General features: G+C 42.6%; 1 protein-coding gene across 1 annotated transcript; it reads right to left on the reverse strand.

The window, feature by feature from the left end:
- Window positions 1-6,652: 6,652 nt before the first annotated feature.
- Window positions 6,653-35,322, reverse strand: LOC307139516 (uncharacterized protein; the record flags this gene model as incomplete). The annotated part of the gene is made up of 13 exons (XM_079838511.1): window positions 34,913-35,322; window positions 29,127-29,222; window positions 28,782-29,012; window positions 28,649-28,671; window positions 28,448-28,566; window positions 25,463-25,933; window positions 22,873-23,115; window positions 14,342-14,745; window positions 12,265-12,360; window positions 11,920-12,150; window positions 11,787-11,809; window positions 11,586-11,704; window positions 6,653-7,197 (listed from the first exon to the last, which is right to left on the reverse strand). Exons 1-13 carry the CDS (start codon window positions 35,303-35,305, stop codon window positions 6,653-6,655), a joined length of 2,994 nt encoding a protein of 997 aa, XP_079694637.1. The 5' UTR covers window positions 35,306-35,322.
- Between the last annotated feature and the right edge of the window lie 18,454 nt (window positions 35,323-53,776).

Here is a 53,776-nt window from a genome sequence, read left to right on the forward strand (position 1 = left end):
CGCCCCCCCGCGGGGTGGATTGGTGTTCACCTCAGTATACGGTGCCCACTCCACTTCGTTGCCCTCAGGGGACCGTTCTGCCGACCCCGCCACCCTTGGTGCTTCAGGGCGCAGCGGTTTCCAGCGAGCTCGTGACTCGGCGTCCACAGGACAAGGTGTCACACTCGTAGCCTCCAAGGAGGTTAGAAACGCAGCCAGATCAGTTAGGTGCTGCCAGTACGCTTCAGGCCGCTCGAGAGGCTGGTTCCCTTAGTAGATTTTCTGGCAGAATGGAAACGTCTACCAAATATATCGCTATGGGTCCTGCAGACGGTAGAAAAGGGGTACAGATTTCAGTTTGGGTTCCACCCACCTCGTTTCAACGGAGTGCTGGTAACATCAGTACGTCCCGAGCAGGCTCTGATAATGGAACAGGAAGTAGAAACCTTGTTAAAAAAGGAGGCTATAGAACAGGTCCCTGTACAGAACAGAGAGTCGGGTTTTTACAGCCGGTACTTCTTACTTCCAAAAAAAAGGATGGAGGGTTGCGCCCCATATTAGATCTTCGTCATCTGTATTGTACAGTCAGAAAACTAAAATTCAAGATGCTGATGCTAAGTCAGATTGTGACCCAAATCAGATCCGAGGATTGGTTTGTCACAATAGATCTGATCTGACCGTACGGACAACACATCGGTGGTTTCCTATGTAAATCGTCAGCGGGGTCTGCGTTCGCGCCCACTGTGCAAGCTAGCACACCAGATCCTCCTGTGGTCTCTGGGGAAGTTACTCTCCTTGAGAGCAAACTTTATCCCGGGGGCCCAGAATATAGGAGCGGACATCCTGTCGAGACAGGGGCTGAGGCCAGGGGAATGGAGACTTCACCCCGAGGTGGTGAAGCTCATTTGGGAGATTTACGGCCAGGCGGAAGTGGATCTTTTTGCGTCTCAGAATACGACGCACTGTCCACTCTGGTTCTCTTTGACACATCCAGCTCCTCTGGGACTGGATGCCATGGTACAGACGTGGCCGATGCGGCGTCTGTACGCATTTCCCCTAGTTGTTCTGCTCCAGGGAGTTCTGGAGAAAGTTTGCCGGGAGGGGATAAGTCTACTGCTAGTAGCTCCTTACTGGCCGAGCCGGATTTGGTTCTCGAACCTCGTAACACTGCTCGATGGCTCACCTGGAAGATTCCGATCAGGAGGGATCTTCTATCTCAGGCGGAGGGCTCAATATTTCACCCCCGCCCAGAAATGTGGAACCTGTGGGTTTGGCCGCTGAGGGGGCCGAGCTCATAGAGTCTGGTCTCTCTACCGAGGTAGTGGAGACCATTCTTAGCTCCAGAGCTCCATCCACGAGGAGACTATATGCCCTGTAGTGGAGGTTGTTCACTTCTTGGTGTCAAGAACGACAGTTAGATCCAGTCAACTGCCCTGTTGGCTCAGTGCTAGATTTTCTACAAGAGCGATTCTCTTCTGGGTTGACCCCTGCTACACTAAAGGTGTATGGTTCATCTATTTCTGCTTACCATGCCCATGTGGATGGTATTACTGTGGGGAGGAACCCGTTGGTAACTCGTTTCCTTCGTGGCACTAAGAGGCTGAGGCCTGCGGTGCGCACTAGAGTTTCTACTTGGGATTTGGCTATAGTGTTGGAAGGTTTATCTGCGGCTCCGTTCGAGCCACTTGACATCATCTCAGAAAAGTTTCTGACTCTGAAAACCATCTTCCTTCTTGCCATCTCTTCTATTAAGAGAGTAGGAGACCTTCAGGCCTTATCAATATCCCCTTCGTGCTTGGAGTTTGCACCAGGGATGGTTAAAGCTTTCCTTTACCCTAGATTAGGGTATGTTCCGAAGGTGTTAACCAATGTTCCACGGCCTATAGTGCTGCAGGCTCTCTGTCCTCCTCCATTTGTTAATCCAGACTAGGAAAGATTGAACCTTGTATGACCAGTGCGAGCACTGGATGCTTATGTCCACAGAGCTGCCCTGTGGAGGAAAGCAGATCAATTGTTTCTTTGTTTTGGACCTCAGAACAGGGGTCTCCCTGCGTCCAAACATACAATGAGCAAGTGGATAGTCGAGGCTATCTCACTGGCTTATGGGTCTTCTGATCAGCAGTGTCCCTTAGCTGTCAGAGCCCACTCTACTAGGAATATGGCAGCCTCTAAGGCCTTGGTATCGGGGGTTTCCCTCAAAGAAGTCTGCGATGCGGCCGGTTGGTCCTCGCCTCTTACGTTTGTGAGATACTATGATCTTGACCTGGAATGTGCTCCAGGTTCTTCAGTGCTCCTGTCTTGAATGTGCCACAGTTTCACACGACAGGCATTTGGTATTATGGCGTTTTGGTATTTCGTTCCCAAAGCTGTCCCTAGTGGACGCAGTGTGAAGTTCCCTCGAAAGGGAACGTCTCAGGTTATGACTATAACCATAGTTCCCTGAGAAGGGAATGAAACACTGCGTCCCTTTGCCATACTCCCTGCATCCCTGTGATCCCTTGCTTCGGCAGTTTAGCTGAAGTGCGATCGGACCGGATGTATATTTATGCTTTCCTGGGCGTGACGTCACCCGCCCGTGACGCTCACTCTCGCCATTGGCTGAGTTGACATACGTGCATCAGACGCTATCACGCTGTGGGAGCAGCCTCAACTGTGATTGTTTTTTCTGTTTACTAGCTGGGGTGGGACTTGCGGTTTTATTGGGTCTCTCTGCTGTTTTCCGCTGATTAAGCTGAAATAATTAAAAACCATCAGACTAAACCATTTTTAGGGAGGGGGGGTGAGAGGAGTTTTGGAAAACTTATTTAACTAAATTGCATGTTTTGGGGTTTTCATTGAACAATCAGGCATACAAATGTATATATTATAATGATTCATAAGAGTAGAGGAATATATAGCATAACTACTGAATTTAGTAGGGCCCCTGGGCAGTGGGGGCCCCTATAATTGTCACACCTTTCACCCCACTAGCGACGGCCCTGCCCATGCTTGTACATGGCACATGTCATTTTTAGGAATATACACGAAAGCTGCAACTATTACAGTAATAGTCAGAAATCTGATCGCCCCTAATGGTGTGCCTCATGCTCCATCCATTGGGTCCTCGGTATGATCTATCCTGACAGAGATTTGCAGAAATAAAGGACTCCACATCAATCTATACTAGAATAATGATTTCAGAATAATACAAGATAAATCAAGATTAACATTTGAGTTAACATTAACATTTAGTTTTAACATAAGTTTCAATCTTCCTCATCCTACCAGTGACTGCAGTGAAGTTAAGATCATTTTACCAATCGCACTGAGACCTTTAAAAAGATACCAAACATAAAAGGGAAAAAACAATAGATTCACAAGATACATCATCTGTGGTTTTACACCTTCCGTGTCTTGAATCAGGGGGCAGGGAGTCGGGCGAGGGAGAGGGGAGAAGGTTTGGGCAGGCTGATGATGTCCCACAGTCTTTCTGTGAGATCTTCTCTCCAGATTAGTGAGTTTTATTGTGCTATTGCAGGGGGTTGGATCTCAGCTTTTGTCTTAGCAGTAAAAACAATCCTAACCCTAACCCATCTTTAAAAGTTCATGATTTTGAACACAGCTTTGAAGCGTTTACTAAAGAGCTGATGAGTTGCCTCAGTGAGTTTGATTAGGAAGAGTTCACAAATGTTGGTGTGTCTCCAGGAACAGGTTTGGAAAATACTGAGTTACAGCATCATCTCCTGCAGTACATGAGCCTGTCCAGCAGAGGGAGACACACACACACACACACACACACACACACACACACACACACACACACACACACACACACACACACACACACACACACACACACACACACACATTTTGTGGAGAAAATCCTACAGTTGACTCTTGATATGAGAAGCGTATCATCATAACCAGGAGCAACTGCACAAGTCATAACTAGTTTTATAACTGACTAACCAAGTGTGGGACGCTCCCATTGGCTCTTTATTTGCTGTGTTCAGAGTCCAGTGCTGTGACTGCTGGGATTTCTCAAAACTATTTCACAAATACTGATGGTGATATCAAATGGTTTAATGAGCACAGTTTCTCTTCTGGTGTTGATATATTTTCTCACGAGTTAATTAGCTACTGAAATTCTACTTTTATTTCTGTCAAATTAAACACAAGATTATTGTGACCAATACATATAATAATAAAATAAGTGAAATTTCCAAGCAGTTGGAATGAAATTAAATTCACGGTCTTGTAAAAGCATAGATCTTATTGTGAACGATTCATCCATGTACACATTCATTTTTTGCCCTACAATTTTTCTTTTCTGATCATCTGTTACACTTGAACACAACACATAAGAAAAGATCTGTCACGATTTCCTTTTCACTGAGACTTTAAGTCAAGTCACCTTTATTTATACAGCGCTTTATAATATACAGATTGTTTCAGAGCAGCTTTACAGTGATAAACAGGAAAATAATGATCAATGATGCAAACAGAAATCAATTCTGCTGTAAAGAGACAACAGTGTCATTGATCAGCTGAAGTCAGTTCAGTGTTGATTCAGTTCAGTTCAATAACTGTGAAGATCATCAACTATTAAATGAGTTCAGTTCATCTATAAGCAGCTCTGCAGGAGATCATTTTGTTATTCAGTTCAGTCACAGTGTTGATGTTGTTGCTGTCACCAAATCCCAGCATGCACTGCAGTCTCTGGTGCTGAGAACGGTCCTGTTACATCATCAATGGACATTCTGTCTTGCACATGGTATCATGACTTATATTCATCTCTGCAGTTGTATTTAAAATACACTGAAGTGCTTCATTGTTCATCTGGTGTGGTGATTTCTGTTATTATTTATAGTGTATATTTTTCAGCTTCTGTTACATAAGGCAGTTTTGTGCATCCATGAAAATCTGTCACTGAAACAAACCTTTAACCAAATTAAACCATAAAAAAGAGAAACATATTTTAATTTTCAAACATTTAAAAAATGTTCTAAATAGTGGTTTGCAATTATTTAGTTTGTCTTGTTATTCTGTCAAACATGATGTAAGAATATATAAACAGCTGCTATTCATACTGTATGTTTCCAGAGCTTGATTTATTGGATACATTTTAAATGTAAGTGTGATTGACGAATGAGACGCTTTGATTACAGTGTTATTATTGAAGCATCATTTGCAAAACTAGAAAAACTTGCTCTAACTCAGGGGTGTCCAAAGTCCGGCCCGCGGGCCAAATGCGGCCCGGGGATGAATTTCAAACGGCCCGCAGCGCGTCTATTAAAATGTATTATATGGGGCCCGCCACGGATCATTTACAAATCATGCAGTTTCGCGATGTCGCCGCAAGGTGGCAGTACTAGACTTTAGGCCAGGGAAACAGCGCCCAAAGCGGAACAGCGCTGCTTGTGCTCTGCGCAACTCGCGAGCTCTGACTCTGAACAAATGTGTTTACCTGCTGACTGTCTCGATCACGCGCCCACTAAACAGCCTTCCGAAGCCCGTGAGAAGTGTTCGAGTTCAGCACTGAGGTCTCCGGTACTGAATCTCTCTGTGATTTGATTTAATTTAAATCCAGTTAATAAACAACACTAACGTGCAAATCAGCTGAGCCGATTCAAAATACTTTTCAAACAACAATTCGCATTTCGAATTTATCATGGATTTACTGTGGTAACACCTGTAACCGTGGTAATTTGTCAGAAATGTAGGTTAATATCTAATTTTATTTCATTTGTAATGTAGACATGTATTAAATGAGTAATAAAGGCCAAATTGCAGACAAATTTTTTTTATCATAAACTTGCAGTTTTGTGCATTTGTAATTATGTCTACAGACTAAATACCATTATATATATATATTTATATTATATTTTATATTTATATTTTTTCATTTAGTATTTTTGTCCTGTTTCTAGTTTAAATATATCTAAAAATTATTAAATCAAGATGTTACGAGATAAGTTAAATGACATTAGATATTTTTTCTTGTTTTCTGGAAAATAAAATTTAATTGAAGTGAGTTTTTGTTTAAAACAAGCAAATATATCTGCCAATGGGGTAAGAAAAATAATGTTTCTGTTTGGAATCTTTAAGGAAGATTTTGGAAGATTATTTTTCTAATCCATTGGCAGATAATTTAGTTTGTTTCAAGCAAAAACTCAATTCATTTTTATTTTTCCCCCCAGGAAACAAGAAAAAATATGTAATTTTCCTTAGTAAAAGCATCTTGGTTTAATAACTTTTTGATATTTGGACTGAAAAAAGACAGAAATACCAAGTCAGAAAAGCATGTTTTGTAGTGTGGTTTTACCTGTGGTGATCTAAATAGAACTCTATTCTTATTTAAATTTAATAATTGCTCTAACTCCATAATAATATAAAAATTTTACCCATTAAAACTTTTTGGTTGATGAAAGTTTTACAGATATTGTTATCTATCTATCTATCTATCTATCTATCTATCTATCTATCTATCTATCTATCTATCTATCTATCTATCTATCTATCTATCTATCTATCTATCTATATATATATATATATATATATATATATATATATAATAGAAAAGGGACCGGCCCCCGGGTATGTCCACAACATCGAATCCGGCCCCCTTTAAAAAAAGTTTGGACACCCCTGCTCTAACTTGTAAAACTGAATTAATCTGGAAGCAGAATCAGATTTAACTGTGATTTTCTGCTGTAATGATCAGTTTAACTGGTAAGATCCTCAGAGGAGAAGTTGTGCAGCGATTATATAAGAATGGAAACACAGTCTCTGTGAAGGACGTCCTGAATGTGCGTAAATGTGTGTTAGTGACAGGATCAGAGAATGACACTGTTCCTCTGTCATAGTCCAGCTGAACTCTCACACGCTGAAGCTTCACTTTAACAGGAAAGACAGTGTAGGGTTGATCTGGGGATTGAGAGAAGTATTCGCTGTTCCCGTAAAGCACAAACCAGACATTAGACTCAAAGAAAACCCGTCCCTTCCTTTGGTTTGATGCTGTGGTTATTCCAAGAATCCAGTGTGTATTGTCACCAACCTCCACATCCCAGCAGTGTGTTCCTGAGTTAAAGCCCTCAGATCCCAGGACACATGGAAACCCGTCAATCCTCTCTGGATTATCAGGAAGTGTTTTATCTTCATCACTGAGCGACACACTGGTCAGATCAGACGAGAGTGTGAGCCGAGGAGCTGCTGTGTTTGGATCTAGAGTCAACGGAGCTGCAAAGAGAAGAACATCAGATTACAGGAGGAAATATGATCAGAAATGTAAATATAAAACATAAATCCTGCTATCATAACAATGGTCTCTCAGTTTCTGTCAGAATGGATTGAGGCTTCAGGTTTAATATCAGTATTCAACTAGATTAAAAAGTTAATCGAGACAAACTTTAATTGGCTTGAAAAAGCTGGACCAGAAAGTTTGAAAAAGTTAGAAAAGTTTAAAGTTTGAAATAGTTTGAGTTTTAGTTAGTAGTTTAGACCTGCTATGCAGTTGCTAGGGTACTCAGGTGGTTGCTGTGCGGTTGCTAGGGTACTCGGGGTGGTTGGTAAGGTCTTGCTATGTGGTTGCTAGGGTACTCAGGTGGTTGCTAGGGTGGTTGCTATGCGGTTGCTAAGGTACTTGGGGTGTATGTGGTTGCTAGGGTGGTTGCTATGCGGTTGCTATGGTATTTGGGGTGGTTGCTATGTGGTTTCTAGGGTACTCTGTGTGGTTGCTAGGGTCTTGCTATGTGGTTGCTAGGGTACTTGGGTGGTTGCTAAGGTCTTGCTATGTGGTTGCTAGGGTACTCAGGGTGGTTGCTAGGGTGTTGCTATGCGGTTGCTAGGGTATTCTGAGTGGTTGCTACGGTCTTGCTATGTGGTTGCTAGGGTACACTTGGTGTGGTAGCTATGGTGTTCTGGGTGGTTGCTATGCAGTTGCTAGGATGTTCTGTGGTTGCTAGGGTGTTGCTATGCGGTTGCTAGGGTATTCTGAGTGGTTGCTACGGTCTTGCTATGTGGTTGCTAGGGTACACTTGGTGTGGTACCTCTATGGTGTTCTGGGTGGTTGCTACGCAGTTGCTAGGATGTTCTGTGGTTGCTAGGGTATTCTGGGTGGTTGCTATGATAGATAGATAGATAGATAGATAGATAGATGATAGATAGATAGATAGATAGATAGATAGATAGATAGATAGATAGATAGATAGATAGATAGATAGATAGATAGATAGATAGATGATAGATATATAGATAGATAGATAGATGGATAGATAGATAGATAGATAGATAGATAGATAGATAGATAGATAGATAGATAGATAGAAAGATAGATAGATAGATAGATGATAGATATATAGATAGATAGATAGATGATAGATAGATAGATAGATAGATAGATAGATAGATAGATAGATAGATAGATAGATAGATAGATAGATAGATAGATAGATAGATAGATGATAGATAGATAGATAGATAGATAGATGATAGATAGATAGATAGATAGATAGATAGATAGATAGATAGATAGATATAGATAGATAGATAGATAGATAGATAGATAGATAGATAGATAGATGATAGATATATAGATAGATAGATAGATGGATAGATAGATAGATAGATAGATAGATAGATAGATAGATAGATAGATAGATGATAGATAGATAGATAGATAGATAGATAGATAGATAGATAGATAGATAGATAGATAGATAGATAGATAGATAGATAGATGATAGATATATAGATAGATAGATAGATAGATGGATAGATAGATAGATAGATAGATAGATAGATAGATAGATAGATAGATAGATAGATAGATAGATATATAGATAGATAGATAGATGATAGATAGATAGATAGATAGATAGATAGATAGATAGATAGATAGATAGATAGATAGATAGATAGATAGATAGATAGATTAATGAGTCTCTATGGTTTAGTTCATTGAATGTCAGTTGGAGTGAGTCTGGGCTTCAGTGTTTAGTTTTGAATTTTTGACAGTTGGACAGTTTGAAAATCTGAACATTCCGTCAATGAAAGTCTATGGGAGTTTTTCCGAGTTTTAATCAGCATTTTTAGGAAAAGCGTAAGTCCGATCAGTTAGAAAAGATATAGCAACTCAAGCCAGAACCGTCTGAAGGTCTGATACTGGACGCGAATGACGCGAATAATTCGCGCGAAGTTGGACGCTTGAACATTTTGAGTTTACTCGCTTCATTCGCGTGACATTCACTTCACAACAGAGCAGCTTTTCCTCATCCAGTTCTTCTGCCGCTGCTCTGATGACTCTGTGGCGGCTCCAGATATAATTCGTCTTGTGATGATGTAACGGCCGATCTTTGGTCTCATGGATCTATAATTTGTTCCCTGGCGAATCGATTAGGCTGAGGGCAAAGTGAAGTTTCATTACTTTTTTATTTTTAGGCTATTTAACTTTACGTTACCGTTGTAGCCGACTAGCGCTGACTTTGAATGTTTGACTGAATTGTTTGCTTTATTTCATGTATAGTTTATTATCAGTGTTGGGGAGTAGTTAACTACAAGTAGCTAAGCTACTAACTTAACTACATTTTTCTACTTATTTGATCACATACTAAAATCGCGCGTTACTACCATCTTTATTTCATTGCACATCTTGCGGCTTTACGGTTCACAGAGAAGAGATCGTCTGATGATTATGTAAAGGACGTACAGGAGTGGGTTGATAACTTCACACAAATCGACTAGTAAAGGTCACACTTGATTTATACAAACAAAAGATTAAAACGCTGTCTGCGTCGAAGACTTAGAGCACATACAGGTGAATAATAGCCTTTTTAAATTGATTATCCTGCTATATATATATATATGCAATTTTGTCTACTCCTGTGTATTAAAGTTGCTTATATTTTGTTCCTGCATTGATGGGACATGACATTTGTAGCGATTTTGCACTTGACAGTCAGTTTGAGATATAGACTACATTTGAGTTTTGTATATTTGGATAGTTTACAAAATAAAACTTTACTCTTATCATAATTGTATTGCATTGTGTTGTTTTAAACCCCAAACATTAAACTTAAAACATTCTTCATTAATGATTATTCAGTTATTTGCAAATATGCATTTAATTGTAAAAAAATAAATAAAAGTAGTTTCGATGTAGCTAGTTACATTTTGGTAGTAACTTGTAGTGTATCTAACTACTTTTTCAGAAGGGTAGCTTGGCTGTAGTTGAACTACTTTCATGTTTAAGTAGCTTGTAGCTTGTCAAACTACTGTTTCAGAGTAGCTTCCCCAACACTGCTTATTATACCTTTTACTTCTACTTTTGTATTATTGATCATACATTGCATTTAACAAAAAGAGACTGGGTTGTGTTTCATGTCATTTCATGTTATCACAGTGATAATTATATTGTCTGAACCAGATATTAAAGGATTAGTTCACTTTTAAATAAACTTTTGCTGATAATTTACTCACCCCCATGTCATCCAAGATGTCCATGTCTTTCTTTCTGCAGTCGAAAAGAAATTAAGGTTTTGGATGAAAACATTCCAGGGGTTTTCTCCATATAATGGACTTCAATGGGCTCCAAACGGTCCAAATACGAGCGTGGTCATAGAAGTATACGTAGATGCCTCATTAGCGCCTGCACGGTCCAGTACAATGAGGCATCTACTATCGATATATCTATGACCACGATCGTATTTGACCTCACTTGGCGGAAGTTATGGCGGAGCTCAGAGATGATCACGTTCGTCTGATAAGAGGTAAAATAATAGCATAAATACTGCTGGGTTTCTCGCAGAAACTGATGGTTTGGCTAGATAAGACCCTTATTCATCGTCTGGTGTCGTTTAAAGCTGCACTGAAACTGTCATTTGGACCTTGAACCGTTTGGGGCCCATTGAAGTGCATTATATGGAGGAAACCCCTGGACTGTTTTCATCCAAAACCTTAATTTCTTTTCGACTGCAGAAAGAAACACATGGACATCTTGGATGACATGGGGGTGAGTAAATTATCAGCAAAAGTTTATTTAAAAGTGAACTAATCTTTTAATATACAGATTTTCTCCTCATTGTTGTCACTAGAGCTAGCTCCTGATTGGCTAACGCGGAGCGAATATCCGCCAAAGTTCAGATTTTTCAACTTGGGCGATTCGCGCCATTCACGCGTCAAACGCTCAATTCTCGCCGCCTCATTCGCGCGAATCGCACCGCAGAATGTCTATTTGCGTCTTTGCATTGACTTAACATGTAAATCACTCGAGCGAATCGCGTCATTCGCGTCCGCTGTGAACGCACCATTAGAGTCAGAAATTTAGAGTAAGAAAAATAATAATAATAATATTACGTTTAATCGGATTGGCCGATTAAATTTAATTAAATGGCTCTTCCAGGCCAACTTAATAAACACTATTGTATCCTAATACATAAGCAGAGACCATGAGGAACAGACTTCTGTAGTCATTATGAGTTCACTGTATGATCTGATGATCTTCTGAAATACAGTTCAGATTCACTCAGATATTCAAGAGATTATTAAATATATTTCTCTCAGATGTTAATGTTGTGTGTGTTTGTATCTGAAGGATGTTTTGCGCTGGTGTCAGATCTGCTGAGACTCACTGTGTTGGACAGTTTCCAGCATCTTCTTCCAGACTCTGAACGGCAGGTTACCCAGGTAACGGGACACATCAATCAAAGCTCCAGAACTCATCCGTGGATCCGGCTGTGAGATCTGGACTCTGGAGGAACATTCAGGAGTCAGAACTGCAGTGAATTTGAGTTCAGATCCACTGAGAGAAGAGATACGAGCAGCTCACTCACCTTTCCATTGAGACGCTAAAGTTCTGGAAAATATAGAGTTTGAAAACATGTTAATATCTTATCAAACACTCTCATTGTCAGTGAGTCTCAAGTTGTTTTCTGCTCAAAGAATGAAGCCAGATTGATTGTTCACCTTTAGAAACGAGACGTCATTGGCTTTCATCATCTCCTCCATGTCTCTGATTGTGTGTGAAAGAGCTGAGATGTGTGTGTTCATCTCCTCCAGCTTCTCCTTCATCATCTGCTTCTTCTGCTCCTCTTCCTCCCTCAGTGCAGTGATTGTAGCTTCTTCTTCGTCTCTGAGAAACTGATGAAGCTTCTCAAACTCTTCTTTAATCTGACGCTCTGTGTGCTCAGCTTGAGACTGAAATCACATCACATTCACTTCAGTCAGCTCTGTGTGAACACACACTCCACTAATGTCAATGATAAACTGTGTGTGTGAATGTTGAGTGTTTAACTCTTTACACATCCTCACCTCGATGTGTTGGATTGTTTTATCACACTCTCCTTTCATTTCTTCTCCATGTTTGAGCTTGTTTTGTAAGGACGTCAGCGCTGTATTAAATTCCTCCTACAGGTTAAGATGAAAATCTGTGAAACTTATGAAGCTATAAGAGGTTTAAACATTGTGTGTCTGGATGTGTTTATTGTTATATTAATATTTTTATGCTGAATGTGTTAATCTCAGAAGCATTTGTGCCTGAAAATGGCAGGACATATATTGAACATATGATGAACATCAAGAAATCATGTTTTTACCAAACAAATGTGATTTTTGCAATGGCCAATTCTTAATTATTATATCCATGCAGTTGTAAATTTGTGGTTGATCAAATGCAAATGAAAGTTCACTATATTGCCAAAAGTGTTGGGACGCCTGACTTTACATGCACATGAACTTTAATGACATCCCATTCTTAATAACCATTCTCTAAAAGCTTCAGCTCTTCTGGCTTTCCTCAAGGTTTAGGAGTGTGTTTATGGGGATTCTTCTAGAAGCGCATTTGTGAGGTCAGGCACTGATGTTGGACGAGAAGGCCTGGCTCTCAGTCTCCGCTCTAATTAATCCCAAAGCTGTTCTATCGGGTTGAGGACAGGACTCTGTGCAGGTCAGTCCAGTTCCTCCACACCAAACTCCTCATCATGTCTTTATGGAGACGCTTTGTGCACTGGTCAGTCATGCTGGGACAGGAAGGGGCCGTCCCCAAACTGTTCCCACAAAGTTGGGTGCATGAAATTGTCCAAAATGTCTTGGTATGCTGAAGCATTAAGAGTTCCTTTCACTGGAACAAAGGGGCGAAGCAAAACTCCTGAAAAACAACCCTACCCCATAATTCCCCCTCCACCAAACTTTACACTTTGGCACAATGCAGTCAGGCAAGTCCCCTTCTCCTGGCAACCACCAAATCCAGACTCGTACATGGGATTGTCAGACAGAGAAGCGTGATTGGTCACTCAGAGAACACGTCTCCACTGCTCTAGAGTCCAGTGGCGGCTCACTTTACCCCACTGCATCCCACGATTTGCATTGCACTTGGTGATGTAAGGCTTGGATGAGCTGCTCGGCCATGGAAACCCATTCCATGAAGCTCTACACACTGTTCTTGAGCTCATCTGAAGGACACACAGGAGTTTGGAGGTCTTGAGCTCTTGACTCTGCAGAAAGTTGGTGACTTCTGTGACCCTCAGCATGTGCTGACCCCGCTCTATGATTTTACTATCACTCCGTGGCTGAATTGCTTCCACTTTGTTATAATCCCACTAACAGTTGAGCGTGGAATATTTAGCAGTGAGGAAATTTCCTGAATGGACTTATTGCACAGGTGTCCACCGATCACGGCCCCACGCTTGAGTTCTCTGAGCTCCTGAGAGCGGCCCATTCTCTCACTAATGTGTGTAGACGCGAACACACACACACACACACACACACACACTCCTGAGAGTGGCCCATTCTCTCACTAATGTGTGTAGAAGCGAACACACACACACACACACTCCTGAGAGCGGCCCATTCTCTCACTAATGTGTGTAGAAGCGAACACACACACACACACACTCCTGAGAGTGGCCCATTCTCTCACTAATGTGTGTAGAAGCGAACACACACACACACACACTCCTGAGAGCGGCCCATTCTCTCACTAATGTGTGTAGAAGCGTCTGCAGGCCTAGAGCTTGAGTTATTCACCTGTGGCCATGAAGGGATTGAACACCTGAACTCAATGATTTGGAGGAGCGTCGCAATACTTTTGGCAATATAGTGTATGTTAGTATCAAACACTTTGGTGTGTCTTGTAATGAATCACATATTATTATTGAAAAAATATTAATAACCCATCTATTTTTTCCCAACATGTTTTGTGCCAATGCTGTTACATTCAGGATGTGAACATCAGAGCAGTTGAAGCTTAGTGGAGAGTTTAATATCAGTAGTAAGTCATGGAGATTTAGTCTGAGCAAAAGTAAATAGGCTACTAGTCTATTGTACACACAAATAGTACTGTGTGTTTATCACTGTATTTAGCACATGAAATGAGAGACATTTGTCTTACCTTGTGAGATGAAACCACTTCACTGAAGGGTCTGAATGTGTGTTTGGTGTGTTTCTCTGAGTCTCTGCACACTAAACACACAGGCTGTTTGTCCTCCAGACAGAAGAGTTTGAGTTTCTCACTGTGTAAACTGCAGATCTCCTCAGACTCTGATGAACGCCTCTCATTTCTCTCCTTTATCAATGAATCACACAAGTTTTTTAACTCTAGATTAACTGGAGGATGACCTCTTGAGGATCTTCTCCTGCAGACGGGACACTCCTGAGTTTCCTTAGTTTTCCAGAACTGTTGTAGACACTCTTTACAAATACTGTGACTACAGGACAGAAAAACAGGAACCTTGAAGATTTCATAGCAAATAGGACAAGTAGGATCTTCAACAGATTTTGAATCCATTTCCTTGTCTTGTAAAAGATCCAATAATCTACAATTCGCTTTCACTTTCTAAACTTTGCTTTGAAAAGTAAATAACCATTACAAAAAATCTAATTCAGAAACACACAATAATCCTAATATAAAGCGTCTTCCTCTGTTCTTCACAACTGACTCGTTTTAGCTTTCAGTCAAATGAAAGGTAGAAATAAAAGACTAGTCACTTCCTGATTGTTTTATAAGAGGGCAGTATTTCTGGTGAACTTTTGGACCTTCTGAGGCCGGTTACATAAACCACTAAAACTAGTCATAAGTTAGTCTTTTTTTTTTCTTTAAGACTGTTCATAACTTTAAGTCACATAAACATGTACATTGGCATAATTTAATATAAAAAACTAAACTGATTGTCCTTTGATGAACTGCTAGTGTGTCATACTATAAGACTGTCTCCTCCTCCAGCTGGAGTGCTCATGATCTCCACTAGGGGGCTCTCCTCCCGACTCTTGTGCTATCTTATCATGGACTACATTACCCATAACCCACTGCCTGGACTCATTATGCTTGATTATATTCAGCTGTCTCCTTACCTTGTTAACTCTGCTTATGCTTTTAAAATGTCTCTTTCATACCCTGTGGAGAAATCATGTGTGTCCACTCGCAGGTGTCGGGCTATGAACTCTAAAACTATTGAGGATTGTTGTATTGTGTTTAATGAGGTCGCCTCTTCAAACTTGTATTATGAAAGTTCACCTTCACACTTGTGTGTGGATGAGCTCTCTTCTTTTACCTCTGTGTGCACCAATATTTTAGACTCTATTGCCCCTCTGAAGACCAGATGTGTTAAACCAACATTAGGACCATGGTTAAACGACTCCACCGTGCCCTTCGTCGGGTGTGTAGACGTGCAGAGCGTGAGTGGTGGAAGGATAAGCTTCAAATTTCTCACAATATTTTTAAGGGTCTGTTGTCAAATTATCAGAAAATGGTCAAACCTGTGAGGGCCAAATATAGTTCTGATCTTATTGAAAATAACCATTGCAATACTAGAGTTTTGTTTAGTACATTGAACGCTGCTGTTAAACCTCCTGCCTCTGATAGTATATTTCTGTCAAAATGGTGATTTTTTTTAAACATATTTTATGGACAAGATTGCTATTTTCCTCTATTTCCTCCCTATTCTAGCTTGTGCTGCTCTGGGTAATGTTCAAACTTAGTATTTCAAGCACTTTTTGTGTTTTTCAGTTCATGACGGACTGTTGCAATTTTGTGTACAGATTACAAAAATGTTTAGAAGGTTTTAGCAAATAGATGAAATATTGTCCTGCATGAAATTGTACATAAAGATCAGTCATATTGTGTTAAAAATCAGTTAATTACAGATCATCTTCATTTAATTAGGGATGTTTTTGATTTTGCCCATTGAATTGATGTTAAAGGGTTAGTTCACCCAAAAATGAAAATTCTGTCATTAATTACTCACCCTCATGTCGTTGGACACCCGTCAGACCTCCGTTCATATTCGGAACACAAATGAAGATATTTTAGTTGAAAGCTGATGGCTGAGAAAGGCTTCACACAGGCATTCAGTACATTGACACTTCCAAGATCCATGAAAGGCACTTAAAACGTTGTTACAAAGTATATCTCACCACAGTGGCTCTACAATAATCATACAATGCGACGACAATAGTTTTTGTGCGCAAAAAAAAAATCAAAATAACACCTTTATCCAACTTGTTCTCGACTTCCGTGTGTGCCTCCACGACGCATGCGTGAGAATATGACGTAGCGCCGGTGTTCGGGAATCCATGAAATACACACTTAAGCTCCATTTTGAGCACTACGCCGAGACCTAAAGCACGATCAATGTAGAATCCAACAGCTTAGACACGCGCGTCTTCCTCTGCTCGTAAACAAATCGCTTCTGGGTCATATGTCCGAACGCCGGATCTGCGTCATATTCTCGCGCATGCGTCGTGGAGGCATACACGGAAGTCGAGAACAAGTTGGATAAAGGTGTTATTTTGATTTTTTTTTGCGCACAAAAACTATTGTCGTCGCATCGTAAGATTATTGTAGAGCCACTGTGGTGAGATAGACTTTGTAACGACGTTTTAAGTGCCTTTCATGGATCTTGGAAGTGTCAATGTACTGAATGCCAATGGAGGCCTGATTGAAGCCTTTCTCAGCATCAGCTTTCAACTAAAATATCTCCATTTGTGTTCCGAATATGAACGGAGGTCTTACGGGTGTCCAACGACATGAGGGTGAGTAATTAATGACAGAATTTTCATTTTTGGGTGAACTAACCCTTTAATATGGGCCTTTTATCCTTAGGTCAAGAAAAGGCTTTCAATAGGGTTGATCATGTTTTTCTGTTTGACACCCTTAATGCTTTTGGTTTTGGGAAAATATTTATCTCTATGATCAAACTTATATACTATATACTAAAGCAACTTGTACGTATGATTAAAATGGGTGGTGGGATAAGCATCCCTATAAATATAAGAAGAGGTATCAGACAAGGTTGCCCAATTTCAGGACAATTATATAGTATTATAATTGAACCGTTGCGATGTAAACTGAGAAGGGAAGTAATGGGTTTACAGGTTAATACCATGAATTGCTTTATTAAATGATCTGCATTTGCTGATGATATCACAATTATAATCAAAGAGCAAAGTGATATTCAGGTACTCAAAGAGGCTTTAGGGTGTTATGGTAAAGCCTCATCAGCTGTAGTCAACTGGAGCAAAAGTCATGCTTTATGGTGTGGAAGAGTTTCTAAAGGGCCAATACTTCCTGGTGGGCTACAGTGGGGGAGAACAGGTTTTAAATATTTAGGGTTTTTCATAGGGACAGACGAGTATAGGGATAAAAACTGTGAGGGCCTTGTGGAGAAAGTGTGTGCTCGGTTGTCTCGCTGGAACTGGTTCCTACCCCAGCTGTCCTATAGGGGGAGGGTTCTGGTATGAAACAATCTGGTTTGCTTCTTCATTATGGCTCAAAATTACAATACTAGAACCTCCTGAAAAGCTGGCGAGAGAAATACAGCAGCGGCTAGTAGACTTCTTCTGGTCGGGACAGCATTGGCTGAAGGCTGCTGTGCTATACTTACAGAGACAAGAAGGAGGCCAGGGGCTGATTGACATTAAATCGAGACTAAAGGCTTTTAGGATCCAGACAGCACAGAGACTACTCTATGGTGTGGAAGTGAGCTGGGCTGAAGTTGCATGTGCTCTCCTGAGAAGAGTAGGAAACATGGGACTAGACCGTCACCTGTTCCTGAGGAATCTTAACAAACTGGATTTGTCTGGACTGAGTCTCTTTTACAGATCACTCTTCAAATCATGGACACTTTTCAAGTTCTCACAGGATGAAAGTGAATTTGTGGCTGAATTTTGTTTCTTTAATTCTGCTCTGGATGTGGATGTTCTTAAATCGGACACTCTTAGAAAAGCCATGTGGGCACTAAACACTTTCACATCATCTTCCGTGGAACTCACATCTGTGGATTTGTGTCACGGGGTGACAAAAACTGAACGGGACTAAGATCCTGGTGAATGCAGTTATTCAGGATTTTCCAGTGAACATCCGTTCTATGCACTGTGAATCTGTTGCCATGGCAGCGGGGCTGATTGCCTGAGTGACAGCAGGTGTGGGGCAATTACAGAGAACGCTGTGAGAGGGACACCTATTCAGATGGGGCTTTAAAAACAGAGAGAAAACAGACTATGGTGTGGATCTCCTCCCGTATGATGCTGTGTTTGTCAGCGGGTTGTTCTTTTTATTGAGGCTGGGCTGTGGAGTGGGGAAGATTGAAGCTGTGGAAGAGAAAGGAAGGAGTGAAGGATTTGTCAGCGAAGACTTGAGGAATATCGTCAGTAGTGAGAAAGACGCAAGTGATGAGTATTTGATCCGTTGTTTATATGCACTAACACTGAAGTGGTGTGGAGAGTTTGGAAAATGTGTGGCACGAGTGAACTATTACACCGAGTGAATTAATGATCTGTCTCTAACTTCTGTCCACTCCTTGCCGAATGTGATGATCGCTGCACCGTTCTTCTGCTTTCCCTGAGCGAAGTCAAGCCCTGATCTAGGACGAGATCCGATCTGGTGGGAGAAAAGACCGGTGGGTGAGTGCTGGCCCGAATGCACGGTGTGCGAGTGGAATTGCAGTGCCTGAAGTGACGATTCACACGGTTTGTGCTGTGAAGTGAAATTGGTGTGTGGAGAAGTAATAGAAGTCTGCCGTGCACTCTCCTCCTACAGTCTTCCACCCGCTGTCTCTAACGAAGGGTTTTGATAAAGCAACCGCCCAACTTCCTGCTTTGAGAAGACCCGGCCCCGTTAATGCTGAGTGCTTCATATATCATGTACTGTTGAAACTGTGCTGTGTCTGTTCCAGTGCTCAGCCGAAGTGAGCGTCCCGCTCAAAGTGCCCTCCCCGCCTGGTGGTCTCCACACACCCCTATTGGAAGCCTTTACCCTGTTCAGAAGAAGAGAAGGTATATCAGTTGGAAAGCTTCACATACTGTTGAACCGTTGAGACCTTGTTGTACTGTTCCAGAGCTCAGCTGAAGTGGAGCGTTTCGCCCCAAAGTGTCCTTCCCGCCTGGTGGTCCCCACACGCCCTTATTGGAAGCCTTTACCCTGTTCAGAAGAAGAGAGAGGTAATTCGGTTGAATGTTCCATATACTGTTGGACAGTTAAACCTTGCTGTATTGTTCCAGTGGCTCGCTTGCCCCCACATCTGAGTACCTCCCTCCGGAGTAACACCATTGACTCGCTTCGCCTCCGCATCTGCATACTTACCTGGTTCCAGTCTGAATGGGGTTCGTATGACCACGACCTCCCCTCTTGAGTCCCGTAGAGGAGTACTTACCCAGTGACCTACCTGGACGGCGCGGGGATTCCCCCCTGATTCCCCTTCGAGCCTCCGGTCCGTCACGATCGTTCCTCCCCTCCTGTCCCAGGAGGTCTACGGACTCCTGAACTGTCCTGGCGGCAAGAAGAAGATTTTAATTAGGACTTCTCTAATTTACCAATCTTTTAATATAATAAAAAAAACTGTATTATTTTATTCCCTTGTCTGTCTGGTCCTTGACACGTTCCTCGAGGTGGTTCCCGGGTTTTTCAGGGGTGGGTGCAGTCTGGCTTGGCCCGCCCCGACCTGTGACATTTGCATGTTAGTGTTGCTCGAGATAGTCCTAGCAGATGCATTATGTATTTTCCTGGAGTATAGACTAATTCAAAGTCATACCATTGCAGTCTCCTCATTAGACGCTGAATGCTTGGAGACATCTCTTTTGGACAAAAAAATGGACAATTCAGATTTTTTTCTGATAATCGCAGTTAAAGGCTTATGATCCTGTTCTGCTGTGAACGATGGTAAGCCATAGACATAGTCATGAAATTTCTCAAATCCGAAGATGAGCCCAAGGCATTCTTTTTCGATCTGAGCATATCTGCATTCAGATTGCGTCATCATCCTAGAGGAATAGGCAATCGGTTTCCAGCCGTCAGCATCTGCTTTCGTAAGACTGCGCCTAGAGACCATCCTTTGACGCATCCGTGGAGATTTTGGTACTCTTATGCCTAGTTCAGGCTGCACGATTTTCAAACTCGTTGGATCACTGCTCTTTTCACACTGTATGACTATCTGGGCCAGCATTCAGTCTCTGCTGTGTTCACACTGACCGATGGATCGGCCACAGGGAGTTTCACACTGCATGACTGTACAAGAGGAAGAATCGCCGACAGCTCTGTCCCGTCCGCAGATTATGTTTCACAACAAAACACACACAAGAAGTGAGAAGGAAACAGCGCAAGATCACACGAGTGTCAGACTGGAGTTCTCACGTGAGACTGTAATTGTTATTAAAAAGAAAGACTGCAGTGCAGAAACTTGCGATCCAAATTGTCTGTGCGCTGATTTGCAGCAAAAAGGAGAAAAAGAAAAAAGATTATGGAGGAGGAAATGGTTGGGTAGACACAGGGAGCAATGATTGAGTTGGAGGTACATAAATCATTTTGCAATGTGCTACTGTTGCGGCTGGTAAAGCAAATGTTTGTGCTTTGTTTCTGTTTAATATAATTGTAAATATATCTATTAAATACTGATATTATGGTCTATAACTCCTCCCTGAACCTCCAGCTGCCCTGTATCTTGCTCTCTCATTGGCTGTCGGTTAGGGGTGTGATGATAACCGCATCACCACAATATTGCGGTAATGAGATGCCTACCACGGTGTGAGGTTTGCTGTGGTGAAAGTTACAGGAGTGCATATATAGTGTTTGATATGAACTATAAACACAATAATCTTTGCTTATAATTTACTGTATTCCGTGAGCTCTTTATATGTTCAAGGGCTTCTGGAGAAAACAAAACCTTTCTGAGCAAGGGAGGGACAGTCCATTAAACACATTGGGGATTTATTGTGTGTGTGTGTCTGATTAGCCTATTATGAATTAACTGCTAGGTTTCAGTATTTGTGATTAGGGATGCTCATATTGACAGTTTAACGTTAACCGAAAGTAAGATTTTTCTCAGAGAAGGCGCCTGCGCTGCGGAGCCAGACGAAAGTAAGCAAGGCTTGAGAGGCTGTTTTCTGCCGCGGGTCTAACTGTCAACAGGCTGTGCTCCAGACTAACCCACATCACTTAGACATGTTACTTTTAAAAAATAAAAACCATACAAGGTGAGGATTGAGGTAGGCCTGCTATTTTTATTTGACGGAAAAAAACAATTCCGGTTCTTCAAAGCTTCAAACGGATTCAGTGTATTTTCGTTTTGTCAAAATTTAGATAATATATCTAAAAAATATTTAGTGTATGCCTATTTATTTTATGCTTTTTATTAATATTTCTGTTGTCAGAAACGCTGCAAGTGCGTGGACATGTGAATCCAGGTTCTGTTGTTCAGTCTGTTCTGTAGCCTATGCTGCTGTTTGCACAGTAAATACACCCGTCTTTTTAACGGGTCACAGACATTCATTAATTGTATATTTATTTAATGCCAATTCTTATCAGTCAACGGTTAATAATCGGATAATGAGCAGCGGTTGTCGGTCGGGAAAATTAACCGAATGAGCATCCCTAGGCTACGTGTGATGTTTACACATAATGTTAAATTAAATACATACAAACACAGGCATAAAAGACAAAAGCATAACGTAAAGAATTGGAGTTAGATTTTAATTGCAAGTGGCGATCCTTCTCTTATGCGGTTTAGGCAATAGATGATGGCACTAGCACCAGACGACATTATTCATGACTCGCTATTTGGTTGAAGAAATGGCGCCATTCCGTACCGTTGAGAAAAGAAGAGAAAGCTGCAGAAAGAACAAGTCGAGCTCAACCTGCCCTAACATTGCTTAGTTCTGATGAGTTGTGCTAAACTTCGATTCTTATTTCTTTAGACATTGTTTTTCAGGTAAAAGTCTGTGGATATAAACACACTCGTCCAAACGCAACTTGCTGAAACTTTGAATAATTTATTCTACAAAAAATGGGTTGCAAACAATGACAAAAACTGTTCCATTATTCCTATTAAACTCAAAAGATATCGAAAAAACAACAAAGTTATATAAATAAATTTTATTTAATATTATTGTTGTTAATATGTCTATTCGGCCTAGCCTATGTTAATAATTCGATTTTTTTTAAGGCGAATACGAAACGAAATAACAAAATTGAAAATCCTGTGAATAACTGGGCAAAACTTATATGGAAACGCCAATCAATGCTCTGAATTTCTGCTTCCCATTTACATGATCAAGATAAGATAAGACTTAGATTTAGACTTGCCGGTTCACTTAAGCGGCCAAACAGCCGAGCACTTACTAGGCTAGCTCTTTATATTGCATTTTAAAAAAGGTTGTTTAAGTTTAGCCTAATTAATAGTTAATTATTAATATTTACAATCACTATCTATCACTCTGTCAACTCTATCTATCACTCTATCTATCTATCTATCTATCTATCTATCTATCTATCTATCTATCTATCTATCTATCTATCTATCTATCTATCTATCTATCTATACATCACATCCCAGTCCTTTGAAAACATCACCAAATTTGCAAACAATGTTATTTGTAGTTTCCTGTTGAGATACACTCTTTTCACCAGTCCTAATTCCTGGCAGGCTTTGTCACCAAGGAGAGACTGATGATCATCTGGGACAACAACAACAAAGAGCAGGTGATGAGTTTTGTTCTTGACACACACTCTGAGTCTGCACACACCTGGAGTCTTTATGTCCTGTCCGTTGTAGGTTTTGAGCGACACAGGGTTTCTTTTTATCTGTGGCTTGATTTTCATTTCCTTTTTGTCACTTATGCTTATGAGATTGGCCTTTTCTCCTGTATCAAGTTTAAGCGGGACAATGATTCCATTGACTTGTAGTGACACAATCCATTTGTGTCACAATCCACAATCCAAAGTACAGCGAGAGCGATTCGAGAGCAGTCGGCTAATACACTAATGCTATAGCGGTAAAACCTCTTTTTATGTAGTCGCGATGATATATTGTCATGTTTAGCAAAATAAAACTGATTAAAAATGTAGACCGCACTTCATTGATAGTGTAGGCTTATATGTTGAACTTTATTCTTGTACAAAGAGACGCTGTATTAAGCAGTATATAAAGTATAACATGACAATAATGTCTCTGAAACATCCGTGTATTGCCAAATATTGCATTTATTTCACTTCAGCTCAGGGCCGGCCCAAGCTCAGTATAAATTGTATTAGTTGTAGTTGTGTTGGTTACATCATGTCTGCCTGTCATGTTTTTATCCTTATACGGTTTTTAATTGTAACAGTAGCAAACCCACAAGACTGATCAGGCGTTAATATTCAAAGTCTTACAGTAAGTCTTACAATATTGTTTACACTGGGATATGTACTTTTTTTAAGTAGTCTCTTATGCTGAATATGCTCACTTTTCCCCAGGATTATTTGATGAATAGAAGGTTCAAAAGAACAGCATTTCTCTGAAATAGAAAGCTTTACAAAAAAATCCTAAAAACATTGTTCAACACTGATAATCATAGATGTTTGTTGAGCATCAAATCATCATATTAGAATGATTTGTGAAGAATCATATGACACTGAAGACTGGAGTAGCCTCATGATGATAAATGTAGCTTTGATCACAGGAATAAATTACACTTTACTATACACTCACATAGAAAACAGCTGTTTTACATTATAATATTATTTTACAATATTTCTGTTTTTACTGTATTTTTAATCAAATAAATGCAGCCTTGGTGAGAAGAAGAGACTTGTTTTAAAAACAAGAAATGTTGATTTCTTTCAAACATTAAACAGAGCTTTTATTTTGGCGGAAATAAAATTTTATTTTTTGTATTCCATTCGACTGTGTAGAAAGAACCTTTTTATTTTCTAAATAAAAACTTCCAAAATGTAGGCTACACAACTTATCATTTCAAGGGAGAAACTGGAAGCTATGTTGTCTACTCTGTCCAAAACACGTCAGACAATATATTCGCACTAAACCATATAGCGCATTCTCAAATCCATCCATTCACAAAAAGGTTAGCGGGCAACTGACGAGTAAGTTTTAGCGTAGATTTTTCCGCCCTTTGGACTTTGAACCCTGACTAACAAGCGAATAGTGTCCAGCCGATGGCGCCGAATCAATCCGTGCATATATTAGAAAACTTTTTTGCAATTTATTGCAATAATTGGGCTTGGGCGTTGCGTTGCATTCTGGGACGTGGCGGCCATGTTGATGGCCTCTTGAATGTAAACATACAGCAAATCGAACGAGGAGAAGCAGAGTTGGGAGAAAGAAAAACTACGTTAAATTCCCGAAAAGGATGTGGAATTTACCGTGATACATTAAATAGGGAAGACAGGGATCCCGAACCGGACCAACGGGTCCAGCAGCAGCAGCCGGAGTCAGAGGAGCTGCACTCGGAGATCCACACGCTTGTGATGAGAAACGGAGGAGGCTGCTGGATGTGTTGTTAGCAATGCCCTTTATTGCTTTCCCTGTCTTTTATTTCAAAGTGTCGGTACTGAAGTTTTGTGGACAACAACGGGGGTAAGAGACCTCAAATATCTGACTGAACAACGCAAACGTCATGACTCTACTGAGATGACTGACTCTAATCAGAGAGTCATTGAGAAATTTGCTGGCCAGAGAGAAAGGAGAGCAAAATTTAAGTTCAAATAGTCAACATGCTAGTCTGTTGTGGCTGTTTTTTGTTGTTTTTCCTTTCCTCATTCAATTATATGTGGGAAATGAATGTGTAAAAAGATAAAAGTGAAGACACTGTACAATCTAAAGATCTTTCCAAATTCTGTAAATTTGTTCTGATGAACTAATCACTTTATCTACTAAATTTGTGCCCTTATGTCTTTTTGAAAACATTTTAAATCCTGCATAAATTTTTCATATGGTATTTTCATACAAGGTTATATTCATTTTGAAAAAAAGAAATTAACCTGCAATATGCCCTTTAAGTTCATGAGTGTAACTCTTTTCTGTATCCAGTGTAAAACATATTTATCAAAGGAAATGAGAAAATTCCCACAAACATACACACTTGTGCCAAAATTGATTGAATAAGACACTTTGATTACAGTGTTATTGAAGCATAATTTGCAAAACTGAATTAATCTGGAAGCAGAATCAGATTTAACTGTGATTTTCTGCTGTAATGATCAGTTTAACTGGTAAGATCCTCAGAGGATAAGTTGTGCAGAAATTACATAAGAATGGAAACACAGTCTCTGTGAAGGACGTCCTGAATGTGCGTAAATGTGTGTTAGTGACAGGATCAGAGAATGACACTGTTCCTCTGTCATAGTCCAGCTGAACTCTCACACGCTGAAGCTTCACTTTAACAGGAAAGACAGTGAGGGATTGATCTGGGGATTTTGAGCTGTATTCACTGTTCCCGTACCGCACACACCAGACATTAGAGTTAAAGAAAACCCGTCCCTTCCTTTGGTTTGATGCTGTGGTTATTCCAAGAATCCAGCCTGTACTGTCACCAACCTCCACATCCCAGCAGTGTGTTCCTGAGTTAAAGCCCTCAGATCCCAAGACACATGGACACCAGTCAAACCTCTCTGGATTATCAGGAAGTGTTTTATCTACATCACTGACCGACACACTGGTCAGATCAGACGAGAGTGTGAGACGAGGAGCTGCTGTGTTTGGATCTAGAGTCAACGGAGCTGCAAAGAGAAGAACATCAGATTACAGGAGGAAATATGATCAGAAATGTAAATATAAAACACATATAAAGACTTTGTTGAAAGAGATCATAAATCATAACAATGGTCTCTCAGTTTCTGTCAGAATGGATTGAGGCTTCAGGTTTAATATCAGTATTCAACTAGATAAAAAGTTAGTCGAGACAAACTTTAAGTTGGCTTGAAAAAAAGACAGACCAGAAAGTTTGAAAAAGTTTGAAATAGTTTAAAGTTTGAAATAGTTTGAAAAGTTTAAAGTTTGAAATAGTTTGAGTTTTAGTTAGTAGTTTAGACCTGCTATGTGGTTGCTAGGGTACACAGGTGGTTGTTGTGCGGTTGCTATGCGGTTGCTAAGGTACTCAGGGTGGTTGATAAGGTCTTGCTATGTGGTTGCTAGGGTGGTTGCTATGCGGTTGTTAAGGTACTTGGGGTGTGTGTGGTTGCTAGGGTGGTTGCTATGCGGTTGCTAAGGTATTTGGGGTGGTTGCTATGTGGTTGCTAGGGTACTCTGTGTGGTTGCTAGGGTCTTGCTATGTGGTTGCTAGGGTACTTGAGTGGTTGCTAAGGTCTTGCTATGTGGTTGCTAGGGTACTCAGGGTGGTTGCTAGGGTGTTGCTATGCGGTTGCTAGGGTATTCTGAGTGGTTGCTACGGTCTTGCTATGTGGTTGCTAAGGTACACTTGGTGTGGTAGCTATGATGTTCTGGGTGGTTGCTATGCAGTTGCTAGGATGTTCTGTGGTTGCTAGGGTATTCTGGGTGGTTGCTACGGTGTTCTGGGTGGTTGCTATGATAGATAGATAGATAGATAGATAGATAGATAGATAGATAGATAGATAGATAGATAGATAGATAGAGAGTTTAATGAGTCTCTATGGTTTAGTTCATAGAATGTCAGTTGGAGTGAGTCTGGGCTTCAGTGTTTAGTTTTGAATTTTTGACAGTTGGACAGTTTGAAAATCTGAACATTCCGTCAATGAAAGTCTATGGGAGTTTTTCCGAGTTTTAATCAGCATTTTCAGGAAAAGCGTAAGTCCGATCAGTTAGAAAAGATATAGCAACTCAAGCCAGAACCGTCTGAAGGTCTGATACTGGACACGAATGACGCGAATAATTCGCGTAAAGTTGGACGCTTGAACATTTTGAGTTTACTCGCTTCATTCGTGTGACATTCACTTCACAACAGACGTGAATTCGCCTCATGGGCGGGGCTTCAGCCAGCGGCTCGTCTCGTTGAGAAATGGCTGACATGGGCTGTGTTTACACGTCTTTTTTGTTGAAATCTACTGTTAACGTGTGACAAAATTTAGTTTTAAGACTTTTTCAGGCGATAATGTAGTTGTTTAAAGCTCAAATCTGTGGTTTATTTATAAAGAGAGCGCCTATTTGAACATGTGATCTGGCGTTTCTGCGAGAAACCCAGCAGTATTTATGCTATCATTTTACCTCTTAACAGACGAACGTGATCATCTCTGAGCTCAGCCATTACTTCCGCAAAGTGAGGTCAAATACAATCGTGGTTATCTGTAGATGTATACGTAGATGCCTCATTAGCGCCTGCACAGATCAGTAGAATGAGGCATCTACAATCGATATATCTATGACCACGATCGTATTTGACCTCACTTAGCGGAAGTAATGACGGAACTCAGAGATGATCATGTTCATCTGTTAAGAGCTAATATAATAGCATAAATACTGCTGGGTTTCTCGCAGAAACTGATGGTTTGGCTAGATAAGACCCTTATTCATCATCTGGTGTCGTTTAAAGCCCTTTGAAGCTGCACTGAAACTGTCATTTGGACCTTGGACCGTTTGGAGCCCATTGAAGTCCATTATATGGAGAAAACCCCTGGACTGTTTTCATCCAAAAGCTTAATTTCTTTTCGACTGCAGAAAGAAAGACATGGACATCTTGGATGACATGGGGTGAGGAAATTATCAGCAAAAGTTTGTTTAAAAGTGAACTAATCCTTTAATAAACAGATTTGCTCCTCATTGTTGTCACTACTAGAGCAAGCTCCTGATTGGCTAACGCGGAGCGAATATCCGCCAAAGTTCAGAATGACACGAATCACGCGTCAAACGCTCAATTCTCGCCGCCTCATTCGTGCGAATCGCACCGCAGAATGTCTTTTCGCGTCTTTGCATTGACTTAACATGTAAATCACTTGCGCGAATCGCGTCATTCGTGTCCAGTGTGAACGCACCATTAGAGTCAGAAATTTAGAGTAAGAAAAATAATAATAATAATATTAAGTTTAATAGGATTTCAGTAATAAACACTATTGTATCCTAATACATAAGCAGAGACCATGAGGAACAGACTTCTGTAGTCATTATGAGTTCACTGTATGATCTGATGATCTTCTGAAATACAGTTCAGATTCACTCACAAATTCAAGAGATTATTAAATATATTTCTCTCAGATGTTAATGTTGTGTGTGTTTCTATCTGAAGGATGTTTTGCGCTGGTGTCAGATCTGCTGAGACTCACTGTGTTGGACAGTTTCCAGCATCTTCTTCCAGACTCTGAACGGCAGGTTACCCAGGTAACGGGACACATCAATCAAAGCTCCAGAACTCATCCGTGGATCCGGCTGTGAGATCTGGACTCTGGAGGAACATTCAGGAGTCAGAACTGCAGTGAATTTGAGTTCAGATCCACTGAGAGAAGAGATCCGAGCAGCTCACTCACCTTTCCATTGAGACGCTAAAGTTCTGGAAAATATAGAGTTTGAAAACATGTTAATATCTTATCAAACACTCTCATTGTCAGTGAGTCTCAAGTTGTTTTCTGCTCAAAGAATGAAGCCAGATTGATTGTTCACCTTTAGAAACGAGACGTCATTGGCTTTCATCATCTCCTCCATGTCTCTGATTGTGTGTGAAAGAGCTGAGATGTGTGTGTTCATCTCCTCCAGCTTCTCCTTCATCATCTGCTTCTTCTGCTCCTCTTCCTCCCTCAGTGCAGTGATTGTAGCTTCTTCTTCGCCTCTGAGAAACTGATGAAGCTTCTCAAACTCTTCTTTAATCTGACGCTCTGTGTGCTCAGCTTGAGACTGAAATCACATCACATTCACTTCAGTCAGCTCTGTGTGAACACACACTCCACTAATGTCAATAATAAACTGTGTGTGTGAATGTTGAGTGTTTAACTCTTTACACATCCTCACCTCGATGTGTTGGATTGTTTTATCACACTCTCCTTTCATTTCTTCTCCATGTTTGAGCTTGTTTTGTAAGGACGTCAGCGCTGTATTAAATTCCTCCTACAGGTTAAGATGAAAATCTGTGAAACTTGTGAAGCTATAAGAGGTTTAAACATTGTGTGTCTGGATGTTTTTCGTGTTATATTATTTAAATGTTGAATGGGTCATTCTCAGGACAATTTTTTATATAATTTGGAAAGGTCGAACATCAAGAAATCTTGTTCCCTTTCAAAAGCTACACTCAATGCTGCATAAGCTTATGCAAATGGGAAATGTCTTTGACAAAACCAGCTGTGAAAATAGTGTGAAAACACGTCAATGAAATTGACCCGGAGGTATTTATAGCCTCGGCCGGTGACGTCATAGGCGCACCTGCTGCACGAGGCTATAAATAGATGAGATTCAGCTGGAGCAAACCAGATCTTTTTGTTTTCAGACCAACTCTGTGTTATGGTGTGTTACAAAGTCTCTGAAAAAATAAATAAATAAATAAATAAATAAATTATCTCTCTCTCTTTCAAGACTCAACTTGAGATCTTTGTTAGGAGTTAGTTTTCAACATGGCAGTGTGCAGATTTTTCTCTCTCTTTCTCATCTTTGTTACAAAACGCTGTATATCCATGTTCTCTTTCAAATAGAACTGGATGTGCACGTTTATTGCTGTGTGTGTTTGGGGAAGAGCATGCGGTCGCTGCATTGAGTCAGACGAGTGCGAGCATTGCAAGCCTTTACAGTTAGAATGCTTTATGCTCGTCTGGGCTACTTTCAGTCCGCACCAGTTTTCGGAGCTCTCGAATGGGTTTGTTGAATGGGTCCGTCCCTTTCGCTTGCTCGCTCACCAAATGCATGTTTCCCCGCGTGATCCCGAAGCGCGCTCCGGCGTTTCTTCGGCTCGCGCGGGGAATGATGATGAATCTCTGGGTCCGCGGACCTCGAGCAGCCGGCCTGCGATCGTTCCTCACATGATAGTGAATCCATACGAGGAATTTATCGAGGTGGTTGTTCGCGCGGTGGCCAGGGCAGTTTGTCTGGTACCGTGAATGAGAGATCCCCGAGCGCAGTGAGCTTGAGGTTTCTGTCTAGAAAGCATTTACTTCACGTGTTTTTGTACCCTTGACTTCGACATTTTCGACTATCATGGGTGCGAAATCGCGTGGATATGTGAGAATACCCCAGGTGGGAGACGCTCACGAGCTATCTCTCGCCTGGGTCTGCATTTTCATTAAAGAGACATACATCCCCATAAAGCCATGTAGAAAATAAACGTCGGCTGTCATGGGCAAAGCTTATATATATGAATTATATATTGTATATTATTTTATATGGAATATATATATATATATATATATATATATATAATATATTATTTTATATGGAATATATATTGTATATGATTTATATAAGAATAATAAATATAAATGGACAGGCTGGTGCTGCGCTGCACACTATGGTCTTGCAAGCATATCAGGCTGACCTTCTGAAGGATTTGAGTGGTTCATTTGGTGACTCAGTTAACTCTGTAGTGGCCAGATTTAAAGGAGTGGAAGAAACATGAAGTGTTCACTCAGTTTCTTCCTCAATGCACTCAAGGGGAGGGGCTATCAGCCACACAACCTCTCTTCAGTCCTTCAAGATTTAGGGGGGTAATAAGCAGAGTGTGGCGAGTCACGCTCTCCCTCGTAAAGACTGGAGACCGGCTCGTCATCCTCAACAACCTCTCAGGGCAGACCTCGGGACTGTCATCAATATAAGAAGTCCGGTGGTCTGGTGCCCAGTCTGCCCCCACAGGACAGGGCGTGTCAAACATTTGCTCGCCCCACCCCGTTATCCTCAAAACCACTCCATCCCCGCCGCCTCTGGTGATTCGGGGGGGCAGTGGTTTCCAGTGAAATGTTAGACGTTCAGTGTTTAAATCCTGCTATCATCCAGGACCTAGAACGTCTAACATCCCCTCAACAGGAAGTGTTAAAATTGTCACTCTCAGAGTCTAAGGCAGCGTGTGAACTTTTGCCAGGCGTTTCTGCATGGGTGTTAAGCACGGTAAAAATTAGTAAACTAATTTATTTGTCATCCTCCTTGTTTGAACGGCGTGGTCTCCACTTCCGTGAAGGCGGATTTGGCGTTCGTACTGTCACAAGTGACAGCAGTTACTTCCTGGTCCCCAGTAGGGTGGGGGGGTGTCTAATCTCAGATCTTCGAGTCTTAAACCGTGAAGCAGTTAAAGTACTCAAGGTCAAGATGTTACAGTGAAGGCGGTCGTGTCGCATATTCAACATTGTGATTGGATTCGGCACGATTGATCCGAAGGACGCATGTATTCGCATATAAAGTCTGCCACAACACAGGAAGTTCCTGAGGTTCGCTCTTGGGGGCAAAAGCTTACCAATTTCGGGTCTTCCATTTGGCTAGCCTTGTAACCGCACATAAACAAAATGTATGGATGTATTACCGGCTCCATTGGGATTCCGGGGCATTCAAATTTTGAATTTACAAAGGCGATTGCTAAAATTAGCACAATCACATGAGATGGTGCTTCAACACAGTGTGTTGGCTCATCTAGTTTCTCTAGGGTTGAGACTCAACACCAAGAAAAGTGTTCTTTCTCCTGCCCAGAGAACGACTTATCTAGGGTTTGTTCGGTTTTTGGTCACAAGGTGGGCACAATGGTTTCCCGCTTGAATCAAGACCATTCAGTATTCCCTGAGCAAAGTCGGGCTAGACCAAGATCTTACTGATCATCAGCACCAGAGTGTTAGGTCTAATGGCATCAGCATCCACGGGTTTCCCTTTGGGGTTGTTGCACATAAGACCGTTTCAGTTGTGGCTCAAAGCCAGAGGACTTAGGGCCAATCCTCAGGCAAATAAAGTGGCGCGCCATGTGGCTTCGTACACTAACTATGTGGTTCAGACCCCGGTTTTTGCCTTGGGTCCCACTCTAGGCGTACCTTGTCGTCGCAAGTTGCTAACGACGGACGCTTCCCTGACGGGCTGGGGTGCGGCCTTAAGTGGTCGTCCAGCCCAACGGGAATGGGAGGGTCATCAACTCAGTTGGCACATCAACTGCCTCGAGTTGACGGCTGTATTTCTGGCCCTGAAATACTTTCTCCCCCAATTGAGGGGCTGTCATGTCCTAGTGCGGGTGGACAGTACAGCTAAATATCTTGTATATAATCACCAGGGGGGTCTGTGCTCACGCTATCAGAATAGCGAGACAGATTTTTCTCTGGGCTCAGAACAAGTTCCTGTCACTCGAGCAGTGTACATTCAAGGGCGGTTGAATGTGGGAGCAGATTTACTGTCCAGACAGAGTTACAGATGGGGGGGTGGAAACTCCACCCAGAAGTACTCGAGCAGATCTGGATCAGATTTTACAGAGCTGACCACAGGGAGTGGACCTCTTCGCCTCTTCTCAGACAGCCCAATGTCCCTGCTTCTCTCTGTCTGTGATGGTTCATACATGGCCCAAAATGTGTCTGTATGCCCTCCTTCCAGTCGCTCTGCTCCTGGGAGTTCTAGCCGGGGTTCGCCAACAAGGGTCTTGCTTCTTATCGATAGCACTGCGTTGGTCGAACAGGGTTTGGTTCTCGGAGATAGTGTCTCTCCTCAACGGCTCGCCTTGGGCGATTCCGGCGAGGAGGGACCTTCTGTCTCAGGCAGAGGGCACGATATTCCATTCCAGGCCCGACCTGTGGAACCTTCATGTTTGGCCCCTGAAGGGCACCAACTGAGGGACACGGGGCTTTCGCCTGCAGTTATTGAGACCATCCTATGTGCTAGAGCTTCCTCCACTCGGAAAGTTTATGCTAATAAATGGGGTGTCTTTGAAAGGTGGTGTACGACACAATGTAGATTCAGTCAACTGCCAGGTAACTTCAGTTCTGGATTTTCTGCAAGAAAAGTTGTCATCAGGCACCTGCCCCTCCACTCTCAGGGTTCATGTGGCCGCTCTTTCGGCTTGCCACGCCTTGGTGGATGGGGTGCCGCTTGGGAGACATCCTCTACTCGCTCGCTTCATTCGTGGGGTAGGCGGTTGAGGCCACCTGTTAGAACCAAGATCCCTTCATGGGACTTAGCTTTAGTCCTCGAGGGTCTGGTTGAGACCCCCTTTGAAACATTAGCTTGCCCCTCCACTCTCAGGGTTTATGTGGCCGCTCTTTTGGCTTGCCATGCCCTGGTGGATGGGGTGCCGCTTGGGAGGCATCTTCTGCCTGCTCACTTTGTTGTGCCAGGCAGTTGTGGCCTCCATTAAGAGCCAAGATCCCTTCATGGGACTTAGTTTTAGCCCTCGAGGGTCTGGTTGAGACCCCCTTTGAACCTCTAGAATCAGCGTCTGACGAACTTCTGACTCTAAAGATGGTTTTTCTTATGGCTATAACTCCTCTGAAAAGAATTGGGGACATGCATGCTCTGTCAATATCGCCATCCTGCTTAGACTTTGCCCCAGATTTGGTGAAAGTGATTTTGCATCCCCACCCTGTCTACCTGCCTGAGGTTCCTTTGTCGACTGTACATCCTGTCACTCTTGAAACCTTCTGCCCTCTGCCGTTCACAACGCCGGATCAGGAGAAACTTCATAGACTGTGTCCAGTCCATGCTCTTCAGGCCTACGTCCACCGCACTAGCCAGTGGCGTAAGTCAGAGCAACTGTTTGTTTGCCATGGGGGCCGTAACAGAGGTTCTGCCACCATCAAACAATGTCACATTGGGTCAGGGATGCTACTGCTCTTGCCTATGAGGTGCGCGGTCAAGCTTCACCTATAGGATTAAGGGCTCATTCCACCAGGGGAGTCGCCTCTTCTACTGCGTTAGCAAGGGGTGCTCCCTTACAAAGTGTTTGTGATGCGGCAGGTTGGTCCTCTCCACACACATTCTTAAGACTTTATAGCTTGGATGCTCATGCCACTCTGGGCTCTCATGTCCTTGAGGCTAATGCCTGAGGCTTCTTGCGTTCTTGTGCACACCTACACAACCGTATGGGGTCCAGGCACCATCAAGCACGGCGGCGTGGGTATTCTCGTTCCCATTTGCAGAAGCTTATGCAGCATTGAGTGTAGCTTTTGAAAGGGAACACTTGGGGTTACTTGACTGTAACCCTGTTCCCTGATAAAGCGGAACGAGATGCTGCATTGCTAGGCCGTGCTGATGATGCTTCAGGACTGGTCTTCAAACAAAGAAGATCTGGTTTGCTCCAGCTGAAGCTCATCTATTTATAGCCTCGTGCAGCAGGTGCGCCTATGACGTCACCGGCCGAGGCTATAAATACCTCCGGGTCAATTTCATTGACGTGTTTTCACACTATTTTCACAGCTGGTTATGTCAAAGACATTTCCCATTTGCATAAGCTTATGCAGCATCTCGTTCCGCTTTATCAGGGAACAGGGTTACAGTCAAGTAACCCCAAGTGTTTTCACCAAACAAATGTGGGATTTGCAACAGCCGATTCTTAATTATTATATCCATGCAGTTGTAAAAGATACTACTATCACTTTTTGGTGTGTCTTGTTATAAATCACATATTATCAATGAAAAAATATGAATAACTCATGACATTTCTATTGTTTTCAAAACGTGTTTTGTGCCAATGCTGTTACATTCAAGAAGATTTGAACATCCGAGCGGTCGAAGCAGTGCAGAGTTTTATATCAGTAGTAAGTCATGGAGATTTAGTCTGAGCAAAAATAAATACTGATTTATTACTTTTTCTATGTTTATCACTGTATTTAGCATGAAATGAGAGACATTTGTCTTACCTTGTAAGATGAAACCACTTCACTGATGGGTCTGAATGTGTGTTTGGTGTGTTTCTCTGAGTCTCTGCACACTAAACACACAGGCTGTTTGTCCTCCAGACAGAAGAGTTTGAGTTTCTCACTGTGTAAACTGCAGATCTCCTCAGACTCTGATGAACGCCTCTCATTTCCCTCCATCAGGAACAACTCACACAAGTTTTTTAACGCAAGATTAACTGGAGGATCATGTTTTGACAATCTCCTGCAAACGGGACACTCCTGAGTTTCCTTAGTTTTCCAGAACTGTTGTAGACACTCTTTACAAATACTGTGACTACAGGACAATAAAACAGGAACCTTGAAGATTTCACAGCAAATAGGACAATAAAGCTCTTCTGCAGATTTTGAATCCATTTCCTCGTCTTGTAAAATATACAATGATCTACAGTTTAGTTTCACTTTCTGGTCTTTGGTTTGAAAAGTAAATAACCATTACAATCAAAATCTAATCTGGGTTAATTCAGAAATACACAAGTATCCTAATATAAAGTGTCCTCTGTTCTTCACAACACTGACTCGATTCAGCTTTCAGTAAAAATGAAAGTTAGAAATAATGACTAGTCATTTCCTGGTTTTGTAAGAGGGTGGAGCTTCTGAAGACAGACTGGATTTCTGAGTTTCTGTTGGTGTTGTTCTGTTGTAATAGGCCTTGTATTGATGATTAAATAGAAAGTGTGTTCAAATATTTTCACTTTAATGATTACCTGCAGGTTAAGTTACTAAGCCTCTGTGAAACGACTTTGTGCAAAGATTGGCAAGCAGCTGATATACAGTCATGTGAAAAAGAAAGGGCACACTTTTGAATGGTTTAAATATAAATATAAAATTGAGATCATTGTCCTGTTTCATGACCCAATTTCGGCCAAGCTTTAGCTGTGGGACAGATGGCCTCAGTCTTGACTCTAGAATACTTTGGTATACAGAGGAGTTCATGGTCGACTCAACGACTGCAAGATGCCTGCAAAACAAGCCCAAATCATCACCCCTCCATCAGCTGATGGACAGTTGGCATGAGGTGTTTTTGCTGATATGCTGTGTTTGGTTTTCACCAAAAGTGGTGCTGTGCATTATGGCCAAACATCTCCACTTTGGTCTCGTCTGTCCAGAGGACATTGTTCCAGAAGTCTTGTGGTTTGTGTAAGGATAGGGACTTCATTACAGTGACGTAAATAAAGAAAAGACGTTCCACATGTGAGTGAGACATGACCGTGTACTGCATGCTTTTTTGAAAGATATAATAAGATATATAATGTGGTGTCAGAAGTGAACCTTAAGAATAGGTTACACAGAACCACGTGCAGGAGAGAAACTGAAGCATGGCTGTTGCAGCCGTACAGACATCACATCCGGAGCAGTTTGACTTCAATTCAGCGGATTACCAAGATGAATCAGACGGCTCGAGCCCTTTTGTCTAGCATCAGGACTGAGTGGAAAACCTGAGGAATACCAAATCGGCTCTTTGTTATATGCCATGGGAGACGATGCCGACGGTATCTTTGCACTATTACCGCTGAGCGAGTCAGAGAGAAACAGATATGACTGTGGTGGAAGCATTTAGACAGCATTGTGTCGGCGTAATGCCAGTTATAATCATAGATTCCAAAATGATGGTGAAACTGCAGAGCATTTTATAACAGCAGTTCACAAGCTGGCAGAACGTTAAAAGAGGAATTAATCCAAGACGGATAGTTGTGGAAATCAGAGACATGGGACTGTCAGAGCACTTACAATTGGATCCAGAGCTAAGATTAGCTAAAGTTATACAAAAAGTATGCAAAATGAAACAGTCAAGAGCAGCAAACAGTGTTAGGTGTGATGATCTGCCAAGAGCATTAGCAGATCACAACAAAGAAATAGACCATAGTCACAAACAGGGAGCAAAGTGATCTTCAATTGTGTCTTTATAGAATCTTGCTTAAGCAAGAAAAAAGTGATCTCAAGCCTCATTAGAGGAAAAAAAGTGTAAAAAACAGTTAAAGAGATCAAGAATCATATTCCATTCAGGTTAAATCACAGGAAATTCAGTTTTAACATCCAACATGTTCCAGGGAAAAGTGTAATCACAGCAGACACACTTTCACACGTGCTTCTGGATGTGTGTCCTTCACGGGCTGACTTACAGCTAGACAGAGATCTCAATGTCTTCCTTCCCGGTAACAGACAGCAGATTGGAGCAGATAAAGCAAGCTCAAGAAGAAGAGAAACACAAAAAGGTGAAGAACACTGTCTTGCTGGATGGCCAGAAAAACACACAGTGAGCAAAGAGCTGATGCCATATTGGCATGTGAGAGCAGAACTGACTGTACCCGATGACATCCGGTTGAAGATGACAGGTGTCATTCCAGAGACATTGCAGAAAGAGATTCTGACAAAAATACATGACGGGCTCCAGCGGATGATAAAGTGCCATGCCAGAGCACAACACTCAGTCTGGTGGCCGCTGTGTTTCCTCACACATTCGTCAGATGGTGGAACAGTTGTAACACTCAGCCCAATACACTGACTTACAAAAGTTAAAATTGGGCTCAGATTAAACTGTGTGATGTTGGGAGTGTTTAAAAAGATGAGACACTCCTTCAAGTGGACTGTAGGCAAGGCAAGTCAAGGCAAGTTTATTTGTATAGCACATTTAATACACAGTGGCAATTCAAAGTGCTTTACACAGAAATTAAGTTAAAATAATCATAAGTGAATAAAATAAAAAATAAAAATAAATATAGTATAACAGTTATAATAGGAATGAAAATAAAATAAATGATGAAACCCCCTATCTGGGGTGGAAGAAAATGGAGAGTCAGGTTTACTTTAAAATATTTGTCAGGTAACTGTGCGTTTAGACAGTATCCTTACAGACAAACCTTCTTGGCCTAACTTGATTAGTGGACTAACGTAGGCAATAGTGAATGAGGGTTTATGGGGCATTTTCGGATTCAGCCCTAGTGTGTTGAAAGTCCCAATGTGAATGTGTCCACCGGTGTATGTACAATCCACAGTTATAATCCAATAAAGTGTGTATCTGGAATGGTAAATCCTCAAAACTCCACAATCCAGTGTTTAGGTGATCACCAATTTGGTCCTTGAGTTAGAGACTAAAAGACAAAATTAAATATTTTTACAATTTCTATAGAGTCCCACAACCATTGCCTTTTGGTGAATTTGAGTTTTTGACTGTGGTTGGGGAAATCTGCTCAACTTCACAAAATATGAATTTGCCAGCATAACTCAAATAAAACAGTATTTAGTATTTAATGAGGCAAGTTTTATCCATTTAAATAACAGCCTTTTGTGATAATGTCTAAAGGCCTGTTCATGACAACTATAATGATAACGATAAAGATATAGTTCTCAAAATCATTCTCAATATTAAAGAAAAGTAGAGTTCACACCACAGCTATACCTATAAAGATATAGAGCTACGGTTATGTTGAGCTATAAAACACTGTCAGCCAATCAGAATCCTTTCTAATTGAAGTGCTCGCGCATTTAAAATGACAGACAACACCGCAGAGAAGTTCATCGCTGAGGTCCAGAAAAATCACAGTGTCCATGTTGTTTTGCTGATCAAGAGTTGAAAGGGCAGAAACTAATCAGTTCACGGTCGCGTCATCTTTATGAGCCATTCTAACATTACTTTGAGTATCATGATTCACAGCACAGGAAGAAGAGCCAGAACTGTTACTGGTGCTCCTAAAACACTAGTGATGTTCCTATATCTACTCTGGCTGTTTGTAAGGTTCATCCGTCAGCCCAAAAAACGGAATCCAATGGCTTGGTTGAAGAGTCCTGCGTGTGAGCCTTTTCAGCATTTCTGTGAAGTTCACTTCCTTCCCTTTCGAGGGAACTTCACACTGCGTCCACTAGGGACAGCTTTGGGAACGCCCACAGCATGATAGCGTCTGATGCACGTATGTCAAATCAGCCATTGGCGAGAGTGAGCGTCACGGGCGGGTGACGTCACGTCCAGGAAAGGATAAATATACATCCGTCCGATCGCACTTCAGCTTTTCTGCCTCAGCTAAGCGATCTGTGTGAAAACTGTCTCTGTCTATTTATTGTTGTCCGTCAAAAACACAATAATTCTCAGTTTAAAAATGGCGAATGCATCTGTTGCCCCCTTGGACAATAACAACGACAGCTTTTCTTTTCTGTAGATTTATTTGCCCCGGTTGTTTTTCTCTTTTGTTTTCTGTGACAGATTCTGGGGCTGAAAGTTTTAACATGAACAACAACATGTGTTAAAGTCGGCATGAAACGGAAGTTGAGATCGTCTTTTTCTCCTTATTGTGACGTATATCCGAGTGAAACGGCTTCTGAAATTAGAAAAAATGTAGGGCGAGGCTTGATTTCGTCCTTCGGGAATTGATTGGATCGTTGGAAGTGGGGCGTTGCTAACAAAATGGAGGCAGATTTGAAGTTTGCATTCAGTTGTGGAGAAAAAAATCGATCTATCTTTTAATTAAATGTATTTTCTCTCTAAATCTTTTCTACATAATGTTACTGAGCATATTTCCTCACTTTTCGCTGGTTTATGCTACAGATTTTACTTATTTTAAGCCTTTTATGGCTTTATTTCTGTAAAGCTTTTTTCTCAGCTCTCCCTTATAAGGGGGCGCGCCGTAAGCGCGTTCACACACGCTGCATTCCTCAGTGCGAGTCGTCACGATAAGCTGTTCGTCCGACTATATTGAGTAATTTTTACATTAAAAAAAGCTTTTATTTCTCATATATTTCTCTCTTTTTGCATCAAGTCCTTCTCGAAGAAGGTATTGTGTATACCGAGAAAAATGCACCTAACCACGATCAGTGACATGTTTCTGAGAGGAGGTGCAGAAACGAGACGGGGCGATAACCCCGCCCTCGCGCCATAGCACATGACCGGGAGAGAAGAGAGGTCGTTTCGATGGGGGAGGGAAAGTTAACATATTTGATTAAAGATTATAAGGGTAAATGAATTTTTAAAAAATAATGAAGTGCACAGATAAATCAGTTATAGTAAACACTACAATATTAATATAAAAATACACATTGTAAAATTTGATTTCATGCCGCCTTTAACTGGGCTTCTTCTTTTCCCTTTTTACCCACTACTCTTTTCTTCTCACAGCGCCCCCAACAGTATACATCATTTCTGGGACTTTCAATATTTATCCTCTACATTATATTAGTGCAAAATATCTACAATAAACAAAGACATGAAACAAATTAAATAATTATTCGAGGTCCTTACACCCTCCCCCACTAAAAAAAATAAAATGTTACAAAACATTTTTAATTTACTATCTCTGGGTATATACTGAAAATGTAAGTTCCAATTACAGTGTAATGTACATGCTTTTTCCCAGCTTAACAATATAGTTTACTTCCATACAACTGTGACATAATAACAATGATCTAAACTTTTAGATTTGTTGAATGTTGAGAGATGTCTTGTCTTTAGGCTCGCTGGTGGGCCCCCCAGAACATCCTGAAATGACAAGTGGACACAACCACCTACACCTCCGCAATGTAATAACACATTTCAAATGTCACCTAAGTACTGCATTAATCTCTTAGTGTTTCATCCAGCCTATCAAATATACCTTTAGCTGACCAAACTATAACTCTAATTTAGAGCATTATTACGACTGTAAACTTACAAAACCCTTAGCTGTTTATAACTCACTTAACAAAATTATTACTTTGAACATTACTTTTTCAACTCTCACTAGTGTTACTTAGTATGAAGGATACAGGTTCAGGTGATCGATGCTCAGCTGGGATTGTACACAGCAGGTTCTCACATCAGCATTTCCACCACAAACACTCCAGTTCACTGGTCGAAGCGTGGGCTCACCCAGGGTGTCGTACGTGTATAGATTCCTAGGTTGCCTGGTTCTGGCAGAAGTTCTCCTGATAGGTTCCGATGCCACATCACTATCTTCATGCTCAGTTTCTCCAACGAATCTTTCCTCCAGCTCCTGCTCCCCTTGAAGATCTCCCAGCACTTCTTCATCTGACTTATCTGAGTCAGGTACAGGGCCGGCTCTAGCTCTTTGGTTGCCCTAGGCGAGATTGAGTTTTGCGCCCCCCCCCCTTAATTGTTAAGCCCACCGGCAACTATAGTTGCCAGTGTATAGTTGTCATTTTCCTTCTGTAAGTATTTTTCTAGATATTATCCATGTTTTATATCTTAATGACACACAAGCAGACAACCAAATAAAGGATTTCAAGAAAAAATATATTAACTTCCTTCCTGTCACATGAGACTGCCAACTTCCTACCCCTACTTCCAGGGAGCACAACGAAGGCAAACCCTCCCAAAGAAAGGTAATTTTCATGTAATAAGTATTTTTTGTTGACATATATATATATATATCAACATAATCATGAAGGTCTCTAGAATCATCCAAACAAAACAAATCTTACAACAGATCTATAGTTTTTAGTATACTTAGTCAAACATAATAAATTTGATTATGAATAAAGATTGATCTGTTGAAAGCAGTTATTTTGAGTTAGATGCTAAATGTTCTCCTCTTATTCATATTTGACATTGAAGGGGTGCATACAACATATTTGCCCACCGGCAACTATAGTTGCCACAGATTCAAATACGATTTTCAAGAAAAAATACAAAAACCTGGGGAAAATAAATGCAGGACATGCCATTCAGAAAAAATTGGGCACAAATGGGTTAAGTATTTATAAAAACTATATAAACAAAAATGCTCCTATAGTTACTCCAAGACTTAAAAAGCTAATTATGACTTAAATGATACACTCTAATAAATTGCACATACAAAAATGCTACAAAGAAAGTTGGAGGATATTTAACAAATTATGACTCAAACTATGGATGAACAAACAAAAATGCTTTTATAGTCACTCCAACACTTAATCAAGAAAGTTAAGACTTGAAGGATCAACTGCAATAAATTGGTCATACACAAATGCTAGAAAGAATGTTCAAGGATATTTACCAAATATTAACTCCATAAACTGTGCAAAAACTCTTAAGCACCTGTAAAGACACTTAAGCAAATTATGACCCATAAACTGGATTAACTATACCCTCTACAAACAAAAGTGCTATTATGGATACACTGTACTTACCACTACAAAATTAAAATATATAAGTTCTTGTAGCTCTATCCCTATCTTAAATAATAAAAGATGAACAGTTGTTTCTGGCATTTCTTCACCTTCAAAATTGACGCAGCATTAAAATTTGGCTCGTCTGGATTTCCTTATTGTCAGTGAAATGCGTAGTAATATGTAGATAACTAGCTAGCTAGTGATAGCTTAGTGACAGCAATAAAACGTCCAATGCCGTCCAATATTAGTTGATAATATCGATAATACGAAGTAAATTTATTTCGTTTGACACCTTTATGGCTGAGATGAGAAGACTTACCTCTATACTGGGCTTTCTTTTGATCGTCTGCCTTTCTCTTTTTCCGTCCCTGTGCACTCGAGGGTTTAGACCGCTTCAGAACGCCAGTGCTGAGCACTTGCCTGACATAACGCCTGTGCTAGACAATATTCACTTTCAATTCAATCTAATAATCAGGTTAAGTAATTAAACGTGCGGCTGAGGGGGCGCCCAAGGATGATCATGTTTAATAAACAGTATGTTTTATTTCGCTTGTTTTAATTCTATGCTTAATGGGAAGCAAGTTTAAGGGCGCCACTAGAGGGCGCCTGGCTGCGCCCCCAACACATTTGTCGCCCTAGGCAACCGCCTAGCTCGCCTATAGCAAACGCCGGCCCTGGTCAGGTATGTTTACAGATTCGTCAACGATTTCTTCAATGTCAGTTTCGTTTTCAGGTTTCCTGTTTCTCTCCTCTCTTCCAGGGTGAAATTCTGCTGCACATGGATCCAGATATGTTCCTGCTCCCTGCATTGGAACCCACAAGTCAACCTCCTCATCGCTGGAACTGTCGGTGCTTTCATGGTGAGTATTTCGTCGTGGTTGTGCTCCCTGTTTTGACCTGTTCCTCTGACATCCTTTTCTTTCCAGACGAACATCAGGTGTCCTCTGCTCATCAACCAGGTAAGGACAAGGCAATAGAAGGTTCCGGTGCAGCACTCTTTCCCTTCCAGTCACATCCAACGGTCCAACTACATACACCGGACCATTTCCTCTCCTTTCTTTCACCACATACGTTTGCTTTTCCCAGAACGCTCGCAGTTTTCCTGGGCCACCTCTTTCTGACAGGTTCCTTACCAACACGTGATCCCCTGGCTCCAAGACAGAACTCCATGCCTTCCGATTGTAATTTCTTTGCCCCCTTGCAGCAGCCTTCTTCATGTTCTTTTTCGCAATCTCGTATGCTTCTTGCATAGACCTTTTCCACTTTTCAGCGTAATCGGTGTGAGACTGACTGTTCTTTACTTGCTTTGTGGGGAGCACCAGATCAATTGGAAGAACTGGCTCTCGACCAAAAAGGAGAAAGAATGGAGAAAATCCGGTTGACTCGTGCACAGTAGAATTATAGGCGTGGAAAACTTTGTTCAGGTGTTCTGCCCAATTCGACTTCTCTGTTTCCTCTAGGGTCCTCAACATCCCCAACAATGTCCTATTAAACCTCTCCGCCGGGTTAGCTTGTGGATGGTAGGGAGTTGTACGTGAATGCCTAATCCCACAGTAACTCTGTAGCTTTTGGAACAGGCTGTTCTCAAACTCCCTTCCCTGGTCATGGTGGATCTTTCCAGGATAACCAAAGCGCATGATGAAATCTTCAAAGATTTTCCGGGCTGCTGTCTTTCCAGACTTGTTTTTGGTGGCGTAAGCCTGAGCAAACTTTGAAAAATGGTCAATGACCACGAGGATATACTCTGCGCCCCCTCTGCTTTTCTCCAGGTGCAGGTAATCAATCGAAATCATCTCAAATGGAGCTGTTGTCTCAATGCTCTGGATTGTAGTTCTGGTGATCCGGTTTGGTTTCTTTTGTCTTAGGCATCGACACACTCTCGTGACATAATGCTCCATCTCTTCTCTCATTTTCGGCCAGAAGAAACGTGCACGAGCTGCTGCCACCATACGATCGGCACCTAGGTGGGCCATGTCTTCATGTAAGTACTTGTATATCATGCTTTTCAAGTTTTCTGGGATGACTAACTGAGTTCTGGTCATTATTTTTCTTTGCAGGATACCTTCCTCATTAATCTGCAGGCGATGCCATTCTCGTAAGAGTCGTCTCACAGCTTCCGGTTCCCTCAATTTTTCTTTGTGTTTGAGATTGATTTGTTTCTGTTTCAGATCAAGTACTCGGCTGATGACTGGATCACTCAGCTGGGCACTCCTTATATCCTGCGGTGTTAGCCGTTGACAGGTCTCTGATCCACCCTTCAGCTCCTCTGGTAAGACATCTATGTTGCAAGTGATTGCAGATATCCAGTCCACTTCCTCACGTCGTTGTGCTTTTAGGACTTCCCCAATTGATCCCAGCACTTCTGGCTCACATTCCTGAGTACACTCTCTGACTGTGACTTCAATGGGCACTGATCTCCGTGATAAGAAGTCTGCATCTCGATTTGCCGTTCCTGGTCTATATTTCAAAGTGAAACGGTAGTCTGCCAGCTCAGAAACCCACCGTTGCCCCGCTGCATTGAGCTTTGCCGTTTTCATGACATATGTCAACGGGTTATTATCACTGTAGACAGTGAAATGTGGCGCATGAAACAGGAAATCCCGGAAACGCTCTGTGATCGCCCATTTGAGTCCGAGGAACTCCAACTTCCCAGAATGCAGCTTGTAGTTCCTTTCGGCAGGGGTCAGAGTCCGAGACCCATAACCAACTACTCAGAGTTTGCCTCCCTGACGTTGGTACAGTACGGCTCCTAGCCCTTCTTCTGATGCATCAACATAAAGGACAAATGGCTTTTCAAAGTCTGGGTATGCCATTATGGGTGGGTTTGACAACTCCGCGATCAGTTTCTCCAGTGCTTCCTGATGTCGCCCTGTCCACTCTACTGGCTGTGATGGAGGTGCTTGCGAGGATGAGTTCCCTCTTTTTCCTGAGCCTTTCGTCTTGCACATGCTGGGCTTTGTCAGCAGTTCATATAGAGGCTTGGCTATTCTGGCAAAGTCAGAAATGTATGATCTGTAGTAACCAAGGAAACCCATGAGCTTCCTCACCTCACGAACAGTGCTAGGTGTTTCCCACTTTAGTGCTTGCACAGCCTCTTTTTCTTTGGGGTTCATGCTGTACCCCTGTTCAGAGATGATGCGGCCCACATAGCAGACTTCTCGCTTAAAAAAGTCACATTTCCTTGGCCTTAGCTTGATACCACACTGCTCCTGTCGCTGTAGCACTTTCTTCAAGTCCTCTAGGTGTTGTTCGAAGTCCTTGCTGAAGACTAACACGTCGTCAAGATAGGGAACACAGATATCATCCCTTAACTCTCCTAGACACTCTTCCATGTACCTCTGAAAAGCGGCAGGTGCATTTGTGAGGCCAAAAGGTATCCGTACCCACTCGTAGAGCCCCCAAGGTGTTATGAATGCCGTGTATGCCCTACTGTCTTTACCAATGAAGCCCTGATGATAGGCTTTACCCTGGTCCAGCACAGTGAACCAGGAGTTCCCCCCCGAGATTTTCTAGGATCTCTTGGATTCGTGGGATAGGATGCCTGTCAGGATATGTCTTCTCGTTGAGCAGCCGGTAGTCCACACATAGACGCAAGCTCCCATCCTTCTTTCTCACACACACTACCGGCGAGGAATAGGAGGATGTCGACTTTTGGATCCACCCCTGACTCAGCAAATTCTGTATGTGGGTCTTCACCTCTTGGTACAGGGGTCGTTGTATTGCATTGTACGTCTTTTGGACAGGGATGTTGTCTTTCAAACGAATGTCCATTGTAAGATCCTGAATACATCCAGTATCCCAGTCATCCTTAGCAAACACTCCACTATTCTCTCTCAACAGCTGTCTCACACGCTCCTGTTGTTCCCCAGGTAAGTGACTGAGGTCCACTGAAGGGTCCCATCCTTCACTCTCCTGAACCCTGAGCGGAGTCTCTGGAGTTGAGTCATTGTCACATTGCGATACCTGAAATTGGGATTCAGACGGAGGCGGTGGTTTCACTTCCAGCTGATGGATGGCATCCACTGTATGCAGCCACCCCAGGACAGTCCGTGCTGTAAGTGTCACCTCTTCTTCCGTGGTATTTTCCACCATCACTGTAATGTTGTCATTATCATTTTGAGGCATCTGAATAAGCTGTTTGTTTACCTTTATACCTGCAGGCCAGGGTACTTCTGAATTGGGCTCCAGCATCACGTGTGTTCCAAGGGTAACCGTCCTATTCAATTTGCCACAGCTGACGTTCACTCTCGCGCACCTTGGAAGAGTTATGGATTTTCGTCCAAGTCTTGCAATATGACAGCTGCTGCTGTTTTTGCGTTTCTTCAGCAGTGACAGAACGGCTTTTGCTTTCCTAGGGCTAACTTCCAGAGATGAACTCAGTGTGTTCACAAGAAAACTCAAAGGAATCTGCTGGGCTGCGTTAGCTTGGACCAATTCCTCAATCACATTAAAGCCGATTATGGGTTTCTCCAATTCACTGGATGCAATGAGAATTGGTGCCAGCAGGTGTGTGCCCCCTCCTTCAGTCTCAGTGTTTCCAGACAGACAAAACTCCACTTCCATCCAGCCTTCATATGGTATGCTCGTCCCATTCGCCGCTGTCAGGTTGAGTTCTCCCTCTTCAAGTAGCTCTCTCACTGGTCTCACCTCTGTGTCAGGGAGATGTCTTTTCTTCCACTCCGAGCCCACGATTGAAACCTGTGACCCCGTGTCCCAAAGCACTGATGTATTAACACCTCCAAGAGAGCATTGCACCAAGCATCTGCGTCCCACCAAACTGGCTGTTTTCTCCTGTTTGTTCGACCATGGTGCTTCAGATAAGCAAGCTCTTGGTAAGCTTTCAATGATGTCTGATGTAATCTCAATCTTACTTGACGTCACATTGGTTACAGTTCGTTTCCGACAACCCGCTGCCCAGTGCTCACTGCTGCCACACTTGTAGCAGTGTTCACATCTTCCCTCTGGGTTAGACTGCTCACATTGGGTACAGTGCCTGGTGCTTGCTCGAACAGGTGGAAATTGATTTCGAGTGAATCTCTGGTTACTGTTTCTGATTGTCTGAGGCTGTGATGTTTGAGCAAGGCTCGCTACTTGAGACGTAAGGCTCTGGATTGCTTCACAAATCACTTTGTCTCGTGCATCAAGCTTTTCCATCAGGTTGTTAGGCTTTGGAGCTTTCTCTTTTTTTATAATGACACCTTTATCTTGTTCAGCATGTGCCTGTTCATCCTCCATAACTGTGGCCACCTTGGCTATTTTTGGTCGAGTGGTTGAGAACTTAGATTTTCGTTCAAGCTCCAGACTATATGACATGTTCATTTTCTCCAAAAGCACTTCATCTTCTATGCATGGGTTTTCCAGGTAGGGTTTTAGATCTGTGCGTATGCTGTCATCATGAAGGCCAGTCATAACTGTCTGCAAAAACTGATTCTGGATTAGTTCATAATTATATCTTAATCCTGTCTTTACATTTTCAGATGCTGACAAAACCCTCTGTCTGAGATCCATGGCTCGAACTAAGAAATGGATAGGCGTTTCTTTGGGTTCTTGAACTGCACGTGTGAGTGAGTGATACAATTCAGTTGGATCCTTTTCTATAAAATGTGCTCTGAGAATTTGTTTAAGGACAGGCAATGTTAAGTCTGTTCTACTCTCCAGATAACTTCTCAAATTGACACCTGGGATGATGGCTTGAATGACTGCCTCAACAATTTCTCCCTCATCATAACCCCTTTTGCATGCCCTGTGAATCTGTCTGTCCAGGCTGGTAAAGTTTAATTTGTCTCTCTGGCCAGGTTCACCAATTTGTCCAATTATTTTTAGTTCTTTTTTGTACACTGGATGCACTAGTGTGATATTTTCTCCTGAAACTGATGAATTTGGCATTTTCCGGTCTGTTCTGGCACGTACTGATTCTGTTGCAGTGATTATCGCAGGCTTTTCTGATGCAATTCCACTAACGCCCACAGAGTGGTGGTCCAGGTCAACTTTTCGCTGCCCCTCGTTGGTTTCTTCATCTCCTGCACTGGATGATCTCTCGGTTTTCTCTTCGTCAACATTTATCAAACTGTCAATTTTTCCCTTTGTATCTAATAACATAGATAGTCCTTCATCTTCAAGTGAAACAACATCATCTCCCTCTAAATACTGCAGAATACGTCTTCTCAGCGCGCGAGGCGTGTGTGTCTCATCCTCCCTCACATTTAGCATTAACATTTCACACAAATCTCTCAGTTGCGAAGCAGATAACTCGAGTAATTTACCCTCTATTTCATCCAGCGTAGCTTCCCACACAGGCAACATTATGGCCACTCAATGAACAGATTAACTCACGTTTGCAGTTGTTTTTCCGCCGTTTCAAAGCCCACTCTCTCCGTGATTCGCGGCTCGTTCTCAGCTCGCACTGCACTCGCGGCTCGCGGCTCGTTTCATCACTCACTCGCCGCTCCGCACTTGCTGCTCTCTTCCTCCGGAAATCCGTCACAACCGAGCAGAAACACCAATTTTATGTTGCCCCCTTGGACAATAACAACGACAGCTTTTCTTTTCTGTAGATTTATTTGCCCCGGTTGTTTTTCTCTTTTGTTTTCTGTGACAGATTCTAGGGCTGAAAGTTTTAACATGAACAACAACATGTGTTAACTGGGCTTCTTCTTTTCCCTTTTTACCCACTACTCTTTTCTTCTCACAGCGCCCCCAACAGTATACATCATTTCTGGGACTTTCAATATTTATCCTCTACATTATATTAGTGCAAAATATCTACAATAAACAAAGACATGAAACAAATTAAATAATTATTCGAGGTCCTTACACCTCAGTATTCAAACAGTGTACTCCTCCGTGTCCCCGTTTCCTTACGGGTGGAGATACACATGATTTGTGTGTGATGTGTTTGGGAGTGGAGCATGCTCTGTCAGCCTTCGAGGGGGCTGACTGTGAGCATTGTGAGAAGCTGCCGCTTCGCATGCTCCGCTCCCGCCTGTCACTCTTCGAGAAGGGGGATCAGGATCGCGTTCCCTCTGGTTCTGGACCCGCTGCTGCTGAGGCACAGCGGAGAAGGACATCATGGGGTTCGCAGATGGATCTCTCGGTGGGGTTTGAGACGGGCGCGAGCGCTCTTTCTCTGCCTTCACCCGAGAGATCTGTCGCTCAATCTCTGGTGTCGGAAGCCCGCGCTGCGGCGTCTTCTGCCCAGAGTGAGAGCCCATCGCTTCAACACTCCAGCTCTGAGGAGGTGGATGTGTTGAGCGTCGGATTGGGGGAAGATGATTCGCCATCTCTTTCCCCAGCACACGAAGAGCTGGTGGAGGTGATTACTCGCGCTGTGGCAAAGTTAAATATTGATTGGCCAGCCGAGAGACAAGGCGCTCGTCCGAAAAGCAAATTAGACGAGCGCTTTTTGACGTCAAATGTGTCACCACGGGGTCTTCCTTTCTTTCCTGATTTACACAGTGAGCTGTGTAGATCATGGAAGAAACCATATTCATCATGTCTTTTCAGCCCTCAAGTAAAAACATATAGTGATATAGCTGAAAGAATATGGTTATGGGGCGATGCCTAAAGTGGATCAGACGCTTGCTAGTTATCTGTCCCCTGCGTCGGCATCGTCCCTGAAGGCCCCCACGCTCCCCACTAAACCATTAAAGACAACATCAGGGCTGGTGGGGAAAGCGTACACGGCAGCAGGACAGGCTGGTGCGTGTTTGCATACAATGAGTATTTTGCAAGCATACCAGGCTGAACTGCTGGGGGATTTGGATGGTGGTTAAACAGTGAGCCCTGAGGCGGTTCGCGAACTGCGTCGGACCACAGATTTATCTCTGAGAGCCACCAAGGAGACCGCTAGAGCTATTGGGCGGTCTATGGCAGCCTTGGTGGCGACAGAGAGACATCTGTGGCTCAATTTATCTGATATTAAGGATAAAGACAGGGCTTTTCTCCTTGATGCGCCAGTTGAACCCGCTGGTCTGTTCGGCGACGCTGTAAATGAAGTCGTCGACAGATTTCAGGAGAATAAAAAACAAGCGGAAGCTTTTAAAAAATATCTCCCGCGCCGCCACCAACCCTCTGGGGCTGCTGGGCGTGAGCAGCCCCAGCCGTCTAGCTCTTCGTACAGGCAGCAGCAAAAAGAGAGTGTCGCATCTCATGCTCCACCTCAGAGATACGGTGGGCCAGGTCGGCACTCTCAGCCGAAGCCTTCTAAGCCGAAGACCGACCTGAGGGTCGTGCTTCAGGCGAAGAAGGCTTCAGGCCAAAAGAGGTCCTGACGCCAGCAGCGTCAGGTCTCGAGGGCGCCCCCCCGCGGGGTGGATTGGTGTTCACCTTAGTATACGGTGCCCACTCCACTTCGTTGCCCTCAGGGGACCGTTCTGCCGACCCCGCCACCCTTGGTGCTTCAGGGCGCAGCGGTTTCCAGCGAGCTCGTGACTCGGCGTCCACAGGACAAGGTGTCACACTCGTAGCCTCCAAGGAGGTTAGAAACGCAGCCAGATCAGTTAGGTGCTGCCAGTACGCTTCAGGCCGCTCGAGAGGCTGGTTCCCTTAGTAGATTTTCTGGCAGAATGGAAACGTCTACCAAATATATCGCTATGGGTCCTGCAGACGGTAGAAAAGGGGTACAGATTTCAGTTTGGGTTCCACCCACCTCGTTTCAACGGAGTGCTGGTAACATCAGTACGTCCCGAGCAGGCTCTGATAATGGAACAGGAAGTAGAAACCTTGTTAAAAAAGGAGGCTATAGAACAGGTCCCTGTACAGAACAGAGAGTCGGGTTTTTACAGCCGGTACTTCTTACTTCCAAAAAAAAGGATGGAGGGTTGCGCCCCATATTAGATCTTCGTCATCTGTATTGTACAGTCAGAAAACTAAAATTCAAGATGCTGATGCTAAGTCAGATTGTGACCCAAATCAGATCCGAGGATTGGTTTGTCACAATAGATCTGATCTGACCGTACGGACAACACATCGGTGGTTTCCTATGTAAATCGTCAGCGGGGTCTGCGTTCGCGCCCACTGTGCAAGCTAGCACACCAGATCCTCCTGTGGTCTCTGGGGAAGTTACTCTCCTTGAGAGCAAACTTTATCCCGGGGGCCCAGAATATAGGAGCGGACATCCTGTCGAGACAGGGGCTGAGGCCAGGGGAATGGAGACTTCACCCCGAGGTGGTGAAGCTCATTTGGGAGATTTACGGCCAGGCGGAAGTGGATCTTTTTGCGTCTCAGAATACGACGCACTGTCCACTCTGGTTCTCTTTGACACATCCAGCTCCTCTGGGACTGGATGCCATGGTACAAACGTGGCCGATGCGGCGTCTGTACGCATTTCCCCTAGTTGTTCTGCTCCAGGGAGTTCTGGAGAAAGTTTGCCGGGAGGGGATAAGTCTACTGCTAGTAGCTCCTTACTGGCCGAGCCGGATTTGGTTCTCGAACCTCGTAACACTGCTCGATGGCTCACCTGGAAGATTCCGATCAGGAGGGATCTTCTATCTCAGGCGGAGGGCTCAATATTTCACCCCCGCCCAGAAATGTGGAACCTGTGGGTTTGGCCGCTGAGGGGGCCGAGCTCATAGAGTCTGGTCTCTCTACCGAGGTAGTGGAGACCATTCTTAGCTCCAGAGCTCCATCCACGAGGAGACTATATGCCCTGTAGTGGAGGTTGTTCACTTCTTGGTGTCAAGAACGACAGTTAGATCCAGTCAACTGCCCTGTTGGCTCAGTGCTAGATTTTCTACAAGAGCGATTCTCTTCTGGGTTGACCCCTGCTACACTAAAGGTGTATGGTTCATCTATTTCTGCTTACCATGCCCATGTGGATGGTATTACTGTGGGGAGGAACCCGTTGGTAACTCGTTTCCTTCGTGGCACTAAGAGGCTGAGGCCTGCGGTGCGCACTAGAGTTTCTACTTGGGATTTGGCTATAGTGTTGGAAGGTTTATCTGCGGCTCCGTTCGAGCCACTTGACATCATCTCAGAAAAGTTTCTGACTCTGAAAACCATCTTCCTTCTTGCCATCTCTTCTATTAAGAGAGTAGGAGACCTTCAGGCCTTATCAATATCCCCTTCGTGCTTGGAGTTTGCACCAGGGATGGTTAAAGCTTTCCTTTACCCTAGATTAGGGTATGTTCCGAAGGTGTTAACCAATGTTCCACGGCCTATAGTGCTGCAGGCTCTCTGTCCTCCTCCATTTGTTAATCCAGACTAGGAAAGATTGAACCTTGTATGACCAGTGCGAGCACTGGATGCTTATGTCCACAGAGCTGCCCTGTGGAGGAAAGCAGATCAATTGTTTCTTTGTTTTGGACCTCAGAACAGGGGTCTCCCTGCGTCCAAACATACAATGAGCAAGTGGATAGTCGAGGCTATCTCACTGGCTTATGGGTCTTCTGATCAGCAGTGTCCCTTAGCTGTCAGAGCCCACTCTACTAGGAATATGGCAGCCTCTAAGGCCTTGGTATCGGGGGTTTCCCTCAAAGAAGTCTGCGATGCGGCCGGTTGGTCCTCGCCTCTTACGTTTGTGAGATACTATGATCTTGACCTGGAATGTGCTCCAGGTTCTTCAGTGCTCCTGTCTTGAATGTGCCACAGTTTCACACGACAGGCATTTGGTATTATGGCGTTTTGGTATTTCGTTCCCAAAGCTGTCCCTAGTGGACGCAGTGTGAAGTTCCCTCGAAAGGGAACGTCTCAGGTTATGACTATAACCATAGTTCCCTGAGAAGGTAATGAAACACTGCGTCCCTTTGCCATACTCCCTGCATCCCTGTGATCCCTTGCTTCGGCAGTTTAGCTGAAGTGCGATCGGACCGGATGTATATCTATGCTTTCCTGGGCGTGACGTCACCCGCCCGTGACGCTCACTCTCGCCATTGGCTGAGTTGACATACGTGCATCAGACGCTATCACGCTGTGGGAGCAGCCTCAACTGTGATTGTTTTTTCTGTTTACTAGCTGGGGTGGGACTTGCGGTTTTATTGGGTCTCTCTGCTGTTTTCCGCTGATTAAGCTGAAATAATTAAAAACCATCAGACTAAACCATTTTTAGGGAGGGGGGGTGAGAGGAGTTTTGGAAAACTTATTTAACTAAATTGCATGTTTTGGGGTTTTCATTGAACAATCAGGCATACAAATGTATATATTATAATGATTCATAAGAGTAGAGGAATATATAGCATAACTACTGAATTTAGTAGGGCCCCTGGGCAGTGGGGGCCCCTATAATTGTCACACCTTTCACCCCACTAGCGACGGCCCTGCCCATGCTTGTACATGGCACATGTCATTTTTAGGAATATACACGAAAGCTGCAACTATTACAGTAATAGTCAGAAATCTGATCGCCCCTAATGGTGTGCCCCATGCTCCATCCATTGGGTCCTCGGTATGATCTATCCTGACAGAGATTTGCAGAAATAAAGGACTCCACATCAATCTATACTAGAATAATGATTTCAGAATAATACAAGATAAATCAAGATTAACATTTGAGTTAACATTAACATTTAGTTTTAACATAAGTTTCAATCTTCCTCATCCTACCAGTGACTGCAGTGAAGTTAAGATCATTTTACCAATCGCACTGAGACCTTTAAAACGATACCAAAAATAAAAGGGAAAAACAATAGATTCACAAGATACATCATCTGTGGTTTTACAGCTTCCGTGTCTTGAATCAGGGGGCAGGGAGTCGGGCGAGGGAGAGGGGAGAAGGTTTGGGCAGGCTGATGATGTCCCACAGTCTTTCTGTGAGAT

The sequence above is a fragment of the Gobio gobio genome (genome assembly GCF_949357685.1).
Source record: "Gobio gobio genome assembly, chromosome: 16".
In the NCBI taxonomy this organism is placed as follows: Eukaryota; Metazoa; Chordata; class Actinopteri; order Cypriniformes; family Gobionidae; genus Gobio; species Gobio gobio.